This window comes from Miscanthus floridulus, chromosome 4, assembly GCF_019320115.1.
Source record: "Miscanthus floridulus cultivar M001 chromosome 4, ASM1932011v1, whole genome shotgun sequence".
In the NCBI taxonomy this organism is placed as follows: Eukaryota; Viridiplantae; Streptophyta; class Magnoliopsida; order Poales; family Poaceae; genus Miscanthus; species Miscanthus floridulus.
The window spans coordinates 59,506,395-59,577,043 of record NC_089583.1 but is presented as its reverse complement, the minus strand read 5'-3'; the positions used below and the strand labels follow the sequence as shown (position 1 = coordinate 59,577,043).

General features: G+C 46.5%; 4 protein-coding genes and 1 long non-coding RNA gene across 11 annotated transcripts; 3 read left to right on the top strand and 2 right to left on the bottom strand.

Moving 5' to 3' along the window:
- Window positions 1-13,858: 13,858 nt before the first annotated feature.
- On the top strand, window positions 13,859-21,675 carry LOC136549721 (protein EMSY-LIKE 3-like). Of its 2 annotated transcripts, XM_066541110.1 has the most exons (11): window positions 13,859-14,003; window positions 14,110-14,206; window positions 16,434-16,639; window positions 16,730-16,839; window positions 16,929-17,172; window positions 17,253-17,465; window positions 17,539-17,607; window positions 20,321-20,572; window positions 20,671-20,739; window positions 20,812-20,875; window positions 21,273-21,675. In XM_066541110.1, exons 2-11 carry the CDS (start codon window positions 14,179-14,181, stop codon window positions 21,371-21,373), a joined length of 1,356 nt encoding a protein of 451 aa, XP_066397207.1. In that variant the 5' UTR covers window positions 13,859-14,003; window positions 14,110-14,178; the 3' UTR covers window positions 21,374-21,675. The 2 variants fall into 2 exon arrangements, with proteins under 2 accessions (XP_066397207.1, XP_066397208.1); XM_066541111.1 differs by having other exon boundaries at window positions 13,870-14,206; window positions 17,256-17,465.
- A 312-nt stretch (window positions 21,676-21,987) lies between these two features.
- On the bottom strand, window positions 21,988-26,284 carry LOC136551538 (uncharacterized). 4 transcript variants are annotated; one of them, XR_010782605.1, is made up of 5 exons: window positions 24,949-26,284; window positions 24,104-24,415; window positions 23,770-24,037; window positions 22,611-22,736; window positions 21,988-22,525 (listed from the first exon to the last, which is right to left on the bottom strand). It is a non-coding gene; the product is annotated as an uncharacterized lncRNA (long non-coding RNA). The 4 variants fall into 4 exon arrangements; XR_010782602.1 differs by having other exon boundaries at window positions 24,104-24,401; XR_010782604.1 differs by having other exon boundaries at window positions 23,774-24,037; window positions 24,104-24,401.
- Window positions 26,285-34,360: 8,076 nt separating this feature from the next.
- On the top strand, window positions 34,361-34,996 carry LOC136548542 (uncharacterized). The gene has a single exon (XM_066540029.1). The coding sequence runs from the start codon at window positions 34,361-34,363 to the stop codon at window positions 34,994-34,996; it is 636 nt and encodes a 211-aa protein (XP_066396126.1).
- Window positions 34,997-43,206: 8,210 nt separating this feature from the next.
- LOC136551537 (protein EMSY-LIKE 3-like) lies at window positions 43,207-61,748 on the top strand. 3 transcript variants are annotated; one of them, XM_066543075.1, is made up of 14 exons: window positions 43,207-43,502; window positions 43,887-44,033; window positions 44,197-44,376; window positions 44,458-44,604; window positions 44,759-44,911; window positions 46,976-47,184; window positions 47,327-47,436; window positions 47,527-47,770; window positions 47,852-48,073; window positions 48,147-48,215; window positions 60,614-60,868; window positions 60,966-61,034; window positions 61,230-61,293; window positions 61,450-61,748. In XM_066543075.1, the coding sequence occupies exons 2-14, from the start codon at window positions 43,928-43,930 to the stop codon at window positions 61,452-61,454; spliced, it is 1,833 nt and encodes a 610-aa protein (XP_066399172.1). In that variant the 5' UTR covers window positions 43,207-43,502; window positions 43,887-43,927; the 3' UTR covers window positions 61,455-61,748. The 3 variants fall into 3 exon arrangements, with proteins under 3 accessions (XP_066399172.1, XP_066399171.1, XP_066399170.1); XM_066543074.1 differs by having other exon boundaries at window positions 44,149-44,376; window positions 44,759-44,890; XM_066543073.1 differs by having other exon boundaries at window positions 44,149-44,376.
- A 508-nt stretch (window positions 61,749-62,256) lies between these two features.
- Window positions 62,257-63,506, bottom strand: LOC136551536 (putative cyclin-dependent kinase F-2). The gene has a single exon (XM_066543071.1). The coding sequence runs from the start codon at window positions 63,446-63,448 to the stop codon at window positions 62,504-62,506; it is 945 nt and encodes a 314-aa protein (XP_066399168.1). The 5' UTR covers window positions 63,449-63,506; the 3' UTR covers window positions 62,257-62,503.
- Between the last annotated feature and the right edge of the window lie 7,143 nt (window positions 63,507-70,649).

Below are 70,649 nucleotides of genomic sequence, written 5' to 3'. Positions count from 1 at the left end.
AATCAAATTTGGATCAAAGGTCGAGCCTTACCAATGATGGAGGAGGCAAGGGTTAGGGCGCAAGAACTGCTGTTGATGGTACTTGTAGGCTGGCCGGAGTGCTGTGACCGATTTTTGTGGTGGAGGTGGCACACTGGCTGGCGGGCGAGCTAGGGTTGGCGCGGCGGTTCAGCGCAGACGCGTCTATGTGGAGAGGCTTGGTGGCAACTTCGGCTGCGGGCTCGGCTCCGGCGGCGTGGTGGCTAGATACAGTGGCGCGCAAGGGAGTCCGGCACGGGACTGTGGCGGCGTGGTGAGCTGCTGTGGCATGGTGGCTTGGGGGCGCGGAAGCTGCGGCGACGTGGCTAGGTCAAGGAAAAAGATGCGATGGCCGTGGCTTAAATGAGGACCCCCAACGTGACAAGAAAGGAAACGGAAAAGAATCCTAAAGCCACGCGAGATCCACTAACCGGACGCTCCGATGGTAGCGACTGGATGCTACCACCTAGCGTTCAGTCGATTCCAGAGAGGTCCAATTTCTCTGGAATTGGGACCGGATGCGTCCGGTGGTCCACGACCGGACACAGGCAGGGTCCGGTCAGTACAGCCTGTTCTTCCTTCAATCGATCGGACGCTGGATCCCTTCCAGACCGGACGTACAAATGCAGCATCCGGTCACTCCTTCACCAGCAGTTCACCTCCTGTGACCTGACCGGACGCTGGACAGCAACGTCCGATGCAGCGTCCGGTGCACCTTTTTTAGTAAATCTTCAAAGTTCCTTCGCGCTGCCTGTTCCCAATCAAGTCCCAACTTGAATAAGATCCAAATAAACATCAATTGGGACTGATGTGAGTGACCTCTCTCAAACCCTCATATTTTCAAAATATGTTGCCTTAGGCTATAATTCTTTTTAAGAAAATAGGCAATAAGAGGGCAAATGGAACAAAACGACAAACCAACATTCATGCATATGCAATACTTGTAAGTAAATCTAGTTGCTTGTCAAGTTTGATCCAAGGTTAAGCTTCTTCACATGCTTTTCGGCGGTTATCTTAACCATGTTAGACAAGCCCTATATGCATTGCCAAACATTAAACATATTGTATATTACAATGAATGCAAGGGACAACACAAGCTCAATTTTTAGTGAAGTTACTAAAATCAAGCACATTGAGCTCATTCCGCAATCTACAAAATATAGCCTCATCTAGCGGTTTAGTGAAGATATCCGCTAATTGATCTTTGGTTCTTACACCTTCTAGTGATATATCATTTTTAGCAACATGATCTCTTAGAAAGTGATGGCGGATATCTATGTGCTTGGTGCAAGAGTGTTGAACTAGATTATTTGCAAGTTTTACCGCACTTTCATTGTCACACAAAAGAGGTACTTTTCTAGAACTATACCATAGTCTAGCAAAGTTTGTTTCATGTATAATATTTGTGCACAACAAGCACCCGTGGCAATGTATTCCATTTTGGCGGTGGACAAAGCCACACTATTTTGTTTCTTGGAGGACCAAGACATAAGTGATCTACCAAGCAAATGGCACCCTCCGGATGTGCTTTTTCTATCCACTTTGCATCTGGCATAATCCGAATTGGAATAGCCAACTAACTCAAATATAGCTCCTTTGGGATACCAAAGGCCAATGCTTGGTGTATGCTTAAGATACCTAAGGATTCTTTTTACGACAATTAAATGTGTTTCCTTAGGACTAGCTTGAAATCTAGCACACATACACACACTAAACATGATGTCGGACCTAGATGCGGTTAAATATAACAAGCTACCAATCATAGAATGGTAGAGAGTTTGATTAACCGGGTTACCTCCCTCATCTAGGTCGAGATGTCCATTGGTAGGCATTGATGTCTTGATTGGCTTACATTTATCCATCTTGAATCTCTTGAGAAGATCTTTTGTGTATTTCTCTTGAGAGATGAAGATGCCTTCTTTCATTTGCTTGACTTGAAAACCAAGAAAGAATATAAGCTCACCAATCATGGACATCTCGAATTCCTTCGACATCAATTCACCAAATTCTTTGCATGAGTCTTCATTTGATGATCCAAAGATGATATCATCAACATATACTTGACAAATGAAGATATGCCCATCAAGCTTCTTGGTGAATAGCGTGGTGTCGACCTTCCCAATGGTGAAGCCCTTCTCAATGAGGAAATCCCAAAGACGCTCATACCAAGCTCTTGGGGCTTGCTTAAGCCCATATAGTGCCTTGGACAACCTATAAACATGATTAGGATATCTAGTGTCTTTAAACCTTAGGAGGTTGATCAACATAGACTAGTTCATTAATAAAGCCATTTAAAAATGCACTTTTCACATCCATTTGATATAGTTTTATTTCATGATGTGATGCATATGCAAGAAGGATACGGATGGCTTCTAATCTTGCAACTGGTGCAAAGGTCTCTCCAAAATCCAAACCTTCAACTTGAGAGAACCCCTTTGCAACTAGTCTTGCCTTGTTCCTCACAACAACACCTTGATCATATTGCTTGTTGCAGAACACCCACTTCGTTCTAATGACTCTTGCACCTTTTGGTAGCTCTTCAAGAGTCCAAACTTCATTGCAAGTGAAGTTGTTCAACTCTTCATGCATGGCATTGATCCAATCTGGATCTTTTAGAGCTTCTTCTACCTTGGTAGGCTCATAGCAAGAGACAAAAGAGTGATAAGCAATAAATGAAGTAAGTCTTTGAGATCGAGTCATTACTCCCTTTGATGGACTCCCTATGATGAGATCTTGTGGATGATCTTATAGGAGAGGCATATTTCTTCTATTGACCACTTGGGGAGGAGGTTGTGGAGCATTAACATCTTGTGCTTGTACCACCATTTGCTCATGAGAGATATGAGTATCTTCATTTTCTACTCTCCCATCTTTTTCACCATCTTGTGGCACACTTGATGAAGAGGGTTGATCAATGACTTATACATCATCTTCATCATCTTTTGGCTTGATGTCTCCCACCAGAATATTCTTCATAGCCTCCCTCAATGGTTCATCATCTACATCATCAAGATTCTCATGTGCTCCTTAGGAGCCATTAGATTCATCAAATTCCACATCATATGTTTCTTCAACCAAGCCGATGGCATGATTAAATACTCTATATGCTTTAGACTTTGATGAGTAACCAATAAGAAAACCAATATCACAACGTCTTTGGAACTTTCCTAGGTGTTGCCGCTTCTTGTAGATGTAGCATTTGCAACCAAATACCCTAAAGAAGGAGACATCCGGCTTTTTCCCATTGAGCAACTCATAAGGTGTCTTGCCAAGGAACTTTTGAAGGACTAGGCGGTTTGATGCAAAGCATGCGGTGTTGATTGCTTCCGCCCATAGAGCTTCGGGGGTATTGTACTCATCTAGCATTATTCTTGCAAGAGTGATCAAAGTCCGGTTCTTCCTCTCAACTACACTATTTTGTTGAGGAGTATAAGTTGCGGAGACTTCATGCTTGATCCCAACTTTATCACAATAAGCTTCAATGTTTGTATTGTCAAATTCTTTCTCATTGTCACTTCTAATCTTCTTGAGCTTCACCTCAAATTCATTTTGAGCTCTCTTGGCAAACTTCTTGAAGCAAGATGCAACTTCAGATTTGTCATGAAGGAAGAACACCCATGTATACCTTGAATAGGCATCCATAATCACAAGATAATAGAGATTTCCTCCCAAACTCTTGTATGTTATTGGTCTAAATAAATCCATGTGTAGGAGTTCTAGCACTCTTGTGGTTGACATGAAAGCTTTGGTTGGATGAGTGTTTGCAACTTGCTTGCTGGCTTGACATGCACTACAAAGCTTTGTCCTTTTCAAACTTCACATCCTTCAACCCTCTCACCAAATTATTCTTCATAAGCTTCTTGAGTGAGCTCATCCCAACATGAGCAAGTCTTCTATACCATAGCCACCTAAGTGTTGTTTTGGTGAATAGGCAAGTCTTCAAATTTGCATCTTTAGAGGTGAAGTCAACTAGATATAAGTTGTTGTATCTAAATCTATTGAATATCTCTTGATTGTCATCTACCTTGGATACAACAACCTCCTTCTCGGTGAACAAGCATTGGAAGCCAAGATCACACAATTACCCAATGGATAGCAAGTTAAAGCTCAATGAAGCAACATAGAGCACATTGGAGATGGAATGATCATTTGATATTGCCACTTTGCCTAATCCTTTAACCTTGCCCTTTGAATTATCTCCAAATGTTATTTTCTCTTGTCCATCTACCTCTTCATCTAGTGAGGTGAACATACGAGGGCCACCGGTCATATGTTGAGTGCAACCACTATCAATAACCCAATGACTTCCACCAATCTTGTAGTTCACCTACACCTAAGAGATTCAAGCTTTAGGAATCCAAATTTGTTGAGGACCCTTCACCTTCTCAACAAGTGACTTAGCCACCCAAATCTTCTTAGGTCTACTCTTGTTGGGGGGGCCTAAGAACACGACTTTCATCTTTCCACTAGAATCTTTTCTAAGCATGTAGTGAGCATTGAAAGTAAAGGGTCTAGCATGCTTGGGCAAGGGTTGTGGTGGTGGAGTTTGACACTCATGAGCAAAGTGGCCTTCTTGTCCACACTCAAAACATCTCTTTGGCTTTGGCTTTGGCTTTGATTGTTGTTGTTGAGCTTGAGCCTTCTTCTTCTCTACACTTGCTACATATCCAATGCCACTTCTATCCATCTTCATGACGGTGTTCATAAGTAGCTCACTTTGAAGATGCTTGCCTCTAGCAAACTTGCTCAATCCAATTCAACTTGAGCTTCTTATTTTCTTCCTTTAGAGCATCATCTTTCTTCTCTTCCTTGAGCTTCTTGTTTTCTTCTTTGAGCTTCTTATTCTCAAGAATCAACTCTTTGTCATGATCAAGAGTTTCTAGCACAATGGTGTTGTGGCTTTTCATCTCTTCAAGATCTTTCATGAGCTTCTCATTATCACTCTTGAGCTTGACATACTCATCATAGTCATTGCACTCAACCACTTGCTTGCCTTTGCTACTAGATCCATGCTCAATGCTCTCATCAATTAAATCATCACATGAAGTAGCTATATCAATCTTGACAATATGGTTAGTAGCATCATGCGGCTCATTTGGTAAAAATTCTTGAGCAATAACAAGAGTATCATGATTAATCTTAAGAGTAGTGTATTTATCTTTTAGCTTGTTATGGCTAGTGATGAGTTTATTGTGCACCCACTCAAGTTTATCATATTTATCTTTTAGCTCTTTCTTGGAAGATTTGAGCTCCTTGAGTTTGGATGATATAGCATCATTAGTTTCTCTAAGCTCATCATTAGCCTTTTCCAATGTATCATACTTAGCTAAAAGTGAATCATTTTTAGCATCAAGCTTTTCATTTGTAGCTCTACTCTTTCTAATGATCTTAGTGTATTTTCTTAGTATTTTGATATGATCATCATAGGTAGGTGAATCATCATCATCGCTATCGCTATCATTATCACTAGCATGCTCATCATCACTACTATCATCACTCTTAGTTACCTTGCATTCACCCTTGGCCATAAGGCATAGGTGTGTAGAGGATGATGGCGATGATGGTGGTGAAGATGCAAGATCAATAGCAATGGCGGCCACCTTTTCATTGTCACTATCATCATCGGATGATCCACTTGATGAATCAATATCCGTGAGCCAATCACCGACAATGTAGGCCTTTCCACTCTTCTTCTTCTTCTTGTGGAAGTCCCTCTTCTTGCCATCTCTCTTCTTGTATGGCTTGTTCTTTTTCTTCTCATCTTCATCTTCATTGCTTGAATCATCTTTCTTGCCCTTGTTCTTGTTTTTGAACTTATCTTTCTTGGACTTTGTGCATTGATGAGCTAGATGGCCAAGTTTGCCACAATTGAAGCAATCCATCTCGGAGATTGGCTTTCTTCTTGAGCTAGTGAAGAACTTCTTCTTGTCGTCGAACTTGATGCCACTCTTGTTTAGCTTCTTTAGCATCTTGGTGGCCTTCTTCACCATGAGAGCAAGACTTTCTTCATCATCTTCATCACTTGAGCTCTCATACTCAAGTCTTGCTTTGCCCTTATCTTGGCTAGCTTTGAATGCTAAGTCCTTTTGTTTCTTTTTTGTAGAGGATGAGCCATCTTGTGGCATGATGTGCATGTACATCTCATGAGCATTGATCTTTCCCAAGATTTATGTCGGTATAGTGGCGGAAAGATCACCTTGATGTAGTACGGTCACAATGTGCCCATATTTGTCAATGGGGAGGACACTCAAGATCTTTCTCATAACGTCGGATGGTGACATTTGAGTAAGTCCAAGCCCATTGACTTTCTCTACAAGAACATTTAAACGAGAATACATCTCATTAGCACTTTCTTTGGGAAGCATTTCAAATGAATTTAGCTTTTTAATCATAAGGTGATAGTGTTCCTCATGCTCACTCTTGGTTCCCTCATGGAGCGCACAAACGTCCGACCATAGTGCATGGACGTCTTTGTGGTTCCTTACATGATTGAACACATCTTTACAAAGACCTCTAAAAATGGTGTTGCGAGCCTTTGCATTCCATTTTTCATAATTAACCTCATCGCCTTGTAGGTTAGTAGCATTTTGAGGTTTTGGGAAGCCTTGTGAGGCGGCTCTAAGAATACCAACGTCTAGAGCTTCTAAGTACGCCTCTATGCGAATTTTCCAATATGGAAAGTCATCTCCCTCAAAGATAGGAGGAGGTCCATCCTCGTGAGACATCTTGCTCTAAGCGGTTAGGCTTAAAAACGTGAGCATGAGTCTTTGATACCAATTAAAAGGATCAAGATGCCCAAGAGAGGGGGTGAATTGGGCTAATTCTAAATTTTCTTGCAATAATCAAATCCTACGGATAGCCCAATTAACCCCTTGTGCCTAGAAAAGTGTTTCTATCAAACTAACGCACAAAGGACTTGCAACCTATGTTCCAAACTTACTCTAGCATGGCAATTCTATGAATGTAAAGACAAGTATTGAATTGCACAAAGTAAATACTCAAAGTAAATGCTCAAAGTAAAGAGAGAGAGGAACACAGGTGATATTTTGCCGAGGTATCGGAGAGTCGCCACTCCCCACTAGTCCTCATTGGAGCACTCGCGCAAGGGTGTAGCTCCCCCTTGATCCGTGCAAGGATCAAGTGCTCTCTACGGGTTGATTCTTCGACACTCCAGTCGCGGCGAATCACCCAAAGCCGCTCACAACTTGAGTTGGGTCACCCACAAGCTCCGCCGGGTGATCACTAAGCTCCCAATCACCACCAATCCATCTAGGTGATGGCGATCACCAAGAGTAACAAGCATGAACTCTCACTTGACCACGTGAAGCCTAATGAGAAGATGGATGCACACTTGGCTACTCTTGATTCACTAATGAGGCTACTCTCTTAGATTCTCAAATCTCAATCATCTCATTAGGACCTTGCTCTTCTTGGCACTCACAAACATGTTTCTCAGCTGTTGGAATGAGCAAAAGTAACTCCACACACGAGTGGAGCTTCTGCGGGGTGACCGGACGCTCCGGTCGTGTTGACCGGATGCTCCGGTCAGTTCAACCCACGAACCAGTAAAAATGTGTTGACCGGACGCTGGCAGGGTCCGGTCAGCACTGACCGGACATGTCCGGTCGCATAAAACCCTTACTGGAACCTTACTGGACTCGACTGGGCGCTGAACTCTTAGGGTCCGGTCAGTACTGACCGGACGCGTTCGGTCGTAGATTCCCTTCTCTGGAACCTTACTGGAGTCGATCGGACGCTGCCTTTCAGCGTCCGGTCACTTGACCTCTTCAGCGTCTGGTCGCACCGAACGTAGACTGCTGATCAAATGAACTGACCGGACCCTACGGCCAGCGTCCGGTCGCACCGGGGCCAGCGTCCGGTCAGCATTTGACCCTCCATTCACTTCCAACTCTCGAACATATGTGAATGAAGTTTGCTCCAAAGGATCTTAGGCATTCGTAGGAGCTACCTAGAGCTAGTTTTAACAAGTGTGCACCACACCTAACTCACTAGACTTAACTAGGTCAAGCTACCCGTCCATACCCCCCTTAATAGTATGGCCAAAGGAAAAACAAAGTCCTAAACTACTCTAAGTGTCTCTCCAACTCCAATCGACACTTAGAACTAGCCATCTTTAACCTTGTCGTCCATCCTTTGAAAACCAAAACGATTTCCATCGTAGGGGCATGTCCACCTCGATTGCTCAATCGATCTCCATTACTATGACCTAACTTAATTGTCTCTACAAAATACACGTTAGTCATAGTAATCTTGTATTGTTATTAATCACCGAAACCCAACTGGGGGCCTAGATGCTTTCAGATGCATCTTTAAGAAATCCTGATAAGAGCAGGGTCCCTCAGGACCGTGGGCACCACCCTTGTTCCCACCATTACCCCCGTGACCACCATGGGCGAAGCCACCAATAGTCTATGCTAGCAGCTCCATGGCATGGGCTGACTCGCGACGTGTAGCCAACATCTCCGCCATCATATCCGCATGAGTCATTAGAGGTGGCGGTGGCAGAGGAGGAGGAGCTAGAAGTGGAGCCTCATAGCTTTCCCCATTGTCGTGCTCATTGGCCCGGCCACTTTCACCTTAGCCTTCGCCAAGACCGTGGCCCACCCCGGCACTAGTGCTCCCGTGACCGGATCTTAGGTTCATCTGTAAGAAATAGGAACCATCCATTTAGAACAACCCTCCAGATCAGAAACAAGGGATTAGGGAAATGATAAGATGTTTATTAAAGTATTCTTTTAAATTATCCTATTAATTTACTAATCCAATTTATACATGTAGGGGGAATTTAGTTTAAGCAAGATTCTATTATCATGATGCATGCATCGGCCTATACGTTCACTCAGGCTGGAATATAGCAGCATTCGCAAAATTTTGGCACATCGCACACTCACTTTCCGTATGCTAAGCGATTTCTTACGCAACATAAGTTAGTGTACCTGCAGAAAACTGATTAGATAAAACCAGTGTCGCTATCCTAAATAGACCATATTGCTAGGGCTTATACTTATTTAGATAATTTTATCGCATCCTACTTTTTGCAAAACTTTTGTTGGTCAATTTTTAAGTTTTGAAAAAGAGTGATGAAACTCATAGACTCATTATTGGCTCTGGTACCAACTATGGCAGAACCGTCTGAAATAACGCACTTACGGAGGCACTCGTCTTCCACCAGACACTAAGCATCCTGAAAGCAAGCTACAACATGCGGGTTCCGTCGGGCACACCCCAAGGGAGAGCCTGAATAGTCCATATTTTTCCCCAAGGATCCAATAATGAGAACGAGTTACAATACTTAATCTATTTCATACATCCGGAGTTCTTAGAAATTCATTATTATATTGCCAAATTCAGAGTGTGGAATATTAAACAGTGGAATGATCATAAACATCTATCGATAATGAACAAGGATATATCTCTGCCCACTAGAAGAATCCTTCACATAATAGGTACTCCTCAAGATAAACCTGCAACAGGGGTAAATAAACTATGAGTACACAATGTACTCGCAAGACTTATCTGACTAGTGAGAATAATTTTCTGACTCCAAGGGATATGATAAGATTTATGGCTTGCTGGGTTTCTTTTTGCAGAAAGCAATGCTAATAGTGAAGCCTTATTTATGTTATTATTAGCAGTCATGACATTTACTATCTTAGCAACTAAAGGTATTCTTACCCTTAATACCGATTTACTCTATACATGATAAAACAAAGAGTACTAGCTACTCTATTTATCAACCTACTCTAGGGCTACAAAAATTACAGTGAGTACATATAATCTAATGAACTTACTGTAAAAATTTTAGGGCTAAAGCTATCACCAATTTGCCATAGAAATTCCTACAAATATTAAGCTAAATAATACTAAGCTTTCTAAATTGAATTTATGAACCTATCATTACCACATATAACTGTAAACTAACTACACCATCAGCTAGATAGTATTTTTGTGAACCTAACAAATTTTGTTTCACTATTTTTGATACCTACAATATTTACTATCATTTTTCAAAGTTTAGCTTAAAACCAAATTGAATAAACCTTTACTAATTCATTGGAAATTGAAAAACCACATTCCACCACGTGGCCCACTACGTGAGCGGCTTAGCCCACTCCACTTGGCGCGCGCGCTTGCGCTCCACTAGTGCGGCCCACATGGGGGCACGGCCCAGCCGAGCGACGACGACCCATGATGGGAAGGCCCGCACGCGCCGGTACATTTGCTGAAATGCCCTTTCTCTAACACCGAATCCAACCGAGGTCCACAACACTATTCCATCAGTCAGCCATCTTATAATTCCGCCCCTCCCCCTTTCCTTCTTTACCACGACCATACCCTCAGGCCCCTTGTGCGCGCACCGGCGTAGCGACACTGGCACTGGGTGGTTACACTGGCTAGACCAGCCCTTCCCCACCCTATCTAAGTAGCCGATACCTGCCTAGGCATCAACGCGAAGCACTAGGCGAAGAAAGCGCGAGCCGAGATGCCGTAGTAAGGCTGGTCCATGGCAGCAGGAGCTCCTGCAATGAAAACGGTGACGTTCCGGTGAGCTACAACAACGCCGGAGAAGTTGGGGTAGCGAGTGAGCTCAAGGAACTCACCACAGACATAGACGAGGTGGTGGTTCGACCAGAGGCGGCCTGAGCCAAGCTAGCCGCGTGCGCACGGATGGTCTGGTGGTGCACCGCCGTGGCAAGGCTACGTCAGGAGTGGCTAGAGGGTGGTAGTGACTTGGCAAGGGTGCACCAGGGTGACAAGTAGGTGGAGGCGAAGCTAGCGGTGCAACAAAACGAGCATGGGCAGCTCTGGATAGGGGGGCTTCCGTCGATGCATGCCGACACGTCTTATTGACCCGGTGGGAAGGAAGCTCCAAATTGGAGCATGGCACGGCAAGGCTCACTTCAATCAGGGGTCGGGTTGTTGGCTGACTACAAGACGAAGCAACGGGTAAGGTTAATTGTACCAAGGTGACTCCACCACCCCGAATTGAAGGCACGGGTCCGGTGACCATGGCGACAGAGGAAATAGGGAACGACCGGCATGGCTTGGCTCAACGCTGCCGTGGCGGGACACGGCTGTCAACTCGTAACACAAGCGCGCATGTGCTATAGGGTGACAGGGAAATAGCCAAACACACTTAGGGATGGTTGGCCGCATTCCCATAATTAGCAAGCCGATGGCGGCTCGGCCCTTTGCGCTGTGGTGGATGGCATCGGTCTGAGGAGGTAGTAGCGCAATGCCAACGAGCGCGGATGTGAAGGCAATGTAGGCGGGGCAAGCCCGCGCGCGGCAAGACGATGTGCGGGCAGGGTCATGTGCCGGCCGCCGTAGGCCCAGTGTGGCCACGAGCGCACGGTCCCACGTAGGCAAGCGCGAGGCGGCAAAGCGGCCAGCGGACGCGACGGCAGTGGTAGAGCGAGGACACGATGCAACGCAGGCAGTGACACAGCGAAGCGGCAGCAGCGGACTGGCTAGGGCAGCGGGCCAACGACGACGACGGTGGCGGCAAAGCGGCCAGGCCCGCTAGGCACGGCGTGCGCGCACGTGCGTGAATCGCGTGCTTGGGCGGGGCAGTAGGTGGCAGTGGCCAGTAGCGCGGAGCCAGTGGGAGGACTGACTAGCGCTGTGGCATGCGTGCTGGTGTGCGCGTCGACCGGCCGGCGTGGCAACACCGAGTGCTGGGCACGGGGACTGCGCCTAGACGCTGCAATCGTCTAGAACGCGTCATGCACGCTTTTTAAAGCGTCCCAAAAATCCATCTCAATGATCCAGTTGCTAAACCACCTATTTTACGCTCGAGATGGTATATCAAGCTACTAAAATCAACCTTAAAATTACACTACTTAATCCAATTCGTCTACAAAAATTCCCAAACTTAGCATCGTCAACCCATTTTCTAACTTAAGAAAATTGACTACATCTTGATTGGTTTTGAGTCGAATGCGATTTCCAAACTATTAAGTAAGCTAGCTAGTGAATCTCGTTCTCGCCCGCCAGTATTTCATCGTCACCTATGAAGGTTATACTACAAACTTTATTAAAGTTTCGTATATGTGTTCTATAGTATTTTCGTTCAATAAAAATTCGTTTAAGACCCTAAACGACATAACACGACATGAAATATAACATTCGTTTCACGTTTCCGATGAACGTTTCGAGTCACATAAATTTATTTACGCACTATATTACATACACTATCACATAACATGATGTACATACAGTGTTTTAGCAAAGATTGTATAGTGTACCACCGAGGGTGTTACAGTAGTCAATAGGACTTCGGAAATTCTAACTAGGGTCCGGAATTTCTGACCCAAAAACCTCAAATGAACCGGTGAATCCCGATTGGAATTTTTCTAATAAATTCCAACCCTGACAAAAAGACCCCATTTTGAAAAGCTCTAAGTTATCAACCAACAAAAATAATCTTGGCAGGATCTCTAGATGATAGAAGGTCAACCGGTGGGTTTGCTATTTTTCTTGGAACTAATCTTTTGTCTCCTGGAGTGCACGCAAACAACCCATAGTGTCAAGATCTAGTACAGAGGCAAAATATAAAGCTATTGTCAATACCACAATAGAAATAATGTGGATTCAGACTTTATTGGAACTAGAAATACAAAGGCCACGTACCGCAAAATTATGGTGTGATAACATTGGTGCAAAATATTTGTTTGCTAACCCATTCTTTTATGTCAGGATAAAACACATTGAAGTGGACTATCATTTTGTGAGAGAACTGGTGTCCAACAAATTACTTGACATTGATTTTGTTCCATTTGATGACTAAATTACAGATGGATTCACCAAGGCTCTTCCTGTTCGTCAATTGGAACATATGATTGAAAAAATACATGAATAGAAAAAACACAATAATATAATAGGAATGCATATGTTAAACAGAGGAACGAGAAACATATGATTTTATAGGAATAAGTGTTTGGATCAGCTACACAAAAAACACGTGAAGCGTGAAGTTTGAGTGGATGTTTCTTTTCCACCGTCTTCCTATAAAATCCAACTTAAAAGAATGTTTCCTTTTCGCGCAGGTGATTTCTGCGAACCAAAACATGCCACAGTAACTCAACCCATAGAAATGGGAACCTACATTTTTCCTACAATTCAAAGGGAGTTTTAGCTTGTTGACACAAGAAATAAGACAGGTCTTAATCGGATGTCTATGGGCATATTTGGATGAGATTCTAAAATCCTGATTCTAGATAAAAAATAACCTCTGATTTTTTTTTTTGTTCTCTGTGTGTTATAGGGAGATTTTTAAGATTTTGAGATTCTTATTAAACTCTAGGGAGATTTTTAAGATTTTGAGATTCTTAAAACTTGTGATCCAGACGCTGCCTATTGCACCGTGGATGCAGACGGGCCTAATGCTACTGTGGACTGTGGTCCGGCAACGTTTGCAGCATCTACCCGCAGACTGAAGTACGGGCAGTCCAAAAATCCGCTTCAAGTCCGTCTGTTCGCTCTTTTCTCTCTCCTCTGTTTCTTATGTCGTTCGGCTGGTGCATAAAACTACTGTATACTGGCTGGTTTTAGCTTCAATAGTGTTCTGGCTGGTTTCGGCTTAGACTTATCTCGCTTGTTTGAGCTTTTTGCTTAGGGCGCGTTTAGATGAAATTTTTTTTTAGGTTTTGACTATCGTAGCACTTTTGTTTAAATTTAGTAATTAATATTTAATTATGGACTAATTAAGGTTTAAAAGTTCATCTCGTGATTTCTCATCTAACTATGTAATTAGTTTTTTCTACGTTTAATATTTTATACATATCCGTAAAATTCAATGTGATAGTGCGTAAATTTTTTTTATCGAAGTGCCCGACACCGTACCGGCAGTAGCACAGCACAGCTTAGCTCTCTCTCTCTTCCTCCCCCCACCTCCAGCCTCTCCGCCTCCTCCAAATCTCGCCGGATTCCGCCTCCCGGCCGCGCCCCCGCATCCGCCGCAGGTGAGCGCTCGCTGACCCTTGGCCGCCACGGTGGCGGCCTTGGGGGTGGCAGCTGGAGCCCCGGCGTGGTGGAGGGAGCTGACCCCTGTTCGTTGGGCGCTTTCAGGTTCGCGCCTGTTGCACCACCGCCGGTGGTGTGGGTGGTGGTTGGCGGAGTCGCCCCCGAGGGTCGGCCATGGAATACCGGCCCTCCGACAGCAGCGGTGAGTGCGGGGGAGCTCGAGCTTAGGGTCCGCCTCCTTGCCTAGGGTTTGGGTTCCACCCCTAGGGTTTTGCTTGCTTCAGGTCCTTCCTAGCGAATGCCAGTTCCTTGGCTGTGAAGATGAGGGGGCTACAAGGTCGCGTCCTCAGGGTGGTTGGATGGATTTGGGAGCTAGGGTTTGAGCTTGCCTGACGGGAGCAGGGTTTTGGGATTAGAGTTATCTGGAATTCACCAGTTTTGGGGAAATAATCAAACGTCGTGGGAACTTGGATGTTGTGGTGAATTCTTGCTCAGGAATATTGGTTTCTGCTTTAGTGAATTGAGTTTCTCATGGTGGATTTGTGGATTTGGGGGTTTCTGTATAATTTGCATTTTCAGGATCAGGAAAATACAACCCGCCAAATAGAAGTGCAGAATTTCCTTCATATGGAGTGAATTTGGCTGTTTCAGCCTCATTTCTCATTTTCTTTGCTTCACGGTTTGGATTTCTTATAAATATTGAATTGTTCTGGACAGCTAGAGAATTAATGGGGTTCTCCTCTCTTGGTATCCTTTGTTTCTGCAAAATTGAATTGTGTATCCAATGGTGAACATTTTGTGTAGGGGGGCTCTTTGGAGCATGGTACTCTGGGAGTTCTCATGAGAAATTTGCTGCTGTACGATATCTGGTTTTGTGCGCTCGGATAGTGTTGGCTTTGTATGCGCCGATAGTGTTTGTAATTTATATGTTGCTGAAATACCTATTCAGTTATGTTTATGAAATTTAGTTTGATGTAGAATCAGTGTTATGGGCTTGACTCAATTAAGGATTTACTACCTTAGTATTAGGGTTTGGAAACTGACAATGTTTTAGGTGCATTTATTATTTATCTTTTGATTTTGATTAGCAGCCAAACCATGCTTGGATATAATCTTTAGATGTTTGTAACAACTTAAGAGGCGAGGGTCATTAATGCCATGTCCCAAGCTTAGAGCCTGATTCTTTAGCTTTCACATTCTGGAACAAGTGATAAGTGCATATCATAATGTCATCTCCAAATAGTCAGTGTAATAAAGGGATTGCAGATAAAATTGGTGAAGTACCTGAAGTTGCCAATCTGGTAACTGATGATGTCTTCTTGTGATATTGCTTATTGCTCTATATTGTGGGAATTTGTTTGTGATTCTCACTGCTTTGCTTTATCTTGGCATATCCTATATACAAGAGTTTAAGATTTCTGGCAAGGAATGCCAGATGGATTTTAGTAGTTACATCAATCTATTGATTGAGGCATTGTGAATAGTTCTTTTTTAGGGCAGCTAGCAGTTTACATTCCAACCTTGCCCAAGTGATTTGGTGCAAGTATTATGTAGGGGCCAACCAACTGGATTTCGATGACCTATCTTGTTCCTCATGTTTGTTAGATTCTTGATTGATTTTACAAAATGTGTCCAGCCTATTAGCCTATTTATTATTGTGAGCTGTGTCCAATCTGTCATGTAAGCTGAACCATGCTGTTAAAAATATGCGGCCTTTTAATTTTTTATTAAGCTTTTTGTAGGCCTTGACTGTTGGTAGAAATTGCACCACTTTGCTGTCTTGTAGATTTCTTCACTTCCTTATTTGTTTAATTGACTGCAGTGAGTCTCAGTCCTTGGATATTGCACTAGTCCTGATTCCTGAAAAGCTTCTTTTTCTTTGTTGAAATTGTTATAATTTAATTTGGTTTTGGGAACTGTGATAAGGTTGAATGGTTTGGTGTGTAAATATTATACAGTATGACTTCTCGTGCAGATGGACCAGTGTGTTTAGGGAAGTCCTTGGATATTGCACTAGTCCTGATTCCTGAAAAGCTTCTTTTTCTTTGTTGAAATTGTTATAATTTAATTTGGTTTTGGGAACTGTGATAAGGTTGAATGGTTTGGTGTGTAAATATTATACAGTATGACTTCTCGTGCAGATGGACCAGTGTGTTTAGGGAAGTTGTGAACCATATCAATATTAGTTTCCTCAAAAGTTGTTTGTGAGGTGTATTCAAAAGTAGTTGCCCTCTAGAACTGCTAAACATTCTTGTTATGAACAATATGACTACTATTTCTGTGATCATCAAAGTATATCTGTCTTGTTCGCAAGATCATTTTGAAATGTGATCTATTTGTGTATTCTGCTAGCACCATGGGTATTTTTTTAAAAGCTGCTGTCGTCAGTAAATGGTTTTCTGTGATCCTCAATTCTATGTCGGTTGCAGGAACTGATGATGATCTTCCACAATTTCCAAATAGTAGGAGTATCAGAGGCAGCGGACGTGTCAGTGGTAATGGGAGAGCTCTTGTTCCTGCCAGTTCATATGCTAGGGCACCGACAGACATGGAAGCACAAATTCAACAACTTGAGCAAGAAGCATATTGCTCAGTCCTTCGTGCATTCAAAGCCCAGTCTGACGCCATCACATGGGTTGAGATCATTAAACTGTTCACTTGTCATTTGGTGTCGGATGATTTTAGATGTCATTTCTCAAAGTTGACTGAACTCTAATCTTCTCAGGAGAAGGAAGGTCTCATGACTGAACTTAGGAAGGAGCTAAGAGTATCTGACAAAGCACACAGGGAGCTGTTAAATAGAGTCAACAATGATAATATTATATGTAGCATAAGGTAGCAAATGAATAATATTTGTTGTAGTAACAGTATGCACATTATCTTGGTTTTCAGCATACTAAACCTGTGATGCCTTTTTATTTAAGGGAATGGAGATCAACAGGAGGGCTTCAGGCAAGCTTGTCCAATAACCCACAACCAATTCATGACCCTGTTCCCAGTCCTACCACCTCTGGCCGTAAGAGGCAAAAGACATCTCAATCTGTTCCTGCTTTACCTGCACCGCCTCTTGCACTGCATTCGCAGCAGCTGGCTACACCAACACAGCCATCGTCTTCAACTGCTAGGAAAGCAGTTCCCCCAGGCCCTAAAGGCAAAAAGACGAAACCAGTAAGTAGATAATTTGAATGAGTTCTTTTTCCTATAAGTCTTCTTTTCTGTTCTTTGAGTTCATACACTTTCATGGTCAGAAGGTACCAGGTGGCTCTGCAGCCAAGCCCATGTCATCTTCAGCAGGTCCTAGTGGAAGAGGACCTCACATGAATAGGAATTTTCCAGGTGGTTCTGCTCCTGAAGCTCAAGCTCAGAATCTCGATCCATTGGTTGGTCGTAAAGTGATGAGTCGGTGGCCTGAAGATAATAATTTCTATGAAGCAGTCATATCTGATTATAATGCTGAAACGGTGCGTTTTTACTATACCGAGGTAGTTACTTTTGATTCAAGCCTCCAGCTCTTTCTTAGGGAATTCATTGCAGGGCCTTTATGCGTTGGTTTATGACATCAATACGGCAAATGAAACCTGGGAGTGGGTTGATCTTAAAGAGGTACATAGATGCTATTTATAATGAGAATACTTTGGTCACTTGAGGGATTTTTATATCTTCCTTTCTGATATTCTTTTGGTTTTTTAATTTGACACTGGATGGGCAAGATGTAGTTTAGGATCACTTGTTTTTGCAGCACTAGCTTTCAGAAAACTATCTTTATAGATGGTAGTCACACCAATTGTGAACGTGAAGGTAAATTTTACTTTGATGAAATTTGCCGACTTAAATCAAATCACACACATCCATATGCTGTGTCAGCATGGAGTTGTGCTGATGGACAATTAAAACTGATATATAAAGCAATGTTTTCTGATCGGCTTATCGTTCCTAATCAGTCTGGTACCAATTAGGACGATCAGGACGATTAATCGACGATCAGGACGATTAATCGACCTCTGATCGGTCTAATCGTCCATATAATCGTCCAGCATATAGCTTCCACTGCAAGTTGCCGCCTTCGATTTTCATCTATGCAAGTTCAGCAAAGAGCCAAAGAAACAAAGCATCAATATTTGAGCATAGTGCAGAGGAAAGGAGATGACAGAAATGACAGAACAAAGCCGATTTAATGACTCACCTTCAGAGGAGGAGCTCATCTTCGTGCTCCCTGGACCTGCAGCCTGCAGGTGGGGAAGAGAATAGGCGACCCTGCAGCAGAAGGGAGGAGAAAGCAGCAAGCAGCAGGAAAGATCCACGGATGGGCTGCTTGATTGGAACTGGAAGGGAGGGAGGAGGGAGTGAGATGCACGCAGGCAGCAGGGAAGAGATGGAGCTCAGCTGCTGAGCTGCACACACACGGGAGTGAGGACTGAGGACTGAGGAGAGAAAGAGTGGGGGTGAGGTATATAAGAGAAACCCTAATGGGCCTGGCCCAAATAAATATAGCCCACTAAACTGAAGTAGCCCATCTGGCTATTTAGAGCTGATCGGCAAAGAGGCCTAATCGGACGATTAATCGCGATTAATCGATGATTAATCGGATGATCAGCTTTCTGATCGAATCGGAGGGCCTAATCAAGTGCTAAGTACCGATAAGGACGATTAATCGTGATTAATCGCGATTAATCGGACGATCAGAAAACATTGATATAAAGAGAAGTAGACAAGTTGGACAGCAGAATATGAAGTTGAGATCTCTATGAAATTCATGTAAGCATATTCTCATGCAAGGGGCTTGTGATTGTAGAATGATATACTAGACTGATACAAATGCGGTAGCTTTGTATTTTAATAACTAAGGGTCCATTTGGATGTAGATATTGGAGACTCTGGAATTGAATTGGTACCATTACCAAATCAGGCTAGTATTGGAAATGGACTAAATGCCAAATCTGTTGTTTGGATGTAGATGAATTTGCTAGCTGGAATTGAGTGACACATCAAATACCATTTCATGTTTGGATGTACACCTCCAGGAATTCACTGTCTTCTTCCCCAATCCCCACCGCTCGCACGATGGCCTCGAGCGCAGAGGTGGAGGCGGCCTTGGCCCCAGCCATGGGCACGTGCAGGTGGAGACGGAGGTGGCCCCAGCCCCAGCCCCAGCCTCGGCTTCGAGCGCACAGGGGAAGGCAGAGGCGGCCCTGGCCCCGGCTGTGACGAGCTCGGGCGCGAAGGCGGCCCCGACCTCGCCCGCGACGAGCTCGGGCGCGGAGACGGAGGTGGCCACAGCCCTGGGCCTGGCCCCGGCGGGTGTGGTGGTGTGCCGCGCCACTAGGCGTGGGGCCAGCGGCCATGGGGAACAGAAACGGAGCTCGCGCCGCCGGCCATGGGGAAGAAGAAGGGGAGGTGCGCCGCCGGCCATGGGGAAGAAGAAGGGGAGGTGCGCCGCCGGCCATGGATGGAGAGCAGCAGCGGGCTGGCCGAGTTGGAGGAGTTAATTCCAGCCAATACAGAGGGGGAGTCGTATTGGAGATGAGGGAGCACAGGCTTCGGGAATACCGGTTGGCATTGAGGATGAATACCAATTCCCAATTCCAAACCATCCAAACAGCTGTATTCGGAGATACCAATACCAATTCCAATTCTAAGGCCTGAATATCTACATCCAAACGGGGTCTAATAGATTTTTATTTGGTTAGCTACTGCAAAGATTCCCAAGCTTCCATTTACCAAATTTTGCTTTCGATATGGTTGATGTTCATCCAGATTAGCATACTTTTGGGTCCTGTTGTTGCGAAACAGTTTTAAGGTAGTTTTCCTCCATATTTTACACTGGGTAGGATAATGTTGACATAGTAATATGCAGCTGATTGTGGTGTCAATATCTTGTGCAAATGCGTGGCTGATGGCTGGTCTTGTAACCTTTTAATCTGAAGTGAGGACGTTGAAATTCTATTTATAACTTTGTCAGCTGCCAGTGGTTTACTGCGTTATTCTTGCTGATTGCTATCTGGTTTGGATCAGTAGTGATTGGCAGATTTCTATTCTGTCCATTGATTTTCTCATAATTTAGTAATAAAATAAGACAATAGAAATGGTTAGATAATAAACACAGGCTGGTGGCATGTATTAATTTAAGTCATGTCATGCTTGACGTAACATTAAAAGACAATAAGCAAACATTGATCTCTCTTATCTTGTTCACTTATTTCAAATGCATTATCAGGCCATGCATTCAGTGTCCACACTTGTGTGTTCAGAAGTATATGTTACTGCCCACCAAAACCTTTAATTTGATGGAACTGTGGTGAAAATTGCTTGAGTACAGATGGGACCTGAAGACATAAGATGGCAAGAGGATGACTCTGGGATAGACCCTGTGACATATCTGCGCAGCCGAGGTGCCCCAACTAGTGGGGTTAGGAAGCCAACAGGTCGCGGTGGGCCCATGCCAGGTTCTGGAAGAGGAAGAGGATTACAGAAGAACATGTCTAAGAAAGATTTTCCACCACAAAATGGTGTTGGCAAGAGAAGTTCCGATGACATTGATATCCTTAATACCGAGAGCCTAATAAAAGAGGTCGGTTTGAGTGAACTCCGAATATTTATGATTACAATGAACTGCAGATCTTGTGCACTTCATTTTACTTTTCTTTTGCTATATATCTGCTCATGTAGGTGGAGAAAGTTTTCAGCGTTAGCAATCCTGATCCACAGGAAGTAGAAAAGGCAAAGAAAGCACTGAAGGTAAACCAGAATGCACAAGTTAACTTATCAACAAGCATGCATTCATTTAGTCTTAACTGTCAATGCCTGCAGGAGCAAGAACAGTCGCTGATTGACGCGATAGCAAGGCTTGCTGAGGCATCAGATGGTGAAAGTGGTAAATACTAATCCATTTGTTCCTTAACCATAGGTTTATGGAACTTTGCACGATGCTGCAGAAAACATTCATTTCTGCTTCCGGTTTAGGATGGGTGGTTGCCCCAAACAAGGGGATTGATTTCAGATATACAGTTGTTGTACAATGTTTCTCTGCATGCTGTAGATTACGCAGTATTGTAACACCATGGACATTTGCTCTCTTAATTTTAGTCAACCTTAAAGAAATGCACATGATAGTTGGCGATCCTGTTTTGCATGGCCACATGTGCCCACATCTCTTATTTTATGTCCATACAGTACAGGTCATGATAGTGCCATGAGGTCAACATTTTACATATGAGAATCTTGTTGATTCCTGCGAAGCTTTTGACGTCCCTTTCTTTTGGTGGGAACAGATGGGCACAATCGTGGGCGAAGGAACTTGTATGCTGGTAACCAGCATCAAGCAAACTACGTTGATGCCATGCCCGTTGGTGACCAAGCTGATGCCATGTAAAACTGCATGAACATGTATACACAACGTAACTGTCTGTTGTACAATCCATTGCTAATATTTGTTCTGGATTTAGGTATCTGTAGGCTAAGTATCTTTTGTTTTGGGTCACTTGAATTTTTTGAGTAGAATTGTAATTCAGAACGCTGACCAAGTAAAGCTTGTAGATGTGTGTTTCTTTCTCTAGCTTTTTGTTAGTGTGGTCTCAGCTTCTATATGTACTAGTATAATGCTCGTGCTAACGTCATGGTTTTATGCATATGAAAATAACTAATATTTTTTTTCATAGTTTAACTTTTACATAATTGTATTTGAGTATGTTTACAACCCGAGAAACACTTTTGCATAAGAAGGTATAGTAAAGTTATTTTTCGTATTAATCATTTAAGTTATATTCTGTTTAAGTTCTTAATCATGACTTGGAGATCTTTAGGGAAGCTATCAAAATATTCGTTTGCACTATTTAAAATGTCCGCCAAGAATTCCATCCTCAGTGAAGTTGCACATAGCAGATAATAAGCTAAATTATTAATTTTCTCGTTGTAACAGCTCCTGACACCTGTCATTCATAAATTGTACCCATCAGTAAAACTCGCAAAGAGCAAGCAATGGCAGCGGCGATCCTAGTGCTGCAGGCCGGGCATCCAGCAGGCGCCCACCTCCACCATAAATTAAGTAGTGTAGTCCTAAAAATTATAGACCAGTCTAAAAATTGTTTTTCGTAGTGTATAATAATTAGATTAGTATTAGCAATTGTCTATAGCTAAACTCTAAGACATGAAAGTCATCAAGATCAGAAAATTCACATAACCATAAGAGATGGCAGCTGTGAAAGGACATCAGGAATTGAGTCCTCCAACTTATTGTGTGATAAATCCCTAAAAATATATCAGAATTTAGAAGCATAAATTTATCTTCACCGACTAAAATTCACTGCAGAATTAATGTGACTGAAAACATGTAGTTACAAATACTCGAGTACTTTGAGTTTGGCAAAGTAAAATGATACATCTCTGTTCAACCCGCTGAATGAAAGGTGTTTGTGTAAACATCCAAAAGTTCAGATGTCATAATTTAGACGAAAATATTGTTTATACTGAGGCCCCTGTTCGCTGGTCTGAAACTTGGCTGAAAAATACTGTTTCGGCTGAATTGCTGTGAGAGAAAAATATTATTCTAGCTGAAAAAGAAGCCGAACAAGCTGAATATGGGGTAAGCCAAACATGACCTGAAAGCATACCTGCGATGTTGATGATATCGCTTAGCGCATCGCGTGTATCTCCGGGCGTAGACATTGCGAAGTACCAACGAGGATCTTCAGCCGGTAGTAGCGGCGGGCAGCAGGGTTTCCTCCAAGATAAGATAACTGGGTACAGATTTAAGTGAATATTTGGTTTGGCACAGAACTAATTTGACATTATGTGTCAAATACAAATTTAACAGACTTATAAATTGGCATACCTTGCGTCAAAATTAAGCCAGGAAACATATGTTATCTGTGTTATGCTAGTAACTGAATCTGTAACCAGAGTACCAGACATGCTAGTAACTGAATCTGTAACCAGAGTACCAGACAGAGCACATGACTAGAACTTCAAAGCATGAAAGTCAAGGAGGATCACATAGTAGGATCTTAAAAAACATGCAAGGTAGGTATATCTTTTTTCCTCTTTCCTTTTACTTATTTTTCTTTTATATAGATAGACCCCAAAAGTGAGTACTGATATGTAACTCAAGCATTCATCATAGTCATACAATGAAATTCAGAACAATTAGAACAAACCAGGATTATTGATCATGAGATAGTTACTCTTGTCCCATCTGAATACTGAACTTTTAGTTTTGGTAAATTGAGTTGTATATAGAATTCTATAGTACCCTAGTTCACAAATAAAATGAATTCTAACATTTGCAACACATGAATATTATTTAGTATTTTTTTATATCAGTCAAGTTGTAGTGTTGCACACCGGCACTTGTACATATTGATCTAAAATAAAAAAATATTCTCGACATCTAATCCATTAGATGGTGGAAAAAGAAGTGACTTCTGATATGAAAAAACTTGAGAAAGAAAAAGGCTCTATATTTACGAAGATACTTTATTTGAATTTAATGTAATTTTTTTTTTTGCATATTATCATATTCTAGCACATGACTAAAACTGAAACCAGACAGAGCACATGTTTTCTAGTTTTTTAGTAGTAACATAGTCTGTTAACTGCAGGCCAGGCTGCCAGGGTCAAGCCATCAAGCTCCTTTTGGTTCGCTGCTAATTTTTTTGCAACTTTTCACTCCCAGAGTTTTTAGAACAAATGCAGAGTATTTGTCACATTGGAAATCGTTCATGATCAGACTTCAGAGTCCCTATGATACTGATAGTAGACATTGTGAAGTACCTACGATGACAATGAGATGTGGCCGGCCAGATCTTCTGTCGGCTAGTCCGTAGATGCGGCCGGGCCGCCCGAGTTTAGTGGCCTGCTGAGCGTTCATCGCGGCGCCGGGGTTATGGCTGGCCGGCCGGCAGTAGCGGCGGACAACAGGCTTTCCTCACCACATCAGGCAAACTGAGGCAATATAGCAATGAAAGCGTGCCGTCGTTCAGGCAGATGAAGGTTGCGCGTTGTGCGACGATGCGAGGTCGGCGCTCTTAGTAGCAAGATGCTATTGCAAATTGCCATGACTAAGATTCATGGCATATCTGAGAGATTTGCACTTATAATTAAGTACCTGGGCAATGTCGCCGACGGTCACATGGATCTCACCGTCGTTCCGACCCAGCTCACCAGGCACCGCGGCTTCCTCCTCCCCTCCGCGAAGGGTGTGGGCGCGGGCGATCGGCGGCGCCGCGCCACGACATACGGGCACTGCGGCTTCCTCCTCCCCTCCGCGAAGGGCGTGGGCGCGTACGGGCACCGCAGCTTCCTCCTCTCCACGAAGGGTGTGAGCGTGGGCGCGGGCGATCGGAATGTTTTAACGTCGAACGGCGTGGCGGCGGCCCGGAAGGTTTTGAACGTCCGTGCTAACGCTACGGGACACAAGCTAATTGACTTTATGAACAACTTTCAAAAGACATATGTAACTAACAAACTAATCAATTGACATAAAAAATAAACTAATCAATTAATAATACAAAGTTGCAGATCTTGCTTATTTGCTTATTTCATTGAAATTCTCATCAGCACAAGCTAGTGGACAGAAAGAAGCAAGAGAGGCAGCATACCCATGAAGTTGATTCTTACAAAAAAAAAAAAATCAATGTTGCTATCTGAATGGACAATTGATACTTCCAAGTAAAAAGATCTCATAAAATTAAGAATTGAACATATTTTAACAAAGTGAAATGACTTAAAACACAAAATAATGTCATGTCATTTTGTTTCCGTGGGTTTCAAGTCCTCATCGCTGTTCTGGAAAACTGGGGCAAAAATCCAAGTGAAAAAAATGTCCTCAGAAAATAAAAAAGACAACATGTTTCTTGAAAATTGAAGTAAATAGTGAGATAGATACAACGGAATAGAGCCCCTCAACCAAAAGGCACCTGTTCAAAAAAAGATCTATAGAAAGGAATTCACCTTACTAATGCAACTTTGGAGGTCCGCAGAACACACAGAATTGAGCCCCTCAACCAAAAGCTGCTGCCATGCTGTATAAAAAAGAGATTGTCAATAATCTAAAGTGAAGAATGATCTATAACTGAGCTAGACATATATAAACAATGATGTCAAACATTGCAAGTAGACAATATTGCAGATAAGCACAGGCACAACTGAGTTCAAATGAAGTTTTTTTTTTCTTCAAATTATATGGTGGTTCTTGCAGCTTAACATAAGTTGAATGGATCATTACCACATCAGTCAGAATAAAACAACTTGTAAAGAACAAATTAGTAACTTATCCTAGCATATAGTTAACAGTCAAGCTCCTTGCCACTCGGCAAAAAAAAATATTAGTCATCCCCAGTACATAGTTACGCCTGTACTCTTTGCCATAAGGCATTGGACCTTTTTGTGACTTACAAAACGCTCTCCTGACCATCTTCAAGATTAAATTATACATATATTTGCTTATAACATTCAGAATGCTCTTACAAATTTGTAAGTCCTCTGAGTGCTGAAAATATACTGGTATTTCTCCAACCAAATGATTGCTGTCAAGAATTAAGAATTTGTGTTTCCTTCATCTGAAGACTGATATTCAGTGCAAGTGTGCAACCCCTATCAGTGCAAGTGTGCAACCCATGGAGTTTTTCTCACTATAGATGTCTATAGGCTGTAGCAAAATGAACACTAATCAGTACTTGTTGAGAATGGAGATCGAACGGGCAATTAGTGACGAACTGAAACTATGACAGGGCGAGCAAGGAAAAGCAAGCTTTCTTTGATCCATATGCAACAGCCATCAGATGTCCCATCCATCTAACGTTGAAATCAGAAAGCAGAAAAAAACACTTGGAGATGTCCGTGATGACTGCTAGATCTGGACGAGCGGTGATGGCCCCGCGCAGCCTGCAGCAGGGGGCCGGGGCAACGCGGTGATGGGGTAGGGTGGCACCACAGCCAGGTGAGCAGGGCGGCGCGGTGTCTGCCGTGGCCCAGCCCGGAGCGACGACTGGATGATGGACAGGCGGCGGGCGGCTGGTGACGGAGGAAGATGGGGAGGGCACCGGCGCTGGCTGCAGCCTGGGGATCCACCTTCGTCGTACGCGCTTCGTCGGATGGAGTGCGCGCACGGGTATTCGTCGCCCGTCGCGACCGTCCGCGGCCTATCTTCCGCGCGTCGCACCCGCCTGCGGACCTTGGTTCCCGCGCGCGTAATGCGCTCGCAGGCCGCCCATCGCAGGGAGAGGTACCGGTCGCCTGCCTCTCGTGGCGTGCGGCGTGCGAGAAGGGCGCGAGGGCGAGAAGCCTGTCGTCCCACGTCTAATCGTGGTGTTTAGCTATCTTATTAGGCCTTGATTTTAATATAGATAAATTACTGTATATATTTTTCTGAATGCATAATGATTGGAGGTTTTCAGCGGGGGATTTTTTTCTAGGAAGACTAGTACAATTTTGATTTGTCCTTATAGTAGAGATAATAAAAGGAAAAAAAGATCACGTTCGTAAAATTCTAATTTTATCTTTCACCATTTTAATGCAGCAATCATTCGTCATGACCATGAATACACAACAACAACAAAAGAGCCTTTAAGTCCTAAATAAGTTGGGGTAGGCTAGAGTTGAAACCCATCAGAAGCAATTAAGGTTCAGGCACGTGAATAGCTGTCTTCCAAGCACTCCTATCTAAGGCTAAGTCTTTGGGTATATTCCATCCTTTCAAGTCTTCTTTTATTGCCTCTACCTAAGTCAACTTCGGTCTTCCTCTGCCTCTCTTCACGTTACTATTCTGACTTAGGATTTCACTACGCACCGGTGTATCTAGAGGTCTCCGTTGCACATGTTCAAACCATCTCAACCGGTGTTGGACAAGCTTTTCTTCAATTGGCGCTACCCCTAATCTCTCACGTATATCATCGTTCCGAACTCGATCCCTTCTTGTATGACCGCAAATCCAACGCAACATACGCATTTCCGCGACACTTAGCTGTTGAACATGTCGTCTTTTCGTAGGCCAACATTCTGCACCATACAACATAGTATGTCTAATCGCCGTCCTATAAAACTTGCCTTTTAGCTTCTGTGGTACCCTTTTGTCACATAGGACACCAGACGCTTGCCGCCACTTTATTCACCCTGCTTTGATTCTATGGCTAACATCTTCATCAATATCCCCATCCCTCTGTAGCATTGATCCTTCCTAGGCACTACTTGATCTTCCAAACTAACATCTTCCTCCTACCGAGTAGTAGTGCCGAAGTCACATCTCATATACTCAGTTTTAGTTCTACTAAGTCTAAAACCTTTGGACCCCCAAAGTCTCCCGCCATAACTCCAGTTTCTGATTCACTCCTGTCCGACTTTCATCAACTAGTACTACATCGTCCGCGAAAAGCATACACCAAGGGATGTCCCCTTGTATGTGCCTTGTGACCTCATCCATCACTAAAGCAAACAAATAATGGCTCAAAGCTGACCCTTGATGTAGTCATATCCTAATCGGGAAGTCATCCGTGTCTCCATCACTTGTTCGAACTCTAGTCACAACATTGTTGTACATGTCCTTAATGAGCCCAACGTACTTCGTTGGGACTTTATGTTTGTCCAAAGCCCACCAAATAACATTCTTTCATGGTTGACCTTCCGGGCATGAAACCAAATTGGTTCATAGAGACCCGCGTTATTGCTCTCAAGCGATGCTCGATAACTCTCTCCCATTGCTTCATAGTAGGGCTCATCAACTTAATTCCCCGGTAATTCGTACAACTTTGAATATCCCATTTATTCTTGTAGATCGGTACCAATATACTTCTCCTCCACTCATCAAGCATCTTGTTCGATCGAAAAATATGGTTGAACAGCTTGGTTAGCCATACTATAGCTATGTCCCCGAGGCATCTCCACACCTCGATTGGGATACCATCCGGTCCCATCGTCTTACCTCCTTTCATCTTTTTCAATGCCTCTCTGACCTCAGATTCTTGGATGCTCCGCACAAAGCGCCTATTGATGTCATCAAAAGAGTCATCCAACTGAAAGGTTATGTCCATATTCTCACCATTGAACAATTTATCAAAATACTCTTGCCATCGATGTCGGATCTCATCCTCCTTCACCAAGAGATGCTCCCTTTCATCCTTAATGCACTTAACTTGGTTGAAGTCCCGTGTCTTTCTCTTACGAACCCTAGCCATCCTATAAATGTTCTTCTCTCATTCCTTCATACTCAAATGTTGGTAAAGATCCTCGTACGTTCTACCCTTTGCCACACTTACAGCTCGCTTTGCAGTCTTCTTTGCCACCTTGTACTTCTCTATGTTGTCCACACTCCTGTTATGGTACAAGCGTCTATAGCATTCTTTCTTCTCCTTAATAGCCCTTTGGACTTTCTCGTTCCACCACCAAATATCTTTAGCCTTGCGTCCCTTTCCTTTGGTTACTCCACACACCTCTGAGGCTACCTTCCGAATGTTGGTTGCCATCTTGTCCCACATGTTGTTTATGTCGTCTTCTTCCTTCCAAGAGCCCTCTTTGATAACCCTTTCCCTAAATACCTCTGACGTCTCCCCTTTCAATTTTCACCACTTTGTTCTTTCAATCTTAGCTTGTTTATCCCTACGGGCACGCACCTGAAAACGAAAATCTGCCACCAAAAGCTTATGTTGAGAAACAACACACTCTCCTGGTATCACCTTGCAATCCAAACATGCTCGTTTGTCCTTTCTTCTTGCGAGGACAAAGTCAATCTGGCTATAGTGTTGTCCGCTACTGATGGTCACTAGATGAGATTCTCTCTTTCTAAAGAAAGTGTTGGCTATCATCAGGTCAAAAGCTACCGCGAAGTCCAGAACTTCCTCCCCCTCCTGATTCCTACTATCATACCCAAAACCTCCATGAACTGCCTCGAAACCTGCGCTTATAGTACCTACATGTCCATTAAGATCTTCTCCTATAAAAAGCTTCTCACTACTAGGTATAGCTCTAACCAGGCTATCTAAGTCTTCCCAAAACTGTCTCTTAGCACTCTCGTTGAGGCCTACTTGGGGGCATACGCACTAATTACGTTCAAGACCATATCACCAACGACAAGCTTGACTAAGATAATCCTATCTCCTTGCCTTCTCACTCCCACCACACCATTCTTGAGGCTCTTATCAATCAAAACTCCTACTATATTTCTATTCGCGACTGTCCCTGTGTACCAAAGCTTGAAACCTATATTGTCCACCTCCTTCACCTTCTGACCTTTCTATTTAGTCTCTTGAACACATAATATATTTACACGTCTCTTAGTCGTGGTATCAACTAATTCTCTTAACTTACCTGTAAGTGACCCTACATTCTAACTACCTAAACGAATCCTAGTTGGTTCGACTAGCTTCTTTACCCTTCGCACCCGTCGACTCAGATGCGAAGACCATTGCTCATTTTTCACTACACCCGGACGCCGATGTAGCGCGCCACTAAGGAAGCGACGACCTGATCCTTGGTCACTTGACACCATGCCCAGATCACGACACGGCGCGTCACGGGGGTGACGACCCGGCCCTTGCCCATTTAACACCATACCCGAGTTTCGATATGGCGCGTCGCTAAGAGGGTTACGCCCCAACGATTTTCTTTCGGGTTTCATCTCCATTAAAGTGGCTAAGTTTTTACATTGGCTCGCCACGCCTAACACAACCCTCCTCCTTTATCAGGGCTTGGAACCTGCTATACTTGGACACCAAAGACGCCCCACCATAGGCGGAGTTCGTCATGACCATGAATGCGCACAAAAATATAGCAGCTGACTAGACGGAATTGCAACTCATCACGACCGCAATCAAACTGTGATGAAGCAATCCGTTGAAGAAACAAATGGACCAATAGGAATACAGAGGTCTGAAAAGTGAAAACAGGAGACAACTTTTCAAAGTAGCTTTGCAGTGAGCTCCACGATATATATAAAAGGCAGGAGAGTGCCGTATTCTTTGTTTCAATTTACAACAGAACGCTGAAGGCTGAAGCAATGAACTGGAATATTATACATGAAAAAAAAAGACGGGGGCCAGGCAAAGTAGGGATTAAACCAATTTGCATGTTGCTCGAACCGTCATCAGAAAACAACCCAAATAAACACGAAATGGTAGAGGAGAAACTGTATATAGATAAAGATCGGAATGCCCTTCAAAATGTAATCATGACTCACATCACCAATGATCACAGGATGTGAAGCCTGAACTGTGTTTGGCTTACAAGTAGTTTTCACATTGTGATAGTAGAAAGCTATGAACTGCAAGTAAAGCAGTTGTTCATTGACTTGCAGCAAATTGCCTATCTAGCAGCTAGTTTAGACAAGATTCACAATTTTATCATCGATTGTTCGTCTGAACATGATGAAAATTCAAAAACCACACGTTCATAATAGTAGATATGGAACTAATAATGAAATAATGTCTCCACAAACAGAAAGATCAACAAGTTAATTAACCTAAGCAGTAAATGCAAGTACTGGATGCAATCAGTTACAAGTAAAGCATAAGAATGCTTACAGGCAATTCTCTACCATAAATCATATGCCCTACATGCTACAGAGTGTAGAGCTCATTTTTTGCAGATCTATTCCAATTATTTGCACCTCAATTGTAACTAAGCTCTGGTAGGAAGCAACATACAGGTCAATTTATGTCCACAGCTTCCAGCAATAAGCAGTAGTTTAGCACAGTCCACAGGTTAGGAAAGAGAAAAACCACAAAAAAACAATTGAGTAGAGATTTTAAGGAAAAGCACTGCCATTATGAACTTAGGCCACCCCACCCTATTCAAATTAACAAGATGGCAGATTGTAGCAACACATCGCCATCATAACTTCTATAGAGTTTCTTGTTTTTCGGGTTTTCTATGTTGTAACCAACCATTACTATTTGAAGAGGCCCCACAGAAATAACATATCAAAAGGAAAACTGTGCAGTTCAATTTAAAGAAAAATACTTCCACTATATAGAAACCATATACACAGAAACAGAAACTAAGAAAAGGTGATATATTGTAATTATGTATATAACCACCACAAATAACACTTGTCAATTGTTATGACCGGCCTGCAGTACTCCGGGCGCCAAGTTAGTGGCTAATAAGCCATAGTATTTATTTCGTGATTTATATTATTAGCAAATAGCCCAAGGGGTTAATTAGCAAAAGGATTATTCATTAGCATAAATACTTGTAATCAGGATTATTGGAGATTAAGCAGAAACAGATTGTTTCCGGCTTCCTGAAGGGAGCCGGGAGACCTAAACCCTAGCCGCCTCTTCCTGTCGCCTGAGCTCGCGCGACCACGGCGCCCCGCCGCCACGCGACGTTCAAGCCTGGCCCTCCAATCTCCCACAGCTACAACCTCCGATCGACGAGTCACAGAGGACCGCTGCCTATCAACCTGGTATCAGCGTTCTCGGTTCCGATGTCGACCTCGCTGCCCACCTCCACCACTCTGCCGCCGGCCACCAACGCCTCCGCGCAGCTGCCTGTCCCGCAGACGTCCCAGCCGATTCTGCCCGCGGGAACCCTGCCGCTCGTCCCCGAGACCTCGCTGCCGATGGCCGCGGGGGCGTCTCCCTCCGCCATTGGCGTCATGTCGAACGCAGAATTGACGGCAGCGGTGCTCGACCTCGGCAAGATGGTGGCCGGGATTCATGCGTTTCTTTTGGGACCGCAAGGACCGCAGCTGAACCCACCGCCGCCGCCCACGCAGCAGCAACTGCCGCCGCCGCCGCCCCAATCTTCGGCCGCTCTGTACCCCTACGGGATGCCACCCGACGACACGGCGTCCACCACAACACCGGCGTCGTTGGTTCCCCCCGGTGGTGTGCCGATCCAGCAGATGCACTTTCGCCACTCGCCATCCCCATTGCCGCCATGGCTCATGGCGTCCTCGACCTCGATCTACTCCACCGCGCCGGCGCGCACTTTGATCCCGGCGCCCGACATCACCTCGGGCCTCGGCCATGGGGGCGTTCCTGCATCAGGCACCCTCTACGGCGGCGTCGATGGGTCGCTCTTCCATGGCTCTAGCCTCTGGCCGGCACACACAGTGCCCCCAGCGTCCGGCGTGGCTCCATCGGCAGTCGCGCCCGCGGCGTTTGGCTCGGCCGAGTTCCAGCCCAAGGGCTACAAGCTCGACTTCACGACATATGACGGCTCTACCGATCCGCTGAACTGGCTCACACACTGTGAGCAGTTTTTCTGGGGCCAGCGCACCTCGACGGCGCAGCGGACGTGGATGGCCGCGTACCACCTCACCGGCGTCGCTCAAACGTGGTACTACGCCCTCCTGCTGGATGAGGGCATGCCTTCCTAGGAGCGCTTCAAGGAGCTGTGCCGCCTCCGCTTCGGGCCATCCATCTATGGCCCGCGGTTGGCCGAGTTGGGTCGCCTGCCGTTTCACTTCACGGTCCAAGAGTTTGCGGACCATTTCTAGATGATACTCGCGCACTCTAGGGATCTCTACGCGCCAGAAGGCGGAGCTCTTTGTCGGCGGTCTCCCGAACCATATTCAGGTTGACGTCGCGATGCGCGCTCCGCCCGACCTCCAGACGGCGATGTTCCTGGCCCGCGCCTTTGAGAGCCACGCCACGGCCACAGCCGCCCTACCATAGCAGCACAGCGCTCATCCACCGCCATGGCCGGGCCTTCCTCCACGTCCTTAGGGGGCGGTCGTGGCCCCTGCCAGAGCTCAGGCCGCCCAAGCACTGGCCGCGGCACCAGCAGCAACGAGCAGTATGTGCGTGGGCATGTGTGCCCCCGCCTGTTCTACCTAGAGGTGGACGACTTCGTCGACGATGACGGGGCACTAGCGGGGGACGCCGCGGACGCGGTTTTGCTCGAGGAGCAGGCCGCCGATGGGGCCGCCCACGCTCATGCTCTTTGTGGTCTCTATGCACGCTCTTGTAGGGATCCAGACCTACCACACGATGCTCCTTCCGGTGACGATCAAGGGCGAGCGCCTCCTCGCCTTGTTGGACACCGGCTCCACCCACACCTTCATCCAGGGCACGGCCATGCGCCGCCTGGGGCTTGCTCCACAGGGGGCGACTAGCTCCGAGTCACGGTCGCCAGCGGCGAGCACGTGCCGTGCGAGGGGATTGCCCGCGACGTTCTCGTCGTCATCAGCGGGGCACCCTTCTCCGTCACCTGCGTCGAACTCGCGCTAGGCTGTTTCGACTTCATCCTGGGCGTCGACTTCCTCGGCACATTGGCCCCCCTCACCTAGGACTTCGAGGGGCTCACCGTGTCCTTCCAGCGGGATGGCCGCCGCGTCACGTGGCAGTGTGTGGGCGCCCCGGGCGCGCCCTCCCAGCAGCACTCGTTGGTCGCGGTCGCCACGGACCCACGACAGCCGCTGCTGGACGAGCTTCTACTCCAGCACAGCGCCGTCTTCGACACACCATGGGGCCTCCCTCCAGCTCGTCCCTACGACCACCGCATCCACCTCCTGCTGGGGACCGCACCGGTTGCCGTGTGGCCGTACCAGTACCCGTAGCTGTAGAAGGACGAGCTCGAGCGGCAATGCGCTGCCATGCTAGAGCAGGGCATCATTCACCCAAGTACTTCTCCATTCTCCACGCCGGTGCTGCTTGTTAAGAAGGCGGACATGTCGTGGCGTTTCTGCATCGACTACCGCGCGCTCAACGACCGCACGTCCAAGGACAAGTTCCCGATCCCGGTGGTTGATGAGCTCCTCGACGAGCTCCATAGGGCGAAGTACTTCACCAAGCTCGACCTCCGCTCTGGGTACCACTAGGTGCGGTTGCACCCGGCGGACGTCGAGAAGACCGCCTTCCGCACCCACCACGGCCACTTCAAGTTCCTGGTGATGCCGTTTGGGCTCTCCAACGCCTCAGCGACATTCTAGGCATTGATGAATGATGTGCTCCGCCCCTTTCTCCATAGGTTTGTGCTGGTTTTCTTCGACGACATTCTCATTTATAGCTCGTCATGGTCCGAGCATCTCCAGCATATGGGCCTCGTCTTCACTGGTGTGCGAGCACACGGTCTCTTCCTCAAGAGGTCGAAGTGCTCCTTCGGGGCCCTCTCCGTTGCATACCTTGGCCACGTCATATCCGTCGACGGCGTCGCTATGGACAGCGACAAGGTGATCGCGGTTGACTCTTGGCCGGCACCACGCCCTCCACACGGTGTGCGCGGCTTCCTAGGGCTCGCTGGCTACTACTGGAAGTTCATCCGTGACTTTGGCTCCATTGCGGTGCCCTCATGCGTCTCCTATGGAAGGAGGCGTTCGTCTAGACCGTAGAGGCGGACGAGGCCTTTGCTGCCCTAAAGTGGGCGCTATCTTCGGCGCCGGTTCTCCAGATGCCTGACTTCGAACGCCAGTTCGTGGTTAACTGTGATGCCTCCGGCACCGGCTTTGGCGCCGTTCTACACCAGGGGCCGGCCCCTGGCCTTCTTTAGCCGACCATTCGCCGCCCGCCATATCAGATTGGCGACGTACGAGCACGATCTCATTGGGCTGGTGCAAGCAGTCCGACATTGGCGCCCGTACCTGTGGGGGTGCCGTTTCCTCGTCCGCACCGACCACTACAGCTTGAAGTTCCTCCTGGACCAGCGGCTGTCCACTGTGCCCCAACACCAATGGATCAACAAGTTGTTCGGGTTCGACTTCACCGTCGAGTACTGCCCTGGGCGGCTCAACTCGGCCGCCGACGCACTGTCCCGCCGCGACGAGGAGGCTGCGGCGTTGTGCGCCCTGTCAGGGCCCTCCTTCGACCTCTTCATCGACATCCGAAGGGCCACTGCGACCGATCCGGTCGCTCGCGACCTGCTGCAGCAGCTGGCTGCCGCCTCCCTGGACGCGCCGTGGGCAGCCGCGGACGGTTTCCTTCTCCACGACAAGCGCATCTACGTTCCGGTTGTCGACGACCTACGCCACCAGGTGGTGGCCCTTGCACACTCGGCTAGGCATGAGGGGGTCCAGAAAACCCTTGTGCGCCTCCGAGGTGACTTCTACATCCCCAGCGACCGGTAGCTCGTGCAGGACTTCGTCCGCGCCTGCGACGTCTGTCAGCGCAACAAGACACCGACCACACAGCCGGCCGGCCTCCTACAGCCCCTGGACGTGCCGTCTTAGGTGTGGGCTGATATCGCCATGGACTTCATCGAGGGGCTTCCAAAGGTGCACGACAAATCCGTGATCCTGACGGTGGTGGATCGCTTCTTGAAGTATGCTCACTTCATCGCCCTGAGCCACCCCTACACCGCCGCCTTGTTTGCCCGTGCCTTCTTCGAGGGCATCGTGCGTCTACACGGCGTCCCCAACTCCATCGTCAGCGACCGCGACCCGGTCTTCACCAGCAACCTGTGGCGTGATCTTTTCAAGTGTGCAGGTGTGAAGCTTTGTCTCAGCACGGCGTTCCACCCTCAGACTGACAGCTAGTCAGAGGTCGTCAACAAGGTGATCGCGATGTATCTCCATTGCGTGACTGGTGATCGGCCGCGCTGGTGGGTGGACTGGCTCCCTTGGGCGGAGTATTGCTACAACACCTCGTTCCACACTGCGCTCCGGGCGACGCCGTTTGAGGTGGTGTACGGCCGCTCCCCGCCTCCCCTTCTACCACACCAGGAGGGGGCGGCAACGACAGAGGCGGTGGACACCATGTTGCGAGACCGCGACGCATTCCTGGAGGAGGTTCACGAGCGTCTTCTCCAAGCACAGCAATACGCCAAGCGGCACTACGACGAGCACCATCGCGAGGTGGAGTTCGAAGTCGGGGCATGGGTGCTTCTCCGCCTGCTACACCGCCCCACCCATGCCCTTGCCTCACCGTCGAAGGGCAAGTTGCGCCCACGCTACGCCGGGCCGTTCCAGATCGTCGAGCGCATCGGCCCGATCGCCTACCGCCTCCAGCTTCCAGCCGAGGCGCGTCTCCATGATGTTTTCCATGTGGGGCTGCTGAAGCCCTACAACTACACCGGCGCTCCTCCTACAGCCCCCGTAGTGCTGCCACCGGTCCAGGATGGGCGCATGTTGCCGGCCCCCGAGCGTGTGCTGCGTGCACAGCTCCGTTGTGGTGATTGGAAGCTCCTTGTCAAGTGGCAGGGTCTCTCAGAAGATGATGCGACGTGGGAGCCTCTCTAGGACTTCAAGACCCTCTACCCCGATGTCCAACTCGAGGACGAGCTGCTTGCCGAAGCGGGGAGAGATGTTATGATCGGCCTGCAGTACTCTAGGCGCCAAGTTAGTGGCTAATAAGCCATAGTATTTATTTCGTGATTTATATTATTAGCAAATAGCCCAAGGGGTTAATTAGCAAAAAGGATTATTCATTAGCATAAATACTTGTAATCAAGATTATTGGAGATTAAGCAGAAACAGATTGTTTCCGGCTTCCTGAAGGGAGCCGGGAGACCTAAACCCTAGCCGCCTCTTCCTGTCGCCTGAGCTCGCGCGATCACAGCGCCCTGCCGCTGCGCGACGTTCAAGCCTCGCCCTCCAATCTCCCACAGCTACAACCTCCGATCGACGAGTCACAGAGGACCGCTGCCTATCAACCTAGCTATCAATTCTCTCAATGTATCAAGATCTTGGTAGAAATGAACATATTTTGTGCAAGATCACATTTGACAGGGTCATACTTTACAAAAACTACCACTACCATTCCAAGGCCACTAAATTTGCACAGGACATCAAAGAATTGTTAAGTAAACTGGTATGATGAATACAACACAAAAAGCCAATGTATACTGCAATCATGCTAAAACCAACTATTAACTAACATTACTCCAACCATAACAAAAGCATATAAACAGATAGGAAACAAAGCTTTATAATAGATGAAACGAAACTATTCAAGTGACCTCATTTGCTCAAGAAAAACTGTATAACTAACATGTGATGGAACTTAGTATGAGCAGAAAAATAGATCACAACCTACAAGTGCATACAAGGTTGCTCCTCTAATCAAAATAGGTGGCAAGGTACCAATCATCACATCCAAAAATACTTTAGAATGGAAACAAATTTTTACTATGAGGCACTTCGTTGAAGTGGGAACAGGAGGAAGAATTGCCTAAAGCAATTATGCAAGAAAGCTCCATCTAAAAAATGTAGCTCATATTCTCCAAATCTATGAAATTTGTACCCAACTAATCATGGAAACAAAACAGCGTTATGGACTATCATAACATAAGCCACTAAGACATGCTACTTTATGCAAATTAGTGGGAGCCTATCTCACAGATCTAATGAATTTCTTCCCCCATGCAAGAACGAACTGGATGAGCATATGCATGGATAGAAATAAGCAAAAGATTCTTATGTGAGCAGTCCATACAATAAAATTCCCAGAGCATGAAGCAAAAACAAACTCAAGTACAGCTGTCTTCTTTCACATGCCGGCTCATATTAATAATTGTTAATGAGGATAAACAAATGATGAGACAGAAGTCAAGTAGCAAACAATCAAAAGGGCTGTTTGTACTGGGAGAAGCAGATATTTCTCCCTTACCTGTACCAGATGTGAAATTTCTTACAATTTCTTACTAGAACAAGCCGTGCTTTGCCTCATCTCAAGAAATGGATTGAAGTACCGGGTTCCTGTGAAACTAATCCAATCCATGTTCTCTCTCTAAAAACAACCAATCTGCTCATATGTTATTTCATTGCTCAAAACGGGCGCTGAAATCAACGAAAGAGTCCACCCACCATCTGAAAAATGCATCCAGAGAAACCACAAAATTTTCCAGGGGAAAAGGTTACATCGACAGGAAGCAAGAGCGTTCGACACATGAAAACAGGTGGATATCTGGTCTCATCTCTTTAGTCCCAAACCAATTCCGAAACCCAAGATGGGAATGGGACACCTAGATTCTGCATTAAAAAGGCAGGCAGTTCGTCAGAACAGAAATCGCACCATGACAGCAGTTGTCCACCTGAAAGGATCCATCTACAGTAAAAAAGGGAGAATTATGTATTTGGTACTAAAATAAATCAGTCTTCCGTATTTGGCACTAAAAAATTTGAACTTTCTTATTTGGCACCAAGTTGAAATTTTCTTCCCTAGATAGCACTGCCGTCCATTTGAGCTAGTAACGCCGTCAAGTGGCTAGTAAAATGACATGAATGTCCTTCTTTGTAGCAGAAATACATGATGCCAAATAGAAAAATAATAGATGAACATGTTGTCAAATAAGAAAATTATAAATATCACAAATATATTGTGAACTAAAACATGGGATTTTGATAATCGAAATCTGTAAATAAATAAATAATAAATTTTAAATTCTAAGGCAAGAGCAAGTCCCGCTGGGTAGGCTTAGCATGGCAAGGATTTGCCCTGTCTAGTTAGCTTGGTCAGAATTTTTTTTTGATGCAGTTTAGCCGTTTAGTAGCCTCGTTCCACGGGCAGTCAGGCCGCACGGTCGGCGCAACTGCGTCCTTCGCGGCAGCCGTCATCTGCGGCTACCTCGCCGCGGTGCTCGTCCTACCCCGCATCCCGCCGCTCCCTCCGCCGGTGCGCCGTGCGGCATCTACCGCCCACAACGCGGCCCTGCTAGCGCTCTCTATCGCCACGCCCGCCGGGTGCGCGCTCTCCACGCCGCCGTCTTCTATTCTGGGCGCGCGTGTTCTACCTTTCCTAGCTGTACGACCTCGGCGACACGCTGCTTATCCTGCTCGCCATGTGCTACCTCTGGCTCGCCACGCGCCAGTCCCTGATGCCCATCGCGCTCCTAACCAACGCCGTGGCGGTGTCCATCGGCGCGCGCTTCTTCCCAGACTCGCACGACCTCTGCGAGTGCCACGCTTCTTCCCTGTCGCGCTCGTACACCTTCACACGCTTGTTGTTGCAGTTTGCAGTAGGCCAGGGCAACGCTGTAGTGCCTAAACTTAGTAAGCTAGAAAAACAAAATGACACTAGAAAAATGATGTCCAGTCCAAAGCTTAAGCCACCGGAAGTCCGGAACCACGGAAACAATGAACGATGAGATCATTGCACCGGTTGCCGGACGTTCCGCGCACTTACCGTGAGCAACAACCGGCCAATCTCATAAGATACGAACGCGTCGATGCAGGCGTACTGGACCTGCTCCACGGACAGGGCCGCGCGTCCCACTTGCTCATGGTCACCGACTTGGACTTGTTGATGAGCACGCCCATGACCTCGCGGGTGAGCATCTTCAGCGACGCAGTCCAGAGCTCGGGCTGGGCGAGCGCCTCCGCCGCGACAGTCCCAGCCTGATGCCCATCACGGTCGCCACCAGCGCCGCGGCGGCATCCACCGGCATAGGCTTCTTCCCGGACTCAGCACGACCTCTGCGCAGGCCGCCGCGGGTGTTCGTCGCAAACTCCACGGCGCGCTCACCGCCGCGCCGCTCGGGCACAGGCCGCCGCGGGCGCTCGCTGCCGTTCCGTTCACGCACAGGCCACCGTGCGCCAGCGCCGCCGTTCCGCCTCGCGCGTAGGCCGCTGCAGGCGAGCGCCACCGCTCCTCCTTGCGCGCTGGCCGCCGTGGGCGAGCGCCGCCGCTTCCCCTTGCGGGCTGACCGCCGCGGGCAGGCTTCTTCTGACGCGGACTCACGGGGAAGAAGGTCACGGACTCACGGGAGACAGGAGCGCTCCGCCGCTCAGGAAGTCCAGCGAGAAATGGGATGAGTGTGTAAGGGTACGTTGGTCACCTAAGAAAAAACTGACACGGTCAATGCCATATAGGAAAGAAAATTTTAACTTGGTGCAAGATAAGAAAGTTTAAATTTTTAAATGTTAAATATGAAAGACTGATTTATTTCAGTGCCAAATACATAATTCTCACATAAAAAACCATGTCCAAACGAAGAGGAAACCTTCTCCGTGAAATAAGAAAGAGCACCACAGCCAAATGGAGTCAGAAAGATGCTTAAGATCAGAATCTAGAAGGCAGCATACACCACCAACTCGTGGAAGTGCAAATCGCCAAAGGAGAACATAGAAGCCAAGAAGGGAACCCTCTGGTTGTGTCCTGCTCCTGCAGGGAAGCGCCTACCCGTGCCAGGAAACCATCCCAAAAACTTAAAAACTTGTGCCGCACGGATCCATGTGTAGGTACAAACAAGATTAGACGATTCTAGGTTTGCAAGACTGTCTCCACTAACCGTGACCTAAAATATAAGATCCATTTATCTTTTGATAGCGCTGTAGGTAAAATGTTCGATACCTATTTTTTTCTTCTCCAACGACAAGACCCAAAAACTTAAAAACTTGTGCCACACGGATCCATGTGTAGGTACAAACAAGATTAGACGATTCTAGGTTTGCAAGACTGTCTCCACTAACCGTGACCTAAAATATAAGATCCATTTGTCTTTTGATAGCGCTGTAGGTAAAATGTTCGATACATATTTTTTTTCTTCTCCAACGACAAGACCCAAAAGACACCCATTTTGGGTTTGAATTCCACAATGGGTCTCCTGTTGGAGACAGCCTAAGGCCGCGAAGAGGAGAATAGGGTTGAGAGCAAATGTGAGAAGACAGCGAAACAAAAGCAGGCGTTTTCACCCCTTTTTTGGGAAAATTAATTTTTTGGCATAGATGTCAGAGGCAGTCGTCTAGTTGTTGATCTTAGTTTGGCAATTACACATTTGCCACATGAACAATTCTCTTTGCATTATTTTTACCACTTTTGGCGTCGTGGCAGTCCAGATCACCCTGCCAGCATGGATCGAGCAAGGGAAAAGACGTTGCTGCCCCTGCCGCTTCGTGGCCCCCTCGCTCAGTTCATTCCATTCATTCTCCACCCATTCTATCCCTCTTCCTCGTTCTCCTCCCACTCCGCGGCGACTCCGACCTCTGTTGACGACAGTGCCCCGTTCTCGTTCCAACGCAACGGATCTGCAGTTCCCACAGGCGCTCCCGACATAAGGAAGGTTAGTGAAGCCATTGCCCTGTATTATGCATGTAGCATTAGCGAACTAGGGTTAGGGTTCGATGGGGATTTGGGGGGATTAGGCTTTCTCGGCCTGAACTCGTCTATTTGTTGTTCATTTGTAGGCGGCTGATGTAGGACGCGCTCGATCTGGACCTGTGAGCATGGATCCTACCGGTTGCCCCCCTTGGTAAGTCAAGTTCTCGCCAATACGGGTAGCAGATTACATGGCCTAGGTGTATGTCTATCTGTGGAATGTTTATATTCGTTCCAGGATTGAACCTAGCAATGCGTTTAGAGTAGTTTTTAAGGTTGCTAAGTATACCGTTAATGTTGAGTATGGTGATGTGGTAGAAATGGCTGAGCAAGAGCGTGAGTTGTGGCTGGATAAGAGCACTTGGTATAGTCTAGCTCAGTTTTATGATGATGTTGCTACAAAGATTATTTGGGGGCCTAGCCAGACATTGTCAATATGGGTTTTGGACACTAATACTGGCTCTAAATGGAAAATTAGAAGGGATTATCAATGGCTGGTAATGATAAAGGACAAATGGGATGAAAGGGTGGCTCACATTGGAGGTTGTTGCCAAAGATGAATATGAGAGGAATGATAGTTCAGTGGCATCTAAGGTTAGCAACACTGGTCCTAAAGAGGAGATGACAAGGATCAATGATGGATGGATGGAGATGAAAGCAAAACCCAAGGCAAAGGTATATCATAGGGTTTGTTCTCGTAGGCCCAATCAATTGGAGAAGTGAATTGGCTGTATTTAGGATAGATAGTCATACTATAAATAGAGTAAAATCTTTGATTAATGCAGTTATCTAGTGTCACTAGGTGAGATCTAACAATATATTTGTATTAGATTGAGTGGCGTGGCCAGGTGCAAGTGAAAGCCTTTGAATTTTTTTTTGAAAATGCTAACTCAGTGCTAAAGTTGATGATAGTCCCATGGAAGACCTATTGAAGTTAGCTGCTTGAAAAAAGGTTTAAGAGAAAAGCTCAGTGGAGCGTTTTTACATCGCCAGAGCGTTTCTTAACCTACGTTTTCAGTGTGAGCACCTTATCTTCTGGTGCCACCGGAGTTGTGAGCACAGGAGATTAAGTATAGTGACAATTAGGAGCGTGGAATTCAAAAGAGCTCACCAGAGCTCTCTGGTGGTGCATCAGAGAGTGATTCGCAACCGGCTCCATAGAGCACTGGAGCTCTCTCAGCCTGTTCGCTTGCTCGTAAACGATCGTAAATTTCCAGCCGAGAACAGTGTTTTTCTCTCATACCAAACCAGCCAGCAGTAAATAATCCACGATACGATACGGCCTCCCGAACAGGCTGTCTGATGATGCACCTAATCGAGAGCAGATCGAAGTTCTAATGACTAGTTTTGAGAGCCGATGGAAAGTTATCGTTGCGAAGCTCTGGTGGTACACTCCATGCTACCACGGGAGGTCTCCGGTGACCTGCCAGTTTCTTAAGTGGGCCTATAAATATAATGTGTGGCCTGGAAGGTAAGCTCTCTTAGCACCCTAAACTAACATCCACACTCATTAGAGCTTAAGGGCAAACTGATCATAGATCAGTTGGTTAAGTTCCTTGTGGTGAAACTTACTCACCCGGTTTAAGTCCTCGACTTAGCACGGGTGCTCGTATTTTCTGAATTTATTCCAGGATTTAACGGCACTATGCTTTAAGTGGTAGGAGACGTCCCCGTCGACAGCGAGGCTGCAGTGGTGACTTCGTGAATCTCGAGATCTGATGGCTCAGTCCTTCGAAAGTGCTCATATAGTAAGGGTTTACGTATGTGTGTTCATAGGGGTAAGTGTGCGTGCATGTTGTGGACATGTACTGTGTAATTTTAAAAAAAAAATTAGAGCTCAAGAAACCTCTCTATTCACATTTACTTTACCGGCCACAGGAGAAGTATAGAGCAGTGGAACATCTTGCGCTCACCGAGAAACCCCGGTGAAGCACCGGAGCTTAGCTAGGTGTACAGAGGAGAATACCTCACCTTTACTTTTGATGGTCATCGGAGTAGAGTTTAGGTTCAGAGGCAGTTGGAGAAATGTGTGGAGCAGACTAGAGGGCACCGGAACGTTTCGATGGTACACGCACTGGAGAATCAAGGTGCTATACACAGAGGCAATAAAAAAGGCAGGTCAAAAGGGGATATATTTACCGCTGCATTGTGAGGGAAAGGAAAAGTGGAGTTTGAATTTCAAATCTCAAAAATCAAAATGGGCGTGAGCGCGTGGCGCGGCGTGCCCTCAGTGTTTATCCTCAGCTGCCAACTGCGGTTTGGAAGGGCACATGCATCGTGCGCAGTTCCCTCGATCACTCCTCTCTCTCTCTCTCTCCCTCTTGCTCTCGGAGGCCACCGCGCTCTGCTTGACGCCTGAGCATTGCCCTCGCCGACGGCGGTATCTCCTCAGTTCGGCCGCCTCGCCATTTCCCTCTCTCCGTAGTCCGATCATCCACCACGACGCTCGTCAGCATTTATCTCAGGCGCGCCGCACTCGACGCCGCCGACGGTGCCCAGTGCCCTAACCCTAACTGATCGACGGCAATTTCGCCAATCCCCGCCCGGTCCAGCGAATTTCAGCCACTAACGTCGCCGCGCCACTGCTGGGCTCCAGAACTTGTGAGTTTTCATGCCAGTTCTGCGGTTACGTGAGTAAATCAGTAGACTAATGTATTCCCACTAGTTATATTCTTTTTTATTACGCTTCCATTATGATCCATCCAAATAGTTGCGGGACTAATACATTAGATAACCACTTAGGACTATTGTGAACAACACCAACAATAACTTCTCGCCTTCTGATGACGGCAATTTACTAGTGGCCTGAAATTTATCCTTCCAGTTTCTCGGTTGTTTTGGTCGTGTTCCAAATGTAGCCGGGGTATAACACTCAAGCAAGTTTGTGCCGAAACAGTGAAACATAAATTTGCCCTTGGACGCTTGCAGGAACAAGTGAATTTTGCTTCACATAAGTACATAACTCTGTCCTTTGGTCACTTGTAGGATCAAGTGATTTTTGTCTCACAAGTCACAAGCATTTGCAAATGTCAGCATTTGGAAGGCCGTACGATAGGGCTGCTCTGTCAGATATTACCAATCGAAGTGGCCAGCATCAGCATGTGAACTACAGTTACTCACCGCGTCTACAAGGTAAATGTGCCTTGATGCTGATGAACCTCAATCAATATCCTTAATGCAGGTGTCATGTATATAGTTGCCAAAACAACTTCTGCTCTGCACGCCTCTCTGTTTTTTTTTACTCCAGTTGGAAGTTACAAACGTGGTGATGATGGCTGCCGAATGCACACTGCAGATTCTGAAGCACAGCTTGCAGCTAATGTAATGGGGAACCAACACAGGCCTCACATAAAGCGTTTGGAAATGCAAGGGAGTGCAGGGCCATCTGAACTGAATTGCAGATACAATGCTCGTACTGCAAAGAACATAGTCGATTCGAGAGGTCCCCATTCCTGGCTTGATGCAAACCCAGAAGGTGGAAAATAATATCATTCTGATTGGTGCCCTTAAGTGTTTATCCCGCTTACATGTGGCATCCATTGTTGTGTTTCCACAGTATACAAGATGATGCAGACGTCACTGGAGCTGCTGATGTCCCGAAGCAGAAAAATCCACCCACCAAATTTGCCTGATTGCACTTATGGTGGGGAACTGCAAAAGGTTACAAATTCACAAGTTCATGGTATTGCGCAGCCATCTGACGGTAAGCATGAGTTGGATAGGTAGCACCTTCATTTTGATAATTACTGGTGGACTCTTCTCTTCTGTGATCTTTTGGAAAACTATGATATTACTTTAACTATTAACTGCACACTAACATGTGAAATAAAAAATGGGCGTATTTCATCTTTCCACAGTACACAAGATGGTTCAGACGTCATTGGAGATGGAGATGCTGATGTCCCAGAGCAGAAATGTTTGCCCAGCAAATTTGCCTGGTTCCACTTATGGTGGGGAATCGGCAAGTGTTGCAAGTCCACAAGTTGATGGTACTACATACTTGTACAGGGGTAAGCTGGTTTGTTGTGTAGGTAGCCGTAGCACCTTCATTTTATAACGATGGCACGTTCTTGTGACCTTACTGATTGCTTTAAATCATGAGCTTCTGGGTTGTGCCAAATGTGGAAGGTGAAAAATAACAACTTTCTGACCGGTACTTCAAACATTGACTGTGCACCTGTATGTGAAATCCATGAGTTTGTTTCTACATGACATAAGATGCTTCAGACACCACTACATTTGCCAATGTCCCAGGTTAGAAATATTTGCCGAGCTAGTTCTGCTTTTAGCGGGAGACCAATTAATGGTACCAGTTCACGCATTCATACTACTGCATATTTGTCCAGTGGTTAGCACTGTTTATTGCATAGGTAGAACCTTGATATGTAACTATTGGCAGGTTGTGATCTTGCTGCTTGTTCTACATTGTTGGAAATTCTCTTGGTTTGTTGCTGCTAAGCTTTATCTTTCATTCTTGGCTTATACAGTGTGCACAGCTTTATGATTTCTTGGCAAGAAATAGTAAATAGATTTTGGTGTTGGTACAAATATTATAAGATCACAAGAATGATTACCTTTTCTTTTTCAAGATTTTGCCTTCAATCTTGTCCAAGTCTTGTTTGGTCTTTGAAATTATTCGCTAGGTGCACAGGTTTTAACTATTGAGTTTTTTTTTGAGGATTTTAGATTCTTTCTTTTTTTTTTTAACATTGTGGAGTTGGCCTATGTGCAGTATGAGCTGTGCCTAACATTAAAAACTGAATAAACTTTCAAGATTTTCTTAGGCCTCCTTTAATAGGTCAGGAATTTGGTATAAGAATGTACCCTGTTTCCGTCTTTGACTCGTATTCAGATTTTCTTACAGCTTTCTCCATTAGTTTAGTCAATCGCAGCATGTCTCATTTACTCTACTTCTTTAGTTATGTTGAAATTGTATTACTATTTACATTTGGTTTTCCTTATAACCATGACAAGGATTACTGATTTGGTGTAAGATATTACATATGATATTGGAAAAAACCATATATCACCTTATAGGGTTTGGATGAAGTTGCAGACTTGTTCCATTTCAGTTCTCTTTCGTGTCACTAGTGACTGCGCACAGTATATGCTTGTTTAGTTGGGTAATTTATGATGAATGGGGAGCAGAATAGTCAATACTGGTACTATGGCAATTGATTATTGGAGGAAGACAGAACACTGAATCATCCTGAGTCGTTTGACAAAGTTGATCTGATGGATAAGATAATTCTGTGTACAATTAATATTGGTGGATGTTTGACAGAAAGCAGTTGGTGTTTTATGTGTTAGTATGAATTTCTTGGGATGCTAGGGCTTGTACCCATCAGAGGGGTATATGAAAACAATGTTGGGGTGCAACACTTTTATGTGTTTTATGTGGGCTTCTGTTGGAGAAAGGATTATAAGCTGTACAAGAAATTTTGCTTCTAGATGAGTTCGTGCCGTCGACTGTCGGTGTCACTGAGCAGTCGTGAAACACCATGGTCATGAAGATGTGGTTACTGCGTTCCTTGAGCTCGCTTCAATTGGTGGGCTACGTGGTAGTCTTTGCTTCTTAGGAGTTAGGAGTGGAGCTTTTGGTTGAGAGTCGTGTTGCTTTACTAGTTTCTTCTCTTAGTGCTCAGCAGGGTTTGGTCACCGATTGCTTTCACATAAGTACCCAATTGTGAACTTCGTTAGTGATCCTTGTGAGACTAGTCTTGCAAGGACGTGTTGGTCTTGGTAACCCTAGGCTTACTAGTATTGTTTGTTATAACTTTCTCTTCCTCTTAATGAAAAATGTTCTTAGACATGGTCACAGACATTTTTATTGTCGCGTTTTGATTAATAATGAAGATTACTTTAGGTAATTGATAAAATATGCTCATTATGAACTAAATAACTATACCTTCTTTCATTCATTGAAATGTCTGTTGGTGTTTCTGTTTATTTATTACCCCATAAAATAGATCACTGAACTATTTCATCTGCTCTACTAGTAGCATTGATAATTCTTTTCTAAAGCAGATATAGTCAGTAAATTGTTGAGGTTTCTCATTTTGTGCTGGTTGCAGGAATTGATGATGATCTTCCACCACCAAACTTGAACAGTACAGATATGAGGGGCACTGAGCATGTCAGTGGTAATGGAAGAGCAATTACTCCTACTAGTTCATATGATACGGCACAGACAGCTATGGAAGCACAAATTCATCAGCTTGAGCAAGAAGCATATTGTTCGGTTCTTCGTGCATTTAAAGCACAGTCTGATACCATTACATGGGTTGGGGCCATTAAACTATTTCAACACATTTAGTTTTGGTGATTATGTTAGATGCCCACACACACCCCCCTCCCCCCCCCCCCCCCCCCCCCCCCCCCCCCCCCGTCAAAATTGACCTGAGGTTGACTTTACAATTTTTCAGGAGAAAGAAGGTCTCATAACAGAACTTAGGGAGGAGCTAAGGGTATCTGACGAAGAACATAGGCAGCTATTAAACAAGATCTACAATGATGATTTTATTCGCAGCATAAGGTAGTATAATAATATCCCCTTTACTTCATCGATGCCTATCCACAGATTTGTCTTCTTTCCAGCATTCTGAATTTCTGCCTTGAAATTAAGCGAATGGAGATCAAAAGGAAGATTTGATGCAAGGGCGCCCAATAATCCTATGCCAGGATATGATCCTTTGTCCATTCATACTACCTCTACCCACAAGAGGCAAAAGACATCTCAACCCCTCACTGCTTCACCTGCGCCATCTCCTCTGATGCATTCACAGCAGGTGGCTGCACCAACACACCCATCATCTTCAACAGCTACGAAGGAAGTTCCACCAGGACCTAAAGGCAAAAGGCTAAAAACGGTATGCTGATTTATTTACACAACTTGTTTCCAAAAGTAATCTTTCTGTTTGATTCTTTTACAGAATCTTATGTGCTTCTAGGGCCAGAAGGTACCTGGGGGCTCTGCAGTGAAGTCCATGCCATCTTCAGAAGGTCTTAGTGCAAGAAGACCACATTTGAATAGATATTTTCCTGGTTGTCCTGCTGCTGAACTTTCTCAAGCACAGAATGTCAACCCATTAATTGGCCATAAAGCCATGAATCGTTGGCCTGATGATAATAATTTCTATGAAGTAGTTATATCTGATTACAATCAAGAAACGGTGTGTTTCTGTCTCACCATAGTTGCATTTACTTTTAATTAAAGTGGTCTCTTTCTTAGGAATTTCCTTGCAGGGCCTTTACGCGCTGGTTCATGACATGAATACATCAAATGAGACCTGGGAGTGGGTTGATCTTAAGAAGGTACATGATCCTTTTTTCAATGTGGACATTCTTCATCTATGTTGTCTATGAAATCTAAATCTTTTGGATTTTGGTTCCTCAACATTTTCATATTATACCGTGAGATACTTTTATTTTCTAAAGTGCCGTTGGACGAGCAAGTTATAATTTAATATCACTAGTTTTAGAAATATCTTTTTTCTAAAAGAATTCTTTAATTATATTTGAATATTATCACACTGGTTTTAAACATGATTCTAAGACTTAACTATTTGGGGATATTTGCCAACTTGACCATATCACTCTTACCCATGACTTCTATTCACATGGTCATGTGCTGATGAACATAGGTAAATGAACTAATCTTTTAGGAGAACTACACAAGACCAGCAGAGCATAACCTACACTTTAGCATTGTCGTTCTTGATGTGGCACAACATGCAAACTTCATCTCCTTGGTAGACTAGTGGGATCACTCTCTACACTTTGTTAGAAAGATAACAAGTCGGCTTGTATTCCAGTTCCCAAAGGGGAAGATAAGGTCTGCACACAATATGCAGAAAACCCCTTACAGTAGTGGGAAAATACACAACACATATATACATCAAACACCCCCCCTTCAAACTCATGGTGTGTCAACTACATTGAGTTTGGAGAGCAAATAACTATGGTGTGCCCGAGTCTGTTCCTTTGTGAAGGAATCTACGAGCTGAATCTCTGAAGGCACATGATGGAGAGACACGACCTTATCGATCTCATGTAAGAAGCATCGACTCCAATATGCTTGGTGGGCTCTGTTAGTCGCTGAATTCTCACTCTTGCAAGTAGCAGAATTCTTACTCTCATCGAGAGAGGATGACACTAGGAGTTGGGACAGTTTTTCTGGTTTATTTCTCAATGACATACCAACCCGAGGGGTTGAGGATACATATTTATAGGCTGCTAGCCAGCCAAACATATGCCAAGATGCTAGTCTAAGATGCTGTCCTAGATGCTGTCCTCTAATCTAAGATGCTGTCATAAAAACTACAAAGACCACAACGGCCCCACAAAGACCACAACAGCCCCACAAAGACCACAATAGCCAGACTTATCCATCATTCTCCCCATAAGTCTTGTGCGTCGTCTTGTGGGAAAGTTGAACCATCCCGATCATGGAGCAGAGCTCAAGGAACTTGATCCTCCTAAGGGGCTTGGTGAGCAGGTCCGCAAGCTGGTCCTTGGTGTTGATGTAGCTCGCCTTGATGCTCCCTTCCTCAAGACAGCCTCGGATGAAGTGGTACCTCACCCGGATGTGCTTGCTGCGTTCATGGAACACGGGGTTCTTTGCCAGGGCTAGAGCGGACTTGCTGTCCACCCTAAGCTCCACCGCTCTAGTGTCTCTGCCGAGGAGATCACCAAGCAGTCGAGCGAGCCAGAGCGCCTGAGTCGAAGCGGTGGAGGCCGCTATGTACTCGGCCTCGCAGCTGGACGGGGCCACCACCTGCTGCTTGACCGACTGCCAGCTAACGAGGCACTTGCCGAGGAAGAAGAGGATCCCGCTCATGCTCTTGTTGGTGTCGATGTCGCCGGCGTGGTCGCTGTATCCGACAAAGTGTGCCGGCCCAGGGCATCTAGGATAGTAGAGGCCGTGGTCGAGAGTCCCAGCTGGGTTGCAGTCGGTGAGCCCAGCTAGCTCAGCGACACGCTTGGTGTAGGCGGTCTGTCGAAGCATGATCCCGGAGTCATCCTGATGCACCTCGATTCCCAGGTAGAAGGAGAGAGGCCCTAGGTCACTCATCTAGAAGGTGGCCTTCATCTCTTCCTTGAATGCCGTCACCTCCACATCCTTGGTGCCGGTGATCACCAAGTCGTCGACGTAGACACCCACCAGCAGAGCATTACCTCCACTGCCCCGTCGGTAGATGGCCGCCTCGTGCGGGCTTTGCTCGAATCCCATCCCCTTTAGCGTGGAATCCAACTTGGCATTCCACGCCCTCGGTGCCTGCTGCAAGCCATAGAGGGCCTTGCGCAGGCGGAGCACCTTGCCCTCCTTGCCGGGGATCGCAAATCCCCACGGCTGGTGCACGTAGACCTCCTCCTTCAAGTCGCCGTTAAGAAACGCCGACTTGATGTCCATGTGATGAACACGCCAGCCCTCCTGAGCAGCTAGCGCAAGGAGGAGTCACACGGACTCCATCCGTGCCACGGGAGCAAAGGCGTCGTCGAAGTCGACCCCCTCCTGCTGCACGAAACCTCGTGCCACCAAGCGAGCCTTGTGCTTGACGATGGCACCGGCTTCATCCCTCTTCAGCTTGTACACCCACTTAAGGGTGATTGCGCGGTGACCACGAGGAAGGTCAGCAAGCTCCCAGGTGCGGTTCTTTTCAACCGCATCCATCTCCAACTGCATCGCGGCGCGCCATGCCGCGTGTCTCTCGGCCTCTGCAAACGACCGAGGCTCGCCGTCGTCACACGCAAGGTGCAACTGCGCCTCCAGGTCGTGAGGCACCAGTCTCGGCACTGGCTGGTCGCCGAGAAGGTTTTCCATCGTACGGTACCGCAATGGCTCGCCGTCGTGGTACGCGTCGACGCGCTCCTCGTTGTGAGAGAGCTGAGTAGCGAGCTCAACCGGGCCGTGCTCGACACGAGCTGGTGGTGGAGTAGACGTGCCCGGAGTGGTGCCTGTCGGTGCTGGAGTGCGTGGCGTTGCCGGCTGTGGTGGAGCCGGCGAAGAACTCATCATAGCCGAGGTCCTGGCTGGAGAGCGTGGTGCTGTCGGAGTAGCAGGCGCCGGGGTCGGTGGAGGCTCGGGGACTGGGGTAGACGCGCTCGCCGAAGAAGAGCCGCCTACTCCCCCAGCTCCCTCGAAGTGGACGTACTCGATAGTGAAGTCGTCGTACGTCGGAGCCGAGCCGTCGTCCACCGCCATGTCCCACGCCTATCCTCGCCCTTCGTCGAACACAACGTCGCGCGCCGTGCGCACACGCTGTGTCTTCGGGTCGAGGATGCGGTAGGCCTTCGAGCCCTCCGCGTAGCCGATGAACACTCCCGGAGTGCTCCTGTCGTCGAGCTTGCTGATGTGGTCAAGCTCATTGGCGAACGCGAGGCAGCCGAAGACCCGCAAGTGAGAGACCGCCGGCTTGCGCCCATGCCAAGCCTCGTACGGCGTCCTGCCGTCGAGCGCCTTGGTAGGCGAGTGGTTGAGGATGTAGACGGCCGTCACCACCGCCTCTCCCCAGAAGACAGTCGGCATCCCCCTCTGCTTGAGGAGGGCCCGAGCCATCCCCACAATCGTCTGGTTGTGCCGCTCGACGACGCCGTTCTGCTGCGGGCTGTACGGCGCGGAGTAGTGGAGCTGAATGCCCTCGTCAGCGCAGTACGACACGAATTCAGCCACCGTGAATTCGCCGCCGTTGTCGGTGCGCAGCACGCGCAGCTTGCGGCCGCACTCCACCAACGTAGCAGCCTGCGCGCGCCTGATGGCGTCCGCAGCCTCTCCCTTGCTGCCGAGGACCATCACCCACATGTAGCGGGAGAGGTCGACGAGCAGCAGGAAGTAGCGTCGTCCTCCCGGTGTGGCCGGTGTCACCAGGCCACACAAGTCCCCGTGCACAAGCTCGAGCCTCTCCTTGGCTCGAAAGCTAGCCCACTGTGGAAAGGGGAGTCGCCTCTGCTTCGTCAACACGCAGACGTCACAGAGCTGCTCCACTATGGTCGAGGCACGGTAGGCCTCGCACCATCTCCGTGGCACTGAGCCGCTTCAGGGCCTCAAAGTGAAGGTGCCTGAAACGCTCGTGCCACTGCCACGCCTCGTCGTCCCGACAAGCAGCGAGAGAGAGGGGTTGTGCCACCTGCACGTTAAGGACGTAGAGTCGATTTGCGCTTCTAGATACCTTGGCAAGAAGGCGACGGCGACGATCCCAAATCCTCATGACTCCGTCCTCAACCACCACGCGCGAACCGTTCTCATCCAGCTGTCCCAAGCTGATGATGGAGTTCCTTAACGCGGGGAATGTAGTAGACTCCGGTGAGCAGCCTGTGCTCACCAGACACGGTGGTGAAGATGACGGAGCCGACGCCCTTGATCTCCACGCCGGAGGCATCCCCAAACTTGACGGAGCCTCGGACGCTAGAGTCAAGCTCGGTGAAGAACTCCCGTCGACCGGTCATGTGATGGGTGGCGCCGGTGTCGAGGCACCACCCATCAGTCTTGTCGTTGCCGGAGCTGTCGCCGAGGAGGGCGTGTGCTTTTGGCTCGTCGAGGTGGAGGAGAGCCGCTGCGGCCAATGCCGCTGGAGGTAGCTCAATGCTTGCATGTGCCATGAACAGAGCCGGCTCCTCCGCCTGTGCGATGTGGGCCTGGCCGCGTCGTGGCTGTCGGCAGTCCTTGGCCCAATGGCCGAGCTGGCCGCAGTTGTGGCAGGCATCGTCTCGTGTCGGCTTGTGCCTGCGGGCATCACCCTCGTCCTCGCGCCCCGGCCTGGGCGTCTCTGCGCGCCTTGCGTGGCTTGCCACGCTTGCGGCCGTCTGTCGCGGAAGAAGGCTCCCCCTTCTTCCGGTCACCTTGGCTGGCAAGCCACTGCTCCCGAGTGAGAAGTAGCTTCCTGTCAGTGGTGATGGGCCCCGAGAGAGACTGTGGCTCATCGCTGTCGACGACCTTGAGGCGACCTATCGCCTCTTCGATCGACATCGTGGAGAGATCCAGCAGAGACTCGATCGAGCGAGCCATCTGCTTGTACTTCTCAGGGACGCAGCGGAAGAGCTTTTCGACAGCTCTCTCCTCGCCGTAGGTGTCATCGCCGAACTGCACCATCTTCTGCAACAGAGTGTTGAGACGGAGAGCAAAGTCATCAACGTCCTCACCTAGCTTGAAGGCCAGGTTCTCCCACTCCTTACGAAGTGCCTGCAGTGTGGACTTGCGGGCGCGGTCGCTGCCGATGCGTGCCGCAGCGATGGCGTCCCAAGCCTCCTTGGCAGTCCGCTTGTTGGTAAGCGAGAACTGCATCTCGGGCAGGACTGCAGCGATGAGGGCATCCAGCGCCCGTCGATCTAGGTCGTAGTCGACGTCGTCGTATCGACTGCCTCCCACATGTGCCGCACCTGGAGCTTTACCCTGATCACCGCAACCCACTCGACGTAGTTGGTCTTGGTGAGGGTAGGCCACCCACCGCCGGTACCGACGTCCCTGACAACAGCCTGGAGCCCGTGGTAACCACGGTACCGATCCGGGGAGAGAGAGTCACGCTGCCTGTGAAGGCCGCGCTCTCCATCGACCCGTCGGTACCGATCCGGGGAGAGAGAGCCACGCTGTCTGTGAAGGCCGCGCTCTCCATCGACCCGTCCGCCACCGTTGCCGTGCGCGCCTCCTCCAGGAGCGCCACTGGCACGTCTGCGCCTGTCTGGGTTGCCGCCGCGCTCGTGGGCGTGCGCGGCTGCCCCAGGAGCGCCACCGTCGTGCGTGCCTCCTCTAGGAGCGCCGCCAGCGCGTCCGCGCCTGTCTGGGCTATCGCCACGCTCGTGGGCGTGCGCGGCTGCCCACTGCGCCGCCCGCGCTCGCGCTGCCTCCCTCTCTAGCAGCTCGAGATCCGCGTCGGCAGTGTCGTCAGTAGAAATGGAGTTGCCGATGCTGCCGTACAGAGCCTCGACCTCCGCTGTCGCCGCACGCGCTGCATTCGCCGCCGCCGCTGCTTCCGCCTCCGCTCTGGCTGCTGCCAGCTCCGCCGCTGCTAGCCTCGACGCCCTTGCCGTCCGCCGCTCGCTCGCGTTCCTCTGCCACGGCAAGTTCGGCCTCCTACTGACGCCGCATGCTCGAGGCGACCGAGCGCTGAGACTTCCCTGCGGACATGACGCGCTACCGGGGGGCTGCTGCGTGGGGAGAGGGCTGCTTCAGACGCGCGGGGGAGGAGTGAGCAGGAGCGGCCGGAGCTATTGCTCGCAGCTAGGGCTGTTGTGTGGCTAGGAGAGGAGATGAGCAGGAGATGCTTAGGCTACAGGATAGTACGGCTTTGATACCACTTATTAGTCGCTGAATTCTCACTCTTGAAAGTAGCAGAATTCTTACTCTCATCGAGAGAGGATGACACTAGGAGTTGGGACAGTTTTCTGGTTTATTTCTCAATGCCATACCAACCCGAGGGGTTAGGGATATATATTTATAGGCTGCTAGCCAGCTAAACATATGCCAAGATGCTAGTCTAAGATGCTGTCCTAGATGCTAAGATGCTGTCCTCTAGATGCTAGTCTAAGATGCTGTTCTAGATGCTGTCCTCTAGTCTAAGATGCTATCCTATGCTGTCCTAAAAACATAAAGACCACAATAGCCCCACAAGGACCACAACAACCCCACAAAGACCACAGCAGCCAGACTTATCCATTAGGCTCATGCTTCATAGGATCCCAAGCAATACTGATCGCACTGGTGCTGTCAAAGGAAAGAGGAGTTGGTCCAGTAGCCGACACACCAAAATCCTCAAGTAACCACTATAGCCACGTCACTTCAGCATTGACAGCTACCATAGCACGCAGCTCAGCCTTAGCACTCGAACAAGAAACAAGAATATGCTTTTTGGTTTTCCAGGCAATTAAGGAAGAGCCAAGGAAAACACAATAGGCTGACAAAGAACGATGATTGGAGTGATCACTACCCCAAGTGGCATCAGAGTATGCTTGAAGCCGAGGGGAGCTAGTGCGAGGAAAGAACAAGCGATGAGAGGTGTTGCCACGAAGATATTGTAGAACACGAAGAAGGTGAGCATAATGGACCTGAGTCGGAGCTGGGACAAACTGACTCAAGATATGGACAGAATGGGAGATTTCTGGACGGGTGATCCTAAGATAGACAGGACTCCCAACGAGGTGGCGATAGCAAGTGGGATCGTCAAGAGACCCACCATCAGTGGGACACAAGTGAACATTGAGCTCCATAGGATTATCAACATTGCTATGATAAGTGAGAGCAACACAAGAGAGAATGTCATATATGTACTTTTCTTGGGGGAGGTAGATACCATCGGATGTGGAAGTGACCTCAATACCAAGAAAGTAATGAAGAGGACCCAAATCAGACATTAGGAATTTTTCACTAAGGCGCTTCTTCATGAAGTCAATGAATTGAGGGTCATCACCTGTGATGAGCATGTCATCATCATAGAGGAGAAGAGTGCCACCACAAGAAGAGGTGTGAACAAAGAGAGCAGGTTAGGGTCATGGTTACTGGGCTTGAAGCCAACATTAGTTACAACAGAGGTGAAGCGCTCAAACCAAGCTCGAGGAGTCTCTTTGAGACCATAAAGAGAACGACGCAGCTGGCAGACCATGCCACGAGGGGAGGTGGCTGCATGTACACCTCTCGGAGTTTGCCATGGAGAAAGGCATTCTTGACATCCAGCTGGGAGATGGACCACTGGCAAACAGAAGCAACAACAAAGAGAGTCTAAACGGTGGTCATGTGAGCCACTAGAGCAAAGGTCTCACCATAGCCACGTCACGACCTTGCACTTGCTGGAAACCTCGCGCCACAAAACGAGCCTTGTAGCACTCAAATGAGCCATTGGAGCAAGTCTTGACCTTGTAGACCCACTTGCAAGTAATCGGAGTGATGTCAGGTGGCAAGGGAACTAGGTCCCAACTCCCAAGAGCTAGTATGCTCCAAAACAGCAATCTCATCCATAGTATGTTGCCACTCCTGGTGAGCAACAGCCTTCTGATAAGTCGTGGGCTCAACAAGAGTATCAGAAGTGAAGCCACGACGTTCGGGAGGATGAATGGTACTACGATCACAACTGGTAGAAGGCTCTAGAGGGGGTCCAAGGACAAACGGAGAAGAGTCAAGTGGTGGAGTTGGTGGTGGAAACATCGGGGGTGGCGGTGGAACAACCGAAAGGGAAGGGAGAGGTAGAGGTGGAGTAACAAGAGATGGAGGTGGAATGACGACAGGGGAGGTGGGAGAAGTAGAGTAGTGTGGGAAGATGGGTAGATGGAGGTGTGGAACGAAAGGGACTCATCAGTTGTGCTGGACGATCTAGTGGGGAGACGAGGACAATAGGAACGATATTCATCAAATGTGACATTCCAAGAGATCTGCATCTGACGCGCAACAGGGTCATAACAGCGATAGCCCTTATGTTAAGTACTATCGCCCTTATGTTATGTACTATACCCAAGGAAGACACACTCAACTGATTGGGCAGTCAGCTTGGTGCTCACAAGGTGGGAGAAGTACATAGCAGACGCACCCAAAGCAGCGAAGATGGTTATAGGATAGTGGGGTGCCAAAGAGACGCTTGTAGCGAGTGCATCCCTGAAGAGCAAAAGATGATTGTCGATTTATGAGGAAGAAAACTATAGCGACAGCCTTAGCTCAGAAATGAGGAGCAAGATCAGTTGAGATCAGAAGGGCATGAGCAGTCTCAAGAATGTGACGATGCTTTCGCTCAACGATCCCATTCTGAGCATGAGCACCACGGCAAGAAAAATGAGCAAGAGTACCCAGATCAGCAAGGTAACGACGATGGGCTGAAGAAATGTATTCACCAAAAGAATCAGCATGAAAAACATGAATGGGAGAATCGAATGAGTACGATCATGGTGGCAAATTGCTGGTAAATAGAGAGAAACTGTCCATGAGAAGATATCAAATAAATCCAAGTGAATCTCAAATAATCATCAATAAAGAATACATAATATCAATGACCTCCTTTGGACAAAAAAACGAATATGACCCTATACATTAGAATGAACAAGATCAAAGGGCGTTGGGATACAGACTCACCGGTCACCGGAAGGATAGTAGAATTGCAGCTGTTTGCCAAGCTCGCAACCTATACAATGGAGAGTACTATCACCAAAAACATGTCCTAAGACACCGCTACCAACTAAGCTGGATAGTCTAGAGCCTGATAGATGACCTAGACGACGATGCCACTGTGCAAAAGTAGTGGTAGATGATGTATGTGACGCGAAGGCAGGAGAACTGGACGACGACTGGATGGACAAAGTGGACGAAGGGAGACACAACTAGTCAAGCTCCCAAATGCCCTAAGAATCATGATGCCTAGGCCCAGTCCACCACCAGAAGGTTCGTATGAAGATCGTGAACACAACACGAGTCAGCTTCAAGAATGATATGACATCCATGGTCAGTGATATGATCAGCAGACATCAACTACATGGTGAGCTTAGGAATGTGCGAAACGGAAGGAACATGAAAAGCTGAAGTAGAAAGAATGCCACGTCCAGCAACATGAAGAGATGTGCCATCAGCGGTTGAGCAACAAAAGGTGAATTGGGAGGTGACATCGAAGATAAATGAGTCGAATCAGGAGTCATCATATGAAAAAGGCACCAGAATCAAGGAACCACTTGGATGATTTACCTAGATGAGGAGTAAGAGTAGAACCAGAAGTCTGAGCAATGGTCCCGTGCGCTGAGGTCTGCGCTGCGGCAGTAAGATGGCAAACACAGAGCAAGGATCTCTTGCTTGGCGGCAGATACTGAACGAGGGGCCTGTGAAGTAGAAGAGCCACTCTAGCATGGAGAAGAGCGTCGGCCTTGGCCCTTCCGGTCGTGCTTCTTTTGGCAAGCCCGCTCATCATGGCCAAGTCGTTTATAATAGCCACAAAGAACACCTGAAGAAGTCTTCGTCGCCACAAGCAAGGGCTGAGGCGGTGAGGGAGGTGGTGGCGAAGGCACCTAGGAGGGCATGGCAACTAGCATAGATGGCTGCTATATTGAACACTGTTATACTAGCAATACGAAGGCGCATCTCGGCTCGTAGCTCAGGCACCCTTCGGCAAGCTATGGGCATGGATGGCGAGTCAACAACTGCGCTCGTACAGTCTTGAACTCAGTATAAAGTCGAGAAAGGAACTCGTGAAGACGAAGAGTCTCTCTCTGGCTCTAGTGGCGCTCACAGCACCGGCAAGTACCAGCAACGTTGAACTCAGCACCCAAGCTATCTAGGCGATGCCAAACACCTGGCATGTGACAATGGAAGTCCTCAATGGTAGAGTCTAGTCGGCGAAGCGCCTGAGCCTCCTCAACGACAACAAGGTACATCGCCTCTTTACGAATCTCTAACTACAATGGAGGTGAGTCCACATCAGGTGGCAAGTAGTGAGGCCCCTGAGAAACATGGAGAGGTCGATCTCAATGCTCGTAAGTAGGATAGCCTTGGCACAGGCCTCCTCGTGCAACCAAGTTTCATAGACACTGGTATCCTTCCATCTCGGCCTCAAACGCCTCAAGGAAGCGAACTGAGCCTAGCTCAGTTGGTTAGGTTCCTTGTGGTGGAACCTGCCCACCCGAGTTCAAGTCCTCGACTTGGCATGGGTACTCGCATTTTCCAGGATTTAACGGCGTTATGCTTTCAGTGGTAGGCGACGTTCCCGTCAACAGCGAGACGCCTATGATGACTTCGTCAATCTCAAGATGTGCCGGCATAGTCCTTTGGAGGTCCTCAGAGTAGGGTTTGCGTACGTGAGGTGAGTGTGCGTGTTGAGCGTCTACATCTGTACTTGTGTAATTCGCAAAAAAACACCTCATGGAAAACACTCTTAGCATCATCAGCAACATCCGGTGGGTAGGTGGGTGGTGTCGGGAGAGCAAGACATGGCGGGCATGTCTGCTCACCCATGAGATATCCCCAAAGCTGCTAACCACCCATGTGAACCTCCATGTGGAAGACAAACTCACCCCAATATGTGCCATTGAAGATGACCGAGCATCGTTGAGCGGGGACAACACTGGGACGAATGGAGGATGCCATGAAGACTACGAGCGATGCACACTCTCTGTTTCTTTTTTTTTGGAACCTCGTGGGCTCAATAGCAAAGTACCTCACAAGTGCAAGAGCAAAGCACACAGAAGGTGCCCACTAGACTAGGCGTCCGCCAAGAAAGAATGCAGATATGGCGAGCAGGTAGGGGGTCGTGAGTGAGACTCGAGCGGCCGGTGACGACGACCGCGGAAGGGCGGGGCGGGGCTCGCGCAGCCAGCGGCGGCGGAACCCGCGGGCAAGCGTGCGGCCAGCAAAGGCGGCAACCGTGGGCGAGGCATGTGCGGCAGGCAACGGTGGCTGTGGGCAGAGCCCCCTGAACCTGCGGAAGCAGAAAAGGGGAAAAGGGGAGGGAGATGGGTGGGGAAGAGGAGTTGTTCACTGGGAAGTCGGCGGGATGGCGACGGCTGCTGTCAAGTGAGGGTGGATCTAAACCCTGGAGCCTGATACCATGTTAGAAAAATAGCAACTTAGCTTGTATTCTAGTCCCCCAAGGGAAAGATAAGGTCTGTACACAATATATGCAGAAAACCCCTTACAATAGTGGGAAAATACACAACAGATATATACATGTAACACATTCAATCCCCAAAGACCCCAAGCTACTGTACAACGTGGAGCCTTTGGAAAGAGCTTTGATAGACTACAAACCACAATTGAGAAATTTAGTATTGGCTGGCAGTGCTTAAGGCATCTGCTGGTTGCTCCATATATAGGGAAAGCAGTACAGATTACAGCTAAAAGCAAAACAACTAAAGTGCAATTTCAACAACTAAAATGCTAGAAGATAGAATGGCTGTGATCAGCCCTGACAACCTCTACAACTAAAGTGAGGGCTCTCTGAATATAATACAACCACACTCAGGTAGTCAGGCTTATCCCTTCAAGCATACTGCAGGATTTTCGAGAATAATCACGCCACAACCATACAAGTTGCAGGGATGATCAAAGAAAGCATGGAAACCCACAAAAGGATGCACTGTCTGCAAAATCTGTAGTGGCTGGGTTGGTTCCTTTGTTTGGGCTCCCCCGCTATGTCTGGGTGTGCTTATGAGTTTTCCACTTCCTGTAAATATAACTCTCCCTTTTAATTAATAGCAAACTTCCTGCTGTTGCGTTAAAAAGCAATTATATCTAGTTCTATTAATTTTATTGTCTTGCCCAATTTTGATAATAACTGAAGCAAGAACATATACATGCAACAGTTTTATTTTCTAAGAAAATCCCGCAGCAACACGCAGGGTATCCTTCTAGTTATATAGATAGATTAAGATTTTTGGCAGCACTTGGAAAGTGGTTTGGATTAGTGTTTGCTGTTTTTATATGTTTAGTCATTGCTACTCAATTCATTAACACATCAACATGGAATCTGGAATCTTTTAGACAAGAAGCATATCATGATAATGCATATTAATTCCAGCCATTTAATTCTGGACAATTTTGTTTGGAGAACGTGTTGAGCTGTTCCAGAGATGTTACTGCTTTCAAATTGACTTGTCTGTGTTAACTATGCTCGGTATCTGAAATGTTTGTAGTTTTGTACTCATCTTATTTGAAAGAAGACCTAATATTCGTTCTGAGAAGAAGCATAAATTACAAATGTCTACTAAACTCTTTTATCTGATGGAATTGTGCTAAACCACTGCTTTTTTCTCAAGTAAAGATGGGACAGGAAGATATAAGATGGCAAGAGGATGGGTCTGGGATAGACCCTGTGATGTATTTACAAAGTCAAGGTGCTCGAACTAGTGGTGCTGGGAAGTCCACTAGCCATGGTGGGCCGAAGCCTGTTCCTGGCAGAGGAATAAGTTTCCAGAAGAATGTATCCAAGAAGGATTTTCTACCTCCACAAAATGTTGATGAGACAAGAAGTTACAACAATATCAATATATTTCATACTGGGAGCCTGATAAAAGTGGTTAGTTTGAATGAACGTCCCCAATTTTTTCTGATTACAAACACTGCAGATCTTGTGCCTTGTAATTTTGATTTTAATATTGCATCTGCTCATTCAGGTGAAGAAAATTTTTAGCGTTAGCAATCCTGATCCCCTGGAAGTAGAGAGGGCAAAGAAAGCATTGGAAGTAAGTCCGATTATACAAACTATATTATCACCGCATGGTTGTGTGCCCACCTCCCTGTTGAAACTGGCAATCGCAGATGGTTCCTGCCTGTTCCGGGTTCGGTGGGCCCCTTCTTTAAGACTGAAGTCAAGGGGACGTCTCTCCCCTTGATCAAGTCAGGAAATTTTCAGTTTGTCTAACTCAGAATGCCTTCAGGATCAAGAACGGTCTCTAGTTGGTGCAATAGCAAGGCTTGCTGAGGCATCTGATGTTGAAAGTGGTAAATACTAATGTCCCATTATTCCTGTACCATAAACATGTGGAAAATTTCCTATAGATTGATTTGTTTCCCCCCGGACAGTGCACCTTTTCCTGCACTTGACAGCACTGACGCCAATTTGTTGTTTGACAATCCCCTTTCTTTCTGTGTGAACAGGTTAGCAGAACCCTGGGAGAAGGAATGTATCAGGTGCTGCCGTGCTGGTAACCAGCATCAGGCAAAGTAACAAACATCGCTGGAATATGCAATAAACTCCATGAGAAAACTTGTGTAAAAAATTATTGCTGCTAGTTGATTGTAATGTACAGTAGGTCTCTGTAGATTTAATCCCTTCCATTTGGGGATAATCCAAGGAATTGCAACTCAACCAATTCTGGCCATTTAAAGCTTCTAGATGGTGGTGTAAACAATTTGGCATGTGATTCTACATATATACTACATAATCAAGAGTGGGATTTGTGATATATCTAGATCATGGAGCTTGAATCTTCCGTACTTATGATAATGTTAGAGTTCTAAACTTCTAATAAGAGAATCTTGCCGATATTTGCCACAATCAACGCTTGCCAAATGTGGTCTACTAAACCAAATTGTGATAAAGCAAGCATTTGCCAAGAATTGTCATGAAACCAAAGTCCATTCTTGTCTAAAAAGGAAGATTCTGAGAAGAGAATCTTGATGATGTTTTGAAGTGCCGTGAAACCAGAGTCCATTCTTGTCTTGAAAAGAGGTTTCTGAGAACTAAAAGGGAACGACATGCTTTATACAAACTAGCTCAGTTAATCACGAAAATGTCAGCCTCCCATGGCATACAATGTCCAATTCTCCAATGTAGTTGCATCAAACAGAACCTGAGCAGTTTTGTGATGTCGAATTTCAACGGTTGCGGAATTGCAGAAAAATGAAGCAGCAAAGACATGATCATCACACATTATAGCTTAATTAATGACAACCAAATCCCTGTTAAATTGTTTCAATTTGATCAGATGATGAGCAACAATGGATTGTCTCCAGTCAACTAATAATTACATAAGACAGCAATGCATTGCAATTTGCTAGTACATTGGCAATGAAGCTACAAATGAATGAATAGTGAAAGCATAAGATTAAAGTAGTCAATTGTCCTAAATAACACTGCTCTCCGTTTGTCTGCCATTGATCAGATCAGGTATCCTCTGGACCCAGCGACTCTGTTTCCTCTGAGGCATCCTCAGTCAGGACCCATGGATTCTGCCTCCTCCGACTCCGAGAGCCACCGGTGGTTGAGCGCTTGTGCCGCAGTGAGCCTCTTGCCCTCGTCAAAGCAAAGCAACCCACACAAGAGCTCGCCGGCAGCCTTGGACAGGTCCGGTGGCAGGCCCTTGAACGCCGCCACCCCGTCCGAGTCCATGTTGTGCCGCAGCTGGAACACGTCCACGAGCAGGTCCTCCTTTGTTTCGACGCCAAGGAACATGGGCTTGCCGGTGAGCAACTCTAGCATGACGCAGCCGAGCGCCCACATGTCGACCGGCGGGCCGTAGCAGCGGCTGCCCTTGAGCATCTCCGGCGCGAGGTACCACAAGGTGCCCACGCGGTCCTCAGGGTCGTACGGCGGGCGCACAGGCGTGGCCGACCCGAAGTCGCAGATCTTGAGCGCGCCACCGGGGCCGACGAGAACGTTCTCCGGCTTGACGTCGCGGTGGAGCGCCCCCGCGCGGTGCACCCACGCGACGCCGCGCAGGAGCTGGCGCATGGCAGCGCGCGCCGGGGCCTCCAGGAAGCGGCCCGTGAGGGTGAGACGGTCGCGGAGGGTCGGGCCGTCGACGAGCTCCGTGACGATGAAGAGGTCCCCGGTGGCCTCGTCGGCGGCCACGTCGCGGATCTGCACCACCGAGGGGGCGCCACGGCAGGCCGCCAGGCAGCCGGCCTCACGGAGTGCCGCGCGGGTGCCGTCGCCGCCGCCGCCGCGGGTGGCGCGGACCCACTTGATGGCCACCGTCTCGCCCGTGCGCCGGTGGCGCGCCCGCACCACCTTGCCGTACGTGCCCTCCCCGAGCACCCAGAGCTTCTTGTACTCATAGATGGAGCCGAAGACGTACCGCGAACGCTTCTTGGCCGCCGGGAAGCAGGGGCCGTCGAGCGCCTGGCGCTTCCTGGTGGCGATCGCCGCCGCCATGAGCTTTTCGCTTCTTGTTGTGCGCGCGCCGAGAGGAGAAGCCGAGGGAAGTTGAAATTTCGCAAGAGCTGCTCTGCGGGCGCCTGGCGGCGTCGGGGAGATTTGTTTATAGGGGATGCGTGGACGTCCTCTTTGCAGTTGGCGTGGGCGTCACGCGCGGATCCGAGGGCTCCGCCCTTCCGCCCTCTTTGCTGTTTTTGTTTGGGTGTGCGTGTCCGACGCTGACGCGGAGCCACGGACAGCTCATCACAGCCAAAACAGAAACAGGGCTACCCGCGTCCGCGTTTGAAATTTGAATGACCACCACCGACTTCAAGCACACCCCCGAGACACCGAGTGTCCGAGACTCCGAGTCAGTTTTTTTTTTTTTGCGTAGGACTAGGAGTGGAAATCGGTCGTAAATTTGAATCGGATACGGGATACCATACTTTCCATATATATTTTGAAATGGATATGAATATCATTTCGAATATCCTTGAATATATATATATATATATATATCATATATGTTCTGATCCGAATTTGGATATCACAAGTTCAATAATAAATCCCTTTTTTAATTTAAGAATGAAATAATATACTTACCTTAGTGAAAACACCCAAAACTTATGCTTTATCAAAAAGTAATATTTAAATAAACATCAAGCTAACATCAATGTAATGCTATAATTACAAATACTTTAAGAAAACATCAAGTTAGATGACTAAAACATAACATTTTTAATATGTAAGCATTTTATATTTTTCGAATATTTATCAATCAAATTGTATCTTACCGATGCAACAAGAACTTGAAAAAAAAATAACTTTTCAAATCCAGGTGGTAATTAAGAAAAATAATTGTTACATTATATGCTAGGTTTTGGTTGTTTTGACTTGTCTTCGGAACCCTTAATATCATTCCCCAACAAATCATCTTCATCCATACCACCATCTCCATCATCATTATCTCCTTTCTCATTCTACAAAGAGTAATATATATATCTGACACACAAGTCAGTAACAGAAAGTAATGCTGAATTATAGTCCAAAATACTTGTTCTCATTGCTGGTCTAAAGTGTTGCAAGTACCAGGTGTGTGAAAAAAGTATGGTGAATAGCAAGGTGATAGGTGTGAGAAAAATAAGTATGGTGGATGGAGACAGCAACACAAATAAGTAACCAGACAACACACGTTAACACAGCTCACTTTGGTCTTCTCTATGTGCTCTTCTAAATAGTATTCCTCTTTTGTCCCTCTTTTTTTTCTATTTTTTGGGCTGTCGTTGTTTTTTGGGAAATTTCAACTTTTTTATTTTATTTTTTTGATATTTTCCTTTACTTAGGAGCACAAAAGAAGTAAGCACAGAAAATATGAGCTCAAACAAGTGAAAGACGTGGCCTGTAGAATTTTCAGAAAACTTGCTCAAAATCGACAAAAACCTTGTGACCACAAAAAGAGGATCTTGTGACCACTTTTTGACCAATCTAAAAATTCTGAACTCTGATAACACGGGGGATGGATGAATCCGAATTTTTTTTTGATCGATTTGCATATATGGAACATCGAAAACGGAGTTCGTATGCGAAAACTAGACCAGTTTTAAGAATTGGCTCCGAATTAGAGGATAAAACGGGAATAATGTGTGCAAAATTGGTCACAACAGCCAAGATTTGATGGAAACGATGAGGAAAAACACACAAAGTGGACTCTAACATGACCTAACTAGCAACAAGACCTCGACCAGGATACAAACTCAACACGACGGACTCTGAAACTGAAATATGCAAAGGCTATGGCGCGGAAGGTTCTAGGACAGAAAAAATGAGTATGGCACTGGACTATGGAACGAATGAGAAACACTCAAACTAGGGAATAAATGTGAACCTGACAGTATACCTTAGCTCTGATACCACTTAATGTGAACGAGGGTCCCGATCTTCCATTAGGTTCAAGATAAACAACGATTTGTTCGGAGAGCGATACACCGATCCGGTTTCAGATCACAAAGACACAAACCCTGCAATCTTAGCACCACGTCTCCTCTGGTTATCAACCGTGTCACAATCCGGTTGACCTCGCCAAGAAGGCTAATCCCTGCTGCGAATCGAAGAACACAAGCAAGAACAAGATAAAAAGCAACTCAATTAAAGTGACAATTGCAGATGAATGATTAAGCACTCGAAGTTGGGGTCTTGCAAACCGATAACGACGACTGTTCAATGACAGATTGATCTAAAACAAAACCCAAAACCTAATGACGGCGGCGGCATATGATTATAAAAGTTTTAGAGGTCATCGCCTACCCTAGACGTGCCCCCTAATGGGCCCAAACACGATACACGGTCCAACGGACCAAAAGAAGGTGTCGCAGCACCCTGGCAGATTCTGGATGCTAACTTGTTTCAACGATTCTTGTTGATTCCAAAGAGCTTTTGATGTGAAACCACTTGGATTGGCTTCCTTATCAAATTATCTTTCCATCCATATATGGATCATCGAAAACGGAGTCTAGATGCGTCCTAGGTGACCAGTTTAAGGCAGACTAGTCCTGGATTCCGAGGCAGACTCGAACTTGAGTTACTTTGGGCCTCCACCTCGGGGACTCGAACCGAATTAACCTCGGGCCTCCTTCTTGACTTGGACACCTTTGCTGGCCTCCTCCCCCTCCATCCCATATGCCAAACATGGTCATATGCATGGGTATCATGTCCTCATCATCTTCATTGGGCATAACACGGGCTGACCGAATGCTCCGGTTATGTTGACCGGACGCTGGACCTCAGCGTCCGATCGCCCGACGACAGCGATGTGTCCCGATCTCAATGGTCACTTGAGTTGACCGGACGCTGCGCTATAACTGACCGGACGCTGAGCCACCAGCGTCCGATCATTTCTAGTAAGGTTTAGAAACGCATTTTGCCCACCAGACGCGTCCGGTCATGCACGACCGGACCCTGCCAGCGTCCGGTCAGAGACCCTAGCCTCTGTGCGCTGCCCGACAATAGGACCGGACACTCTGCGCCATTGTTCCGGTCGCTGAATGACCCAGCGTCCAGTCGCTTGACCGACGCTAGCGTCTTCACTGTTACAACTGATCGGACGTGTCGGTTCCTCTGGGACCAGCGTCTGGTCACCTTGTGACCAGCGAGATTAACTCTTTTTCACCTCTAACTTCTTCACCATTGCTCAAATGTGCCAACCACCAAGTGTATTACCTTGTGCACATGTGTTAGCATATTTTCACAAACTTTTTCAAGGGTGTTAGCATTCCACTAGATCCTAAATGCATATACAATGAGTTAGAGCATCTAGTGGCACTTTGATAACCGTATTTCGATACGAGTTTCACCCCTCTTAATAGCTACAGCTATCAAACCTAAATGTGATCACACTCTCTAAGTGTCTTGATCACCAAAACAAAATAGCTCCTATAATTTATACCTTTGCCTTGAGCTTTTTGTTTTTCTCTTTCTTCTTTCCAAGTCCAAGCACTTGATCATCACCATGGCGTCGCCATCTTTATGTCATGATCTTGATTTGCTTCACCACTTGGAATGTGCTACCTATCTTATGATCACTTGATAAACTAGGTTAGCACTTTAGGGTTTCATCAATTCACCAAAACTAAACTAGAGCTTTCAATCTCTCCCTTTTTGGTAATTGATGACAATCCTTATACAAAGATATAAATTAAAATTCAATTGAATCCATGTTGTTTGCCCAAGCATATTTACCATGTGTAAAAGGATATGGACAAGTTTCATGAACTCCATATGGTAGCAATTGCTCCCCCTACATATATGCTAAGAGTTTGGATTATAGCTTGCACATATGCTTAGATAGGAAATATAGGAGACAATGTCTACCAAATGATGCTAAGGTATAAAAGATGGACCTTTGAAGCGTGATACCTATCGGAGTGCACCATTATACCATCCTTAGCATCATAGTTAGCTTGATACCACTTGGAAACAACACTTGGAAATAAAAGTTATCTAGTGATTTTATTTCATCATTCAATCTTACAACTAGCATACATCACACAAGCATGGGTATTTTAAATTTAGAACTTATGTCATGCAAGCAGACATATGAAATGCACATTCAAATGCACTATACAAGTTTATGAGCTTACTCTCCCTACTTGTGTGCTCAAAATTTTAATTGATCCATTTCCTTTGTCATATCTCTCCCTCTATGTCAAACTCTCCCCCTATTTGTCATATCTCTCCCCCTATGTCAAACTCTCCCCCTATTACTTATATCTTTGTTTCTCTCCCCCTTTGTCATCAATGACCACAAAGACTTAAATTATAGATAGGTTGAGATTTATCAATGTCAATCAATGGGGTGAGGATCATATTCTCAAATTTGGTCCAATCTAGATCATTTACCAAAGATATTTAACTCAGTTTGATCCAAGGACAAGCTTCTTCACACCTCCAAATAAGGGTTATCTTGTACCATATTGAGTTAAACACTTAGAGCTCATTTTCTAGATCAAACACTAGGTTTACAAGCCCATAAACATGTCATATGCTACCACTAGATCAAGTCAAGCATAGAAGCAATAGTGATACCATATAAACATCAAAATCATTTGATTTTCATGAATGAGCCTAATAAAATGGAGAGATGACTAGATGCACTAAACATGTCCTTAGCAAGGATGTATGTCATACCAATCATCTTTTACCTTGGATTGTTCGAAGGAGAGGCATGTCATATGAGTGGGGGGTGTATCAACACATATTTGAGAAATCCAATATGTTCAACTCATTTCATAGTTTGCAAAACCTTTTCTCATCCAATGGCTTAGTGAATATATCGGCAAGTTGATCTTCGGTGCCTACACTCTCAATGCAAATGTCCCCTTTTTTGTTGGTGATCTCTTATGAAATGATGGCGGACATCAATGTGCTTTGTTCTTGCATGTTGAACCGGATTGTTGGTCAACTTGATTGCACTCTCATTGTCACATGGCAATGGCACCTTCTTGAACTTGATTCCAAAATCACTCAAAGTGGCCTTCATCCAAAGTATTTGTGCACAACAACTACCGGCGGGTATGTATTCGGCTTTGGCGGTTGATAATGCAACACTATTTTGCTTCTTTGATGACCATAAAACAAGTGATCTTCCCAACAATTGACATGTGCCTGAGGTGCTCTTCCTTTCAACCTTGCATCCTGCATAATCCGAGTCGGAGTAACCAACTAGCTCAAACTTTGCTCCTTTGGGATACCACAAACCAACATTTGGTGTGTGCTTCAAGTACCTCAATATCCTCTTTGTAGCCTTCAAATGACTTTCTCTTGGTGAGGCTTGAAATCTTGCATACATGCATACACTAAACATGACATCTGGCCTTGATGCGGTCACATAAAGTAGGCTTCCAATCATAGACTGATACAATTTTTGATCCACCATGTTGCCACTTGCATCACTATCCAAGTTGCTATTTGTTCCTATTGGTATGCTAATGACTTTGCTATCACTCATGCCAAACTTCTTGATCATGTCCTTGATGTACTTACCTTGATTCACAAATGTATCATTCTTCAATTGCTTGATTTGAAGACCAAGGAAGTAACTCAATTCTCCAATTATGGACATCTCAAACTCATTAGCCATCATTTTTTCAAACTCATCACAAAAATCTTGATTGGTTGATCCAAATATGATGTCATCAACATAGATTTGCAACAAGTCTTTTCTAATCTTCTTTATGAAAAGAGTGGTGTCAACCTTGCCCATTGTGAATCCTTTAGAGAGTAGGAAATCCCTCAATCTCTCATACCATGCTCTAGGTGCTTGTTTCAATCCATACAAAGCCTTCTTCAACTTGTATACATGGTTGGGCTTCTTGTCATCTTCAAAACCAGAAGGTTGCTCAACATATACTTCTTCATTGATGTAGCCATTTAGAAATGCACTCTTAACATCCATTTGATAGAGCTTGATGTTGTGGGCACAAGCATAGGCTAGCAAGATTCTAATTGCTTCCAATCTAGCAACCAGGGCATATGTTTCTTCAAAGTCAAGACCTTCAACTTGTGTATAGCCTTGTGCTACCAATCTTGCTTTGTTCCTTACTACTATCTCATCTTGATCTTGCTTGTTTCTAAAGACCCATTTGGTTCCAATCACATTGTGTCCCTTTGGTCTTTCTACCAACTCTCATACTTGATTTCTTGTGAAGTTATTTAACTCTTCATGCATAGCATTCACCCAATCAATATCCTTCAATGCTTCATCTATCTTCTTTGGTTGAATGGATGACACAAATGAGAAATGCTCACAAAATAAAGCCAATCTTGATCTAGTTTGCACACCTCTTGAAATATCACCAATGATAGTGTCTAATGGATGATCCCTTGCAACATTGGTTGGTTGAAGGATTGGAACTTGATTGCTTGCACTTGCTTGATCATTAGGTTGAGATGATGTACTAGCCACTTGATCTTGTTCATTATCATAAGATCCATTTGTACTAGCTTGATTTGTATCATCTTGCACATTTGAGTTAGAGAGCACTTGCACTTGATCATCTTCATCATCATTTATTTGCCTAGGCCTCAATTCACCAATATCTATGTTCTTCATGGCATTTGAAAGTTGAATGCCTCTAACATCTTCCAAGTTCTCATTCTCTACTTGTGAACCCTTGGTTTCATCAAATTCAACATCATAAACTTCCTCAAGAGTACCACTATCTAAATTCTAAACTCTATATGCTTTGCTTATAGTGGAATAGCCAAGTAGGAATCCTTCATCACATTTCTTATCAAACTTACCCAATCTAGTGCCTTTCTTCAAGATATAGCATTTACAACCAAAGACCTAAAAATATGTAATGTTGGGCTTTCTACCATTCAAGAGCTCATATGGTGTCTTCTCTTTCAATGGGTGACAATAGAGACGGTTGCTACAATAGCAAGCCGTGTTGATAGCTTTAGCCCAAAAAGATTGACTAACATTGTACTCACTAAGCATAGACCTTGCCATATCAATGAGTGTTCTATTTTTTCTCTCAATAAGGCCATTTGATTGAGGTGTGTACTTGGCCGAGAATTGATGTCTAATTCCAAATTCATCACATAACTCATCAATTCTAGTGTTCTTGAACTCACTACCATTGCTACTTCTAACTCTCTTGATGGTTGTCTCAAACTCATTGTGAATGCCCTTGACAAATGATTTGAATGTTGCAAACAC

What these genes read in the sequence shown, in the direction of transcription:
- LOC136549721 (XM_066541110.1), top strand. Translation starts at nt 14,179, where the DNA reads ATGGAATACCGGCCCTCCGACAGCAGCG. An exon ending in CCGGCCCTCCGACAGCAGCG is followed by an intron (nt 14,207 to 16,433) that starts GTGAGTGCGGGG and finishes TGTCGGTTGCAG; the next exon opens with GAACTGATGATGATCTTCCA. An exon ending in AATATTATATGTAGCATAAG is followed by an intron (nt 16,840 to 16,928) that starts GTAGCAAATGAA and finishes TTTTTATTTAAG; the next exon opens with GGAATGGAGATCAACAGGAG.
- LOC136548542 (XM_066540029.1), top strand. Translation starts at nt 34,361, where the DNA reads ATGCCTCCGGCACCGGCTTTGGCGCCGTTCTACACCAGGGGCCGGCCC.
- LOC136551537 (XM_066543073.1), top strand. Translation starts at nt 43,928, where the DNA reads ATGTCAGCATTTGGAAGGCCGTACGATAGGGCTGCTCTGTCAGATATT. An exon ending in TACTACATACTTGTACAGGG is followed by an intron (nt 44,912 to 46,975) that starts GTAAGCTGGTTT and finishes TGCTGGTTGCAG; the next exon opens with GAATTGATGATGATCTTCCA. An exon ending in GGGCAAAGAAAGCATTGGAA is followed by an intron (nt 61,035 to 61,229) that starts GTAAGTCCGATT and finishes GAATGCCTTCAG; the next exon opens with GATCAAGAACGGTCTCTAGT.
- LOC136551536 (XM_066543071.1), bottom strand. Translation starts at nt 63,448, where the DNA reads ATGGCGGCGGCGATCGCCACCAGGAAGCGCCAGGCGCTCGACGGCCCC.